Here is a 72,089-nt window from a genome sequence, read left to right as displayed (position 1 = left end):
CACAGTACAGTCGAGATGACAGAGTTTACTTCTCGCAGAATCCTGCTGTACTGCCTCTACTGGACGATGCTAATCCTCCTGGTTGTCACTGGACGGGTCTTCGGTCACCCACAGTACTCTCGATGTTACTACTTGGTTTCGACCAGAACTCTGTTCTGTCACCTGTATTGGACGATGCTCTTCTCCCTTTTTGACATTGGTGGTGTTCTTCGGCTGCCAACAGAACAGTCGAGGTGATTGACCTGAATGCTCTCCGAAACCTATTCAGCCCTCACTATTGGACGAATATCTCCCTCCAGTTTCTGACTGGATTGCATTTACCTCGGCACCCAAATTACAGTCCAGGTGACACAGTTGACTCCTACCAGTATTCCCTTCTGCCGCCGCTACAGAAAGACGATCGACCTTCTGTTTCTCACTGGAGGGGTTCTTCATCGGCACACACCAAACAGTCCAGGTGACTGAGTAGACCCCCATCAGTATCATTTTGTGACGCCTCGACTGGACGATGATCTTCCTATCGTTTCTTGTTTGAAGGAGTTCTTCGCCCACCCACAGTACAGTCGTGGTGGCTGACGAGACTGTTCCTCTTAGACTGGCTACCGAACAGTTGAGGTGACTGAGTTCACTTCTCCCAGAATCGTCTCCTGCCGGCTCTAATGGACGATGATCTTCCACATCTTTGTCACTGACAGCGTTCTTCCCCTGCTACCCAGAGGACATCGAGGTGATAGAGTTGCCATTGCCCAGATTGCTGTTCTGCCGCCTCTACTGGACGATGCCCTTCTTCCTACTTGTCACTGGTGGGGTTCCTCTTCCTTTGGGAACCGGAACGTTAAAGTGACTGAGTTGACCTCACCCAGTGTCCTCTTCTGCGGCCTCTAGTGGGCGATCATCTTCCTCCTGTTTGTCACTGGCGTGGTTCTTCGGCTATCCACAGTTCAGTCGAGGTGACTGAGTCGACTTCTCCAAGGAGCCTCGCTTGCCGCCTGTACTGGACTACGGTCTTCCTCCTGTATGTCACTGGGGAGTTCTTCTTCGGTTCAAACACTATAATCGAGGACACGGAGCTGAATTCTACAGGAACTCTCTTCTGCCGCCTCAACTGGACGATGATATTTGTTCTGCTTGTCACTGGAAGGACCTTTCGACTATCTGCAGTACAGTTCAGGTGACAGAATTTTTTTCTGCCATAAACCTATTCTTCCGGCCACTTGCAGCTGATGCGTTTCTGTAGCTTGACAGAGAACGGCTGCAGTGGCTGAACTGATTTCTTCCAGAACCCTCTTCCGCCGCCACAAACGGACGGTGACCTTCCTCCTATGTGTCACTGTAAGGGTTCTTCTTCGGCTACCCACAGTACAGTCGATGTGCATGATCTGACTTAATTGAGAATTCTCTGCTACCGCCACTTCTGGACGATGGATTTCCTACTGTGTGTCACTGGAGGGGTCCATCTGCTACCCAGAGTACAATCGTGGTGGCTGAGCGGACTTCATTTTCTCTGGAGGGGTTCTTCAGCCACGCACAGTATGTTCGAGGCAACCGCGTGGATTGCTGCAAGAATCGTGTTCTGCCGGCACTACTGGACGATGATGTGCCTCCTGTTTGCCACGAGAAGCGTTGTTCTACATCTAAAAAAAGAAAAGTCGATGTAACTTGTTAGATTTCTCCCAGAACCGTCTTCTGCTGCCTCTACTGGACGATGATGTTCTACTGGAGGGGTTCGGCGTCGGCTGCCCAGAGGACATTCGAGATGAGTGAGTTGTCATCTCCCAGAGTGGTGTCCTGCCGCCTCTACAAGACGGTGCTCTTCCTGTTGTTTCGACTGGAGGCGTTCTTTTTCTGTTACCTATAAGCAGATTCGATAACGGAGTTTACTTCTATCAGAGCAATCTTCTGCTGCATCTCCTAGACGATTGGCCTCTTCCTGTTGTTTGTCATTGGGGGGGGGGGGGGGGTGTGGCGGGGGGGGGGGGGGGGGTGTTCTTCTGTTACTCATCTGTAGAGTCGAGGTAACGGAGTCTACTTATATGACAACAATCTTCTGTTGCATCTACCAGGTGATGGGCTTCTCCGTGTTTGTCACTGGAGGGGTTCCTTTATGTCTGCCAATCATAGAGTTGAGGTGACTGAGTTGACTTCCCCCAGAACCGTCTTCTGCCGCCTAACTGGGACGATGATATTCCTCCTCTTTGTCACTAGAGGGGGTTCTGCCTCGGCTACCCAGAGGACATTCATGGTGGCTGAGTTGCATCCTCCAGAATGCTGTTCTGCCGCCTCTACTGGATGATGATCGTCCTCCTCTTTGTCACGGGGGGCGTTGTTCTTCGGCTACCCACAGTACAGTCGAGGTAGCAGAGTTCACTTTTACCAAAACAATCTTCTGCTTCCTCTACTGGAGAATGATTGTGTCCCTTTTTGTCACTGGCGGGGACCCTCATTGTCTGCCACCGTACAGTTGAGGTCACTGATTTGACTTAGAACAAAGAACAAAGAAAAGTACAGCACAGGAACAGGCCCTTCGGCCCTCCAAGCCCATGCCGACCATGCTGCCCGACTAAACAGCAATCTGCTGCACTTCCTGGGTCCGTATCCCTCTATTCCCATCCTCTTCATGTATTTGTCAAGATGCCCCTTACATGTCACTATCGTCCCTGCTTCCACCACATCCTCCGGCAGCGAATTCCAGGCACCCATTACCCTCTGTGTAAAAAAACATGCCTCTTCCATGCACTCTAAACCTTGCCCCTCGCACCTTACACCTCTGCTCCCTAGTAATTGACCCCTCTACCCTGGGGAAACGCCGCTGACTATCCACTCCGTCTAGGCTCCTCATAATTTTGTAGACCTCTATCCGGTCGCCCTTCAACCTCCGTCGTTCACGTGAGAACAAACCGAGTTTATTCAACCGCGCCGCATAGCTAATGCCCTCCATACCAGGAAACATCCTGGTAAATCTCTTCTTCACTCTCTATAAAGCCTCCACATCCTTCTGGTAGTGTGACGACCTGAATTGAACACTATATTCCCAAGTGTGGCCCAAATAAGGATCTGTACAACTACAACATGACTTGCCAATTATTATACTCCCTGCCCCGTCCGATGAAGGCAAGCATGCTGTCTGCCTTCTTGACTACCTTCTCAACCTGTGTTGCCCCTTTCAGTGACCTGTGGACCTGCGCACCTAGATCTCTCTGATTGTCAATACTCTTGAGGGTTCTACCATTTACTGTGTATTCCCTACCTGCATTAGATCTTCCAAAATGCTTTAGCTCACATTTGTCCGGATTAAATTCCATTTGCAATCTCTCCACCCAAGTCTCCAAATAATCCAAACCCTGCTGTATCCTCTGACAGTCCTCGTCGCTATCCGTAATTCCACAATCCATTGTGCCGTCTGCAAACTTACTAATCAGACTGATGCACGATCAATGACCACTAAAGGGAGGTTGTAGTCCAACTGAAGGATTTAATAAACTAGATGTTTCCCCCAGCAGCTCAGGTACAGAATGAAGGCTGCTGGGGCGGCACGGGCTCTTATACCCCGCATAGCAGAGGGGAGCTACCGGGCAGCATACAATTTCCACCAATGGTGTTCCAGGTTTACCGGGTACCATAATACCTCTACTACCACACTCACCCCTGTTAAAAAAGAGTCCGGCGGGGTGGTGGTCTGATACTACAAACATGGCAACGTGGTAGAATTAGTTATGGAGGTACCGTAATACCTCCGAACAGCGTTTTGTTACTCATTACAATTCTAGTAACTCTTTACAATTGATGATTTAAATTTACAATTTCAAATGAAGCAATCAGTCTATCGGGGGCCCTGGTCGTCCTCTGTGCTCGTCGGAGCTTCGGTGGTGACTCCGGTGGAGGCTCGGGCGTCTGAGACTCCGGGAGCGTGGCCTCGATCTCTGTGGCAGCTTCGACACCTCTAGACGGCGCTGGTGGGGAAAACGGGTGACCTGGGAATGGATCGCCTGCGGGGTGCGTCGGTGGGTGGGTGGCCTAGACGGGGCCGGCGGGAGGACCGATCCTCCTGTCAGGTGCCCTGGTTTGGGGGTGGGGGGGGGGGGGGAGGATGCGACTGGCTGCTGGCGTGTACGTGGGCTCCGGCGGGAGCCAGGTCTCGTAGGGAGAACGTATCTTGTCGGCCGTCGGGGTACGCCACGTAGGCGTACTGGGGGATAGCGTTGGTAAGATGGACCCTCTCGACAAACGGGTCCGACTTGGGCGGCCGCACGTGTTTCCCTAGCAGGATGGGTCCGGGAGCTGCCAGCCAGGTCGGGAGCGAGGTCCCAGAGGAGCCTTCCTGGGAAAGGCAAGGAGACGTTCGTGAGGTGTCAGGTTGGTTGTGGTACAAAGCAGTGACCGGATGGAGTGGACGGCATCCGGCAAGACTTCCTGCCAGCAGGGGACTAAGAGATTCCTGGCCCGTAGGGCCAGTAGCATGGTCGTCCAGATTGTTCCGTTCTCCCTCTCTACCTGTCCGTTACCCCGGCGGTTGTAACTGGTCGTCCTGCTCGAGGCAATGCCCTTGCTGAGCAGGAATTGACGCAGTTTGTCGCTCATAAAGGAGGTCCCCCTGTCACTATGTATGTAGGCGGGGAACCCGAACCGTGCAAATATACTATGAAGGGTCTTGATGACGATGGTTGCAGTCATGTCGGGGCAGGATATGGCCAATGGGAACCGGGAGTACTGGTCAATCTGGTTCAGGAAGTACGTGTTGCGGTCGGTGGAGGGGAGGGGGCCTTTTAAGTCCATGCTGAGGCGTTTAAAGGGATGGGAAGCCTTTATCAGGTGTGCTTTCTCCGGCCGATAGAAGTGCGGTTTGCACTCCCCGCAGATTTGGCAGGCCCTGATGGCTGTTCTGTCCTCGATGGAGTAGCGCAGGTTGCGGGTCTTGATAAAGTGGAAAAAGCGAGTGACCCCCGGGTGGCAGAGGTCCTCGTGGAGGGCTTGGAGGGGGTCCACTTGTGCGCTGGCACATGTGCCGTGGACAGGGCGTCAGGAGGCTCGCTTAGCTTCCTGGGACGATACAAGATCTCGTAGTTGTAGGTGGAGAGTTCGATCCTCCACCGCAAGATCTTATCATTTTTTACCTTGTCCCGCTGTGCATTATCGAACATGAAAGCAACCGACCGTTGGTCAGTGAGGAGAATGAATCTCCTGCCGGCCAGGTAATGCCTCCAATGTCGCACAGCTTCTACTATGGCCTGGGCTTCCTTTTTGACTGAGGAGTGGTGGATTTCGGAAGCATGGAGAGTACGTGAGAAGAAGGCCACGGGCCTGCGCGCTTGATTGAGGGTGGCCACCAGAGCTACGTCAGACGCATCGCTCTCGTCCTGGAAGGGAGGGACTCGTAGATGGCTTGCATCGTGCCCTTTGTAATGTCCGTTTTGATGAGGCTGAAGGCTTGGTGGGCCCCTATCGACAGGGTAAAAGCTGTGGATTGGATCAGGGGATGGGCCTTGTCCGCATACTTGGGTACCAACTGGGCGTAGTAACTGAAACACCCTAGGCAGCGCTTCAGGTCCTTGGAGCAGTGAGGGAGGGGGAATTCCATAAGGGGGCGCATGCTCTCAGGGTCGGGGCCTGTAACTCCATTTTGCACTACGCAGCCGAGGGTGGCTAGGCGGTCGGTGCTAAACACGCATTTATACTTGTTGTATGTAAGGTTTAGGAACTTTGCGGTCTGGAGCAATTTTCGGAGGTTGGTGTCGTGGTCCTACTGGTCATGGCTGCAGATGGTGACATTATCGAGATATGGGAATGTTACCCGGAAACGGTAACGGTCAACCATTCGGTCCATCTCGCGCTGAAAGACCGAGACCCCGTTGGTGACACCGAAGGGAGCCCTTGAGAAGTGATAGAGCCGCTCATCTGCCTCGAAGGCAGCGTATTTCCAATCACTAGTGCGGATGGGGAGCTGGTGGTAGGCGGACGTAAGATCCACCCTGGAGAAGACCTTGTACCATACAATCCTGTTTACCAGGTCGGATATGCGGGGGAGAGGGTACGCGTCCAGCTGCGTAAACCTGTTGATGGTCTGACTGTAGTCGATCACCATCTTATGCTTCTCCCCGGTCTTTACCACCACTACTTGAGTTCTCCAGGGACTGTTGCTAGCTTCAGTGCCTCCTTCCCTCAGTAGCCTTTGGACTTCTGACCTAATAATGTTCCGGTCCTGGGCACTGTACCGTCTGCTCTTGGTGGCAATGGGTTTGCAATCCGGGGTGAGGTGCGCAAACAGGGAAGGCGGGTTGACCTTAAGGGTCGCAAGGCCGCAGACAGTGAGGTGGGGTATAGGGCCGCCGAATTTGAAAGTTACACTTTAGAGATTACACTGGAAGTCTAACCCGAAGAGTGTGGCTGCGCAGAGGTGGGGAATGACGTACAGTCGGTAATTTTTAAACAACCTTCCCTGGACTGTGAGGTTTTCTGCACAAAACCCCTTTATCTATACTGAGTGGGAAGCGGAGGCCAGGAAGATTTTTTGATTAACGGGGTGGACGAGGAGAGAACAGCGCCTTACCGTGTCGGAGTGTTTGAAGTTTTCCGTGCTCCCAGGGTCGATTAGGCAGGAATTCTCGTGCCCGTTGATGAATACAGTCGTTGGAGCAGTTAGGAGAGTTCGAAGCCGGGACTGATCCAGAGTCACCGAGGCTAATCGCAGGAGTTGAGTGTTCTCTTCGTGCAGTGTGTGGTCAGCCGAGCTGGGGTCCTGAGCATCCATCCAGGATGGCGGCACCCATTGGTCGCACATGCCTAGGGGGGGGGGGTGCAGAAAATGGCGGCGCCCATCCATCTAACGTGGCGTCCGCGGGACAAGATGGCGGCGCCCGGGGTCCGCACCTGGCCCTGGCAGAGGAAGATGGCGGCTCCCGCTAGCCGCACGGGGACCGTGGAGAGGTTTGTGGTGGCGGTCCGCATTCGCCGCCGGAGACTGCGGCAACCGCACTGGCCTGGCATACCACCACGAAATGGCCCTTTTTACCGCATCCCTTGCAGGTGGATGCGCGGGCCGGGAAGCGCTGACGGGGGTGCTTGGCCTGCCCGCAAATGTAGCAGCAGGGCCCCCCGGGGTTGCCAGGCCGCTTTGCAGCGCAAGCTTGTGGGGGGATGGGTTCAGTTGAGGTGACTAAGTTGGCATCTCCCGGAACACTTTTCGGCCGTCTCCACTGGACGATGATCTTTCTTCTGTTTGCAACTGGAGAGGTTCTTCTGATGCCCACAGTACAATCGATGTGACGGAGTGACTTGTACCAAAATTCTTTACTGCCGCCACTGCTGGACGATAATCTTCTGGCACTTTCTCACTGCAGGGGTTCTTCTTCGGCACCCACAGTATGGTTGACGTGACTGAGTTGACATCTTCTAGAATTCTCTGCTGCCGCCTCTACTGGGAGATGTTAATCATCCTTTTTTTCATTGAAGGGATTATTCGTTTAGCCACGGTAACTAAACTGACTCCTTCCAAAATTATCTTCAGACGCCTCTACTGAATGTGGATCGGTTGCCTGATTTTGAGTCGATGGATTATCCAGCCACGCACAGTACATTTGTGGTGATTGAGTTGACATCTGCAAGACTCGTCTTCTGTCGCCTCTACTGGGAAATGGTCTGCCTTCTGTTTGTTACCGGAGAGGATCTTCTACGGCTACAAACAGAGCAGTTGTGGTGAAAAATTTGATTTCTCCCAGAATCGCCCTTTTCCGCCTCTACTGCACATTGATCTTCCTCTTCTTTGTCACTGGAGGTGTTCTTCATCGGCTACCCAGAGGTAGTCGAGGTGACTGGGTCGTCGTATCCCAGAATCCTCCTCTGCTGTACGGTGATATGCCCCATCTGTTTGCCATGGGCGTGATTCCTCTTCGGCTACCCACAAAACAGTCGAGGTGACTGAGTGGGTTTCTCCCTGAATTCACCTATGCCGCATCTACAGGAGGATGATCGTCTTCTCCTTACGCCCTGGAGGGGTTCTTCTACAACCCATAGTACAGTCGAGATGCCTGCGATGACCTCTACTGGAATTCTCTGCTGCCACCATGACTGGAGAATGATATTCATCCTGTATGTCACTGGAGGGGTTCTTCCTCGGCTAGCTACAGTATCGTCGTGGTGACTGAGTTGACGTCTCCCATAGTCCACTTCTGCTGCCTCCACAGGATGATGATGTTCATCCTGTTTGTCACTTGAGAGGTTCATCTGCTACCCACAGTACGGTCAAGATGGCTGAGTTGATCTGTCCCAGAATCTTATTCTGCCGTCACTAATGGATGAGGATCTTCTTCTTTGTCATTGATGGAGGTGTTGTCTGGCTTACACACAGTACAGTCGAGGTGACTGATTTGACTTCTCCCACCAACCTCTTCTGCCGCCTCTACTGGATGATTATCTTCCTTCAGTTTGTCACTGAAGGAATTCTGCGACTACCTGCAGTGCAGTCGAGGTGACTGAGTTGATGTCTGTCAGAATACTCTTCAGTCGTCTATACTGGACGGTGATGTTCACCCTGACTATCGCTGGATGGGGATTTACAGCCACCCAGAGTATATTCGAGGTGACTGAGTTGACTTCTGCAAGATTTGTCTTCGTCCGCCTCTACTGAGCGATGATCTACCTCCTGTTTGTCACAGGAGGGTATCTTCTTCTGCTACACACAGAAAAGTGGAGGCGACTGAATTGATTGCTCACAGAATCATAGTTTTCCGCCTCCACTGAACAATGATCTCCCTTCTGTTTGTCACTTGAGCGGTTCTTCTTCGGCTACCCACAGGAGAGTCGAGGTGTCTGAGATGATTTCTCCCATAATCCTGTTCTGCGGCATCTACAGAAGGACGATCTTCCTCCTGTTTCTCACCGGAGGTTTTCAATTCGGCACCGTCTGTACAGTCGAGGCGACTGATTTCACTTTGCCCCGAATCCTCTTCTGTCATCTCCACCGTACGATGGTCTTCGTATTGTGTATCACTGGTGGGGTTCTTCTTCGGATACCCAGAGTACAATCGAGGCGAGTGAGTTCACGCCTCCAAGAGTCCTTTACTGCCGCCTGTACAGGACGATGCTCTATCAGAGAAGCCTTTCTTCGGCTACCCACAGTACAGGCGAGGTGACTCAGTGGACTTCTCACAGAACGCTGTTCTGCCGCCTCAGCTGGACGATGATCTTCCTCATGTTTGTCACTGGTGGGTTTCAACTTCGGCACCAACTGATTTCACTTCTCCCAGAAAGCTTTTTTGCGGCCTCAACTTTACGACGAGCTTTCTTCTGTTTGTCACAGGAGGGGATCTTCTTCGCATACCGACAATACAGTCAAGATAACTGATTCGACTTCTCCATGAATCATATTGTGCCGCATCTACAAGAGGATGATGATTCTTCTGTGTCCCACTGGAGTTCGTCTTCAGATACGTACAGTACTGTCGAGATGACCAAAATTATTTCCACCCAGAATCCTTCTCGGCTGCCACTCCACAAAGAACAAAGACAATTACAGCACAGGAGAACAGGCCCTTTGGCCCTCCCAGCCTGCACCGATCCAGATCCTTTATCCAAACCTGTCTCCTATTTTCCAAGGATCTACTTCCCTCTGTTCCCCGCCCCTTCATATATCTCTCTCGATGCATCTTAAATGATGTTATCGTGCCTCTACCACCTCCGTGGCAAAGCGTTCCAGGCACCCACCACCCTCTGCTTAAAACACTTTCCACGCACATCTCACTTAAACTTTCCCCCTCTCACCTTGAAATCGTGACCCCTTGTAATTGGCACCCCCACCTTGGGAAAAGCGTGTTGCTATCCACCATGTCCATACCTCTCATAATTCTGTAGACCTCAATCAGGTGTTCCCCCCCCCCCCCCCCCCCCCCACAACTTCCGTCTTTGAAACGAAGACAATCCTAATCTACTCAACCTTTCTTCATAGCTAGCACCCTCCATATCAGGCAACATCCTGGTGAACCTCCTCTGCACCCTCTCGAAAGCATCCACATCTTTCTGGTAATGTGGCCACCAGTACTCCATGCAGTATTCCAAACGTGGCCTAACCAAATTCCTATACAACTGTAACATGACCTGCCGACTCTTGTTCTCAATACCCCGTCCGACGAAGGGAAGCATGCTGTATGCCTTCTTGACCACTCTATCGACCTGCATTGCCACCGTGAGGGTACAATGTACCTGAACTCCCAGATCTCTCTGTACACAAGAGGACTCTTCCATTGACCGTATAGTCCGCTCTTGAATTAGATCTTCCAAAATGCACCACCTCGTGTTTGCCTGGATTGGACTCCATCTGCCATTTATCTACCCAACTCTCCAATCTATCTATATTTTGCTGTATTCTCTGACAGTCCTCCTCGCTATCTGCAACTCCACCAATCTTAGTACCATCTGCAAACTTGTAATCAGACCACCCATACCTTCGTCCTGATCATTTATGTATATCACAAACAACAGTAGTCCGATCACGGATCCTTGTGGAACACCAGTAGTCACCTTTCTCAATGTTGAGACACTCCGTTCCACCACTACTCTCTGTCCATGTTGCCCAGACAGCTCTTCATCCATCTAGCTCGTACACCTATACCTAATGAGACCTCACTTTCTCCATCAGCCTACTATGGGGAACATTATCAAATGTCTTACTGAAGTCTATGTACATGACATCTGCAGCCCATCCCTCATCAATTAACTGTGTCACTTCCTCAAAGAATTCTGTTAGGTTTGTAAGGCATGACCTTCCCTGCACAAAACCACGCTGCCTATCACTGAAAAAACTATTTTCTTCCAAATGTGAATAGATCCTATCCCTCAGTATCTTCTCCAACAGTTTGCCTAACACTGACGTCAAGCTTCCAGGTCTATAATTCCCTGGATGATCCCTGCTACCCTTCTTAAACAAAGGGACAACAGTAGCAATTCTCCAGTTCACCGGGACCGCACCCGTGCTCAAGAATGCTGCAAAGATATTTGTTAAGGCCCCAGCTATTTCGTCCCTCGCTTCCCTCAGTAACCTGGGATAGATCCCATCCGGACTTGGGGACTTGGCCACCTGAATGCCCTTTCGAATACCCAAAACTTCCCCCTTCCTTATGCCGACTTGACCTAGAGTATTTAAACATCCACCCCTAGCCTCAACATCCGTCATGTCCCTCTCCTTGGCTAATACCGATGCAAAGTACTCATTAAGAATCTCACCCATTTCCTCTGACTCCACGCATAAATTCCCTCTTTTGTCTCTGAGTGGGCCAATCCTTTCTCTAGTTACGCTCTTGCTCCTTATAAACGAATAAAAGGCTTTGGGATTTTCCTTAACCATGTTAGCCAAAGATATTTCATGACCCCTTTTAGCCCTCTTTATTGCGCGTTTGAGATTTGTCCTTTTCCCGATATTCCTCCAAAGCTTCATCACTTTTAAGTCGTCTAGATCTTATGTATGCTTCCTTTTTCATCTTAGCTCGTCTCACAATTCCACCCGTCATCCATGGTTCCCTAATCTGGCCATGTATATCCCTCATTTTCACAGGGACATGTCTGTCCTGCACTCTCATCAACCTTTCCTTAAAAGACATTTCAAATGTGGGTTTACCCTTAAACAGCTGCTCCCGATCCGCATTACCTAGGTCCTGCTGAATTTTGCTATATTTGACCTTTCCCCAATTTAGCACTCTTCCTTGAGGACCACTCTCGTATTTGTCCATGTGTATTCGAAAACTTACGGAATTGTGATCGCTATTCCCAAATACCGGCTAAATCGTCAACCACCTGACCGGGATCATTCCCCAATACCAGGTCCAGTAAGTCGCCTTCCCGTGTTGGACTATTTACATACTGCTCTAAAAACCTCTCCTGGATGCTCCTTACATCTACGCCTCCAACATTACATGAGTCCCATCCAATGTTGGGAAATATTAAATCTCCCATCACGACCACCCTATTGCTCCTAAATTTTTCTATAATCTGTCTGCATATTTGTACCTCTATTTCACGCTCTCTTTTGGGAGGCCTGTAGTAAGTTCCCAGAAATTTTACTGTACCCTTCCTATTTCTTAGCTCTACCCATATTGCCTCAGTGCTCGAATGCTCCACCGTGCCCTCCTTAATCACAGCTGTGATATCATCTCTGGCCAGTAATCCAACTCCTCCACCCCTTTTACCTCCCTCTCTATCCCTCCTGAAGCATCTATACCCTTGGATATTTAGTTGCCAGTCTTGCCCTTCCCTCAACCAAGTCTCGGTAATACCAATAACATCATATTCCCAGGGACTGATCAAAGTCCTAAGTTCATCTGTCTTACCTGCTACACTTCTCGCATTGAAACAAATGCACCTCAGACCACCTGTCCCTTTGCGTTCATCATCTCTTCCCTGTCTACTATTCTCCTTAGTCACATTGAGTGTATTATCTAGTACCTTACTGGCTTTAGTTGCTGCCTCTTTACTGACCTCTAACTTCCTAATCTGGTTCCCATCCCCGTGCCACATTAGTTTAAAACCTCCCCATCAGTGTTCTCAAAAGCACCCCCTCGGATATTGGTTCCAGTCCTGCCCAGGTGTAGACCATCCGATTTGTGTTGGTCCCACCGCCCCCAAAACCGGTTCCATTGTCCCAAAAATCTGAACCCCTTCCTGCTGCTCCATCTCTAAAGCCACGTATTCATTCTGACAATTCTTGAATTTCAGAAACCTCCTTTGCCGCCTCAACTGGACGATAAGCGTTTTCCTGCTTGTCACTCGAGGAGTTCTACTTCGAGTACGCACAGTATAGTCGAGGTGACTGAGTGGATGGTTCCGGGAATCCTCTTAGGCCGCCTCGGCTGACCGATGATCTTCCTCCTGTTTGTTACTAGAGAGGCATATTTTCGGCTACACACGGTACAGTCGAGATGATTGTGTTGACTTCTTCCTGAATCCTCTTGTGCCGCCTCTACAGGGCGATGATATGACTCCAGTTTGTCACTCGTGGGTTCCCTATTTGGCTACCGAAAGTGCCGTAAAGGTAACTGGGAAAACGTCTACCATAACAATCTTCTGCCGGGCAGCACGGCGGCGGAGTGGTTAGCTCTGCTGCCTCACGGCACCGAGTTCCCACTTTCGATCCCGATTCTATCGCGCTCTCCTTGTGGGTTTTTTACATCCTCCCCGTGTGTGCGTGAGTTTCGCCCCCACATACCAAGATGAACAGAATAGGTGGATTGGCCATGCTACATTGACCCTTAATTGGAAACATTGAATTGGTTAGACTAATCTTATTTTAAAAAACAATCCTCTGCCGCATCTACTGTAAAATGATAATCCTCCTATTTGTCATTGAAGGAGTTCTTCTTCGACTACCCACTGTACAGTGGAAGTGACGGGATTCCGTTCTCCCTCAGTCCTATTCTTCCGTTTGGCCCTGGAGGGGCTCTTAGACTACGCACAGTACAGTCGATGCCTGAGGTGACCTGCACCAAAACTCTACTTATGCCTCTACTGGATGATGTGTTTCTTCATCTATGGCACTGGAGATGGGGTTCTTCGTCTACAAAAAGTACAGTAGAGCTGCATGTCACTGGAGGGGGGGGGTCTTCGGACACCTACAAGACAGTCAAGGTCTCTGACTTGACTTCAAACGGAACTCTCTTCTGTCGCCTCTCTGGAAATGGTCTTACCCTTGTTTGTCAGTGGAAGGTTTCTTCCGCTACCCACAGTACAGTCGAGATGACTGAGCTTACATCTGCAAGAATCGTCTTCTGCCTCCTGAACCGGTCGTTGATGGTCCTCCTCTTGGTCACTGGAGGTGTTCTTCCTTGCCTACACAAAGGACACTCAAGGTGCCTGGGTTGTTTTCTTCCAAAATGTTATTCTCCCGCCTCTACTGGACGACGATGTTCCTGTTGTTTGTTAATGGAGGGGTTCTTTTTCGACCCCCACAGTGTAATCGAGGTGACTGAGACGGCGTAGTCCAGAATCCTCTTCTGCCACCTTTACTGGGCGATGGTCTTCCTAATGTTTGTCACTTGTGGGGTTCATCTTTGACTACCCACAGTACAGTCGAGGTAATATGTTGACTTCTGCTAGAACTCTCTCTTCCGCCTCGACTATTCGATGTTCGACCTCCAGTTACTAACCGGCGGGGTCTTCGTCTAATCACATCATAGTCGAGATAATGAGTTAACGCCGTCCAGAGTCCTCTTCTGCCGCATATATGGACACGGTTTTTCCTCCTGTTAGTCATTAGGGGTGTTCTTCGGCCACACAAAGTTAAGTTGTAGTAACTGACTTTGACTTCTCTCAGAATTCTTTTCTGTTTGACAGTTGAGGTGACTCATTTGACGCCTCCTATAATTATATTCTGCGACCGTTTGTAGTCGGTGATATTCATCCTGATTCTCTACCAGGGTTCGTCAGCTATCGACAGTACAGTCGAGGTGACTGAGGTGACGTTTACCAGAACTCTCTTCTGGTGCCTCAACTGGATGATGATCTACCTCAAGTTCGTCACAGGAGGGATTCTGCGGCTAGCAATAGTACAGTCGAGGTGACTGAGTTGACATCATCCAGATTCCTCTTCTGCCGGCCCTACTGGACGATGACGTTCCGCCTGGTTGTCATTGGAGGGGGTAATCGGAATCCACAGTTCAGAAGAGGTTACTGGCTTGACATCTACCAGAATCCTCTTTTGCCACCTCCAGTGGACGACGATCTTCTTCTTCGGCACCCACAGTGCTGTCGAGGTGACTGACTTGATTCCGCACGGAATCATTTTCTGCCGTTTCTACTGGACGATGATAATCCTCCTGTTTCTGATTGCAGGAAACGTTCGGCTACGCACAGTCCACTAGAAGTGACTATGTTGACTTCTACCACAATTTTCTTCAGCACCTCTCCTGGACGATGATATGCCTCCTTTATATCACTGGCGGGGTTTTTTAGGCGAGACGCAGTACTGTCGAGGTAACGGAATTGACTACTATCAGAAGATTCTCTTGCCGAATTATTTGGGCGATGAACTTTTCCATGGTTGTCACTGGTGGGCTTCGGCTTCGTCTTCCCACATTACAGGCAAGGAGACTGAGTTGAGTTCTCCGAGAATACTCTTCTGAGGCAGCGACAGCAGGATGATCTTCCCGGTGGAGTTCTGCCGCAGCCCAGAGTACAGGCGACGTGCCTGAGTTGACTTCCAACAGAATTCACTTTTCCCGCCATTACGTGATGATGATATTCCTCCTGTATGATACTGGATGGGGAGGGGTGGTTAAACATCGGCCATCCACAGTACAGTCGAGGTGACGGAGTTGACTTCTTCCAGACACCTCTTCTGCCGCATCTACGGAACGATGCTCACCCTTCTTGTTTTAAAAAACATTAAATTTAGAGTACCCAATTTTTTTTTTCCAATTAAGGGGCAATTTAGCATTCCCAATCCATCTACCCTGCACATCTTTGGATTTTGGGGGTGAAACGCACCTAGATACGGTGAGAATGTGTAAACTCCACACAGACAGTAACCCGGGTCCTCCGCGTCGTGAGGCAGCAATGTTATCCAGTGCGCCACAGTGCCTCCCCTCAACGTTCTTGTTTGACACTGAAGGGGTTGTTCGGCTATCCACAGTTCTTTGGAGCTGACTTGTTGGATTCTCCCAGAACTCTCTTCCGGCCTCACAACTGTACGATTGCCTTCCTGATACCTACGACTGAAGAGTTTATTCTGCAACTCACAGGACAGTCGAAGTAACAGAGTTGCCTTGTACCAGAATCTTCTTCTGCCGCCTCTGTTGGACGATGATCTTCTACCTCTTTGTCACTGGAGGGGCTCTTCGGCTACACACAGTGCTGTCGCGGTGGCTAATTTGACTTCTCTCAGGTTTCTCTGCTACAACCACTATGGACAATGATTTTCCTTTTTCTTGTCACTGATGAGGGTCTTCATCGGCGACCCATAGAACAGCCGAGGTGACTGAGATGAAGGATCCCATAATGCTCTTCTGCCGCATCTAAAGAAGGATAATATGCTTTCTGTTCTCACTGAAGAGGTTCTTTACCCAGCCACTGTACAGTTGCGGTGACTGAAGTGACGTCTCCTAGAACTCTCCTCTGCCGCCTCTACTGGACAACGACCTTCCTCCTGTTTGTCACTGAAGGGATTCTTGTTCGACCCACAATACCGTCGAGGTGTCAGCAATTATTTCTGCCAGAATCCTCTTCTGCTAGGAAAGAGAAAATGCTGGAAAATCTCAGCACATATGGCAGCATCTGTCGGGAGAGGAAAGACATAACGTTTCGACTCAAAGCTTTGACAAAGAACCATTGGACTCGAAACGTCATCACTTTTCACTCCTTACAGATGCTGCCAGACCTGCTGAGATTATCCAGCAATTTCTCTTTCGTTTCAGGTTCCAGCATCCGCAGTAATTTGCTTTTATCCTCTTCTGCCTGACCTCCCGGACGATGATCTTCCTCCTATTTTTAACTGAAGGCTTTTTTCGGCTACACATAGTGCTGTCGATGTGACTGATTTGACTTCTCCAAGAAACGTATTCGGCAGCCTATACTGGACTGTGATCTGCCACCTAATTGTCACTGGTGGGCTTTGTCATCGGATACCCGCATTACAGTCGAGTTGACTGAGATGACCGCCCCCAGAATCCACTACTGTCCCCTCTATTGGACGATAATTTGCATCCTGTTTGACACTGAAGGGGTTCTTAGGCGAACTACCGTGCAGTCCGGGTGACTGAGGTGATCAGTACCAAAATCTGCTACTGCCTGTCACTTTAAGATTTTGTTGTCTTCTCAAGTGGCTGCAGTGATGTCAGTGTGTGAGTAGAGCTTGGCTCTGCCTCTGCTTTATACATTCGTTTTGAGCTGCAATCTCTTTTGTAGCTGAGTTTTAGCTTCGTTTTCAGTGGGAGGGCTGCATTCAAACCAAGGCATGAATTTTGGTCTCTCTCTCTGCATGATAAAGAATATCTCCAGATCACTTGATGATTGCAATGTAATACCTGTTTCTGAAAGGAAGTTATATCTACGGTCTATGCTGTAAAGAGTCTTTTTCACTTGGATGTTGTCAGGAAAGTTATGAAGGGTTAGTAATAGAATACTGAATCTTTGTGGGATTATCAGTGTTGGTAGTTGATAAGATGTTCACTGTGTGTTTATAAAATGTTAACTGGTTTCATAGAATCAACATTGTTTTTGTTTAAAAATACTTTCGAACTCTGTTGCATCACACCGGTAATGTGTGCCCTTGTGCTACCCATAACCAAAAGCCATTAAAAGTTGTGGATCAGGTGAACTCGATGATATACTTTGGTGTGTTCTAAACACTAGCCCTTAATAAATTGAGGGATCGTTTGATAAAAGTCTGCCTTTCATGGTTAGGTTGGCTCAGTGAACTTAAAGACAATGAGGGGTGAGCATATTTGTGTTTGCTTTTCAGGTGTGGTATTCTAGTTTAAGTAGGGAGTGTGTTGTGGGCAATGGCTCTTTCAGAGGCTTGGAAATTTTTTTTGGGGGGGGGGGGGGGGGGGGGTGGAGAAGGTGACACGTGGTACCTCAGGAACAGAGACTAAAAAATGCCTTTCAGATTTGGCACAAGCATTGCAGTTAACGTCACCCGGCAGCACACGAAAAAAGTCGGTACTTACGGCGGTAGATGAGCAATTAAAATTGCCTGAGATACAGGCTGAATCATTCGAAATCGCGCAAAATTAATTGACCAATTAAACAACGCGAAAATGAAAAAGAATGAAAGCAGCTTGAATACAAAATGAGGGAAATAGAAAGAATAACCGTGGCAGAACAACAAGAAAGAGAAAGGTAGGTACATAAGAACATAAGAACCAGGAGCAGGAGTAGGCCATCAGGCCCCTCGAGCCTGCTCCGCCATTCAATGAGATCATGGCTGATATTTTGTGGACTCAGCTCCACTTTCCTGCCCGAACACCATAACCCTTAATCCCTTTATTCTTCAAAAAACTATCTATCTTTATCTTAAAAACATTTAATGAAGGAGCCCCTACTGCTTAACTGGGCAAGGAATTCCATGGATTCACAACCCTTTGGGTGAAGAAGTTCCTGCTAAACTCAGTCCTAAATCTACTTCCACTTATTTTGAGTCTATGCCCCCTAGTTCTGCTTTCTCCCGCCAGTGGAAACAACCTACCCGCATCTATCCTATCTATTCCCTTCATAATCTTATATGTTTCGATAAGATCCCCCCTCATCCTTCTAAATTACAACGAGTACAGTCCCAGTCTACTCAGCCTCTCCTCGTAATCCAACCCCTTCAGCTCTGGGATTAACCTTGTGAATCTCCTCTGCAGACCCTCCAGTGCCAGTACGTCCTTTCTCAAGTAAGGAGACCAAAACTGAACACAATACTCCTGGTGTGGCCTCACTAACACCTTATACAATTGCAGCAGAACCTCCCTAGTCTTAAACTCCACCCCTCTAGCAATGAAGGACAAAATTCCATTTGCCTTCTTAATCACGTGTTGCACCTGTAAACCAACTTTTTGCGACTCATGCACTAGCACACCCAGGTCTCTCTGCACAGCAGCATGTTTTAATATTTTATCATTTAAATAATAGTCCCTTTTGCCTTTTATTCCTACCAAAATGAATAACCTCACATTTGTCAACATGGTATTCCATCTGCCAGACCCTAGCCCATTCACTTATCCGATCCAAATCCCTCTGCAGACTTCCATGATCCTCTGCACTTTTTGCTTTACCACTTATCTTAGTGTCGTCTGCAAACTTGGTACAGATAAGGGTTAAAGAAAAAGAGAACAAAAGAGATAGAGAGGAAAAAGAAAACGAGAGAGGAAAAGGAAAAAGGGAGAGAAAGAGATAGAGAGGAAAAAGAAAAGGAGAGAGAAAGAAATAGAGAGGGAAGGGAACATGAACACGTTTGAACTTCAGAAAATGGCAATGAAACATGGCAGTCAGTTAACATTGGCGGATATAAAGGGAAACGTACAGGCTGAGGACAGTGATGAGGATGTTGCTGTCATGTGAGAGTACCTTTAAGACATGGATGTTTCAGCAATATACCTTTCAGAAAACAGTGATGTCATAAAGTGGGTGGAGCTGAGGTCAGGGCAGCCATTTTGCAGTTTAGTTTTGCAGTTTGAAAAGGGATTGGGCGTGTCTGTGTTTGCAGTGAGCTACTTCTCTGCTATGAAAGTCTATCTCGTGATCATTTGGGTGATTTAAACTCACAATAGCAAAGCAGTTAACCTGATGTTATTCTGTTTAAAAGTGTTAAGTCTCTTGAAGTTTGACGGAACAATTTGAGGTATTATTTACTGTTGTAATATTTTCGGAGTTATCTTTTAAGTTAGGGGTGTTAAGAGATCCAATGTTTCTTTAAGATGATAAGTTGAGTTCATGGAATAAACATTGTTTTGTGTTTTAAAACCCACGTGTCCATAATTGTAATCCCACTCCTAGGGAACAAGCCGTATGCTAGGAAAAGCAACAAACGCATTAAAGGGAGAGGTTGGTTGAACTCCATGATACATTTTGGGGTTCTGAAAACGCCTCGCCCATAACAATGGGGGGGCTCGAGGGGGGCTAAAATGCTATCTACTGAATTGGCTTTTGAGAACTTAAAGACAGTGAAGGATTGTTGCTTTTCCGGTGTGGTATTTTAGTTTAAGTGGGGAGAGTGTTGTGAACAATGGCTCTTTCGGAGGCTCAGAAGTCTTTGGGGGTGGAGAATGTCACACGTAGTACTTTACGGAAAGAAACTAAAAGTAGACTGTTAGATTTGGCAAGAACATTGCAGTTAACATTAACTGACAAAATGCGAAAAGATGAGGTAATTGTGGTGGTTGTTAAGCAGTTAAAGTTACCTGAGATAGAGTTTAACTTATTGGAATTGGCAACAATTCACTTGCAAGTTAAACAAATGGAACAGGAGAAAGAATTAAAGCGGCTTGAATACGAGAGTGAGAGAGAGGAAAGAGAAAGAGAAAGAGAGAGAGAGGAAAAATAAAATGAGAGAAAAGAAAGAATAGCCCTAGCAGAACAAAAAAAAAAAGGAAAGGGTGAGATAGATCAGGGGAAAAGATAAAGAGAGGGTGTTTGAACTTCAGAAAATGGCCATGAAAAATGACAATCACTTAAAATTGGCAGACTTAAAGTGAAACGTACATTTGGATGATAGTGATCAGGATAGTGAGAAAGGGCGTCATAGTCAAAGGCTTGGTGGGAATCTATTAAATATGTCCAAGAATTTCCAAGAAGGAAGTGGAAGCATTTTTCATTTCATTTGAGAAGGTAGCTAAACAAATGAAATGGACACAGGACATGTGGGTATTACTGAGTCAAACTAAGCTGGTAGGTAGAGCTGGTGAAGTGTTTGCATCACTACCGTAGGAGGTATCTGGAACGTATGAGGAGGTGAAGAAGTCCATCTTAAGTGCATATGAGCTAGTGCCTGAAGCTTACAGGCAAATTAAGGAAATAATTTGGTCAAACATACATGCAGTTTGAAAGGCTCAAACAGAATAATTTTGATAGGTGGATAAGGGCTTTGAAAATAGACCAAACGTATGAAGCTCTCAGTGAAATTATACTTTTGGAGGAGTTTAAAAATGCAATTCCTGATGTAGTGAGAACTCATGTGGAAGAACAGAGGGTTAAAACTGCGAGATTAGCAACAGAAATGTCAGGTGATTATGAATTAGTTCATAAATCAAAGATTGGTTTCCGACATCAGTTTCAGCCGGTGAGGGATAGAAACTGGGGACATGGGAAATACTCAAGTAGTAAAGGTGATTTGATGGGGGACAATAAAGAGAGTGTACATCAGATTAAAAATGAAATCCAGGAGGGTGGAAAAGAGATGGAAAGTTTCAAATGTTTTCACTGTAATAAACTAGGCCATGTGAAGTCACAGTGTTGGTGGTTGAAGAAAAGCACTGGGAAGGCTGATATGGTAAAACAGGATAAGACAGTGGGATTTGTTAGTGTGGTAAAGGAAAACTCAAGGGAAGCGAAGGAGATGCAAACGATTGTACAGCCTGTTTTTACAAAGGTAATTGTTATGAAGGTGCCAGATGTCTTTAAAGAAAGAATTTACTTGTGTGAGTAAAGTTTACTCATCTGTATCAGGAGGAGCAGGGAAATAAGTCACAATTTTAAAAGATACATGATGTCTTTAATGGTAAGAGATGAGGAATTATGTAGTTTGGGAAGAATGTTGCCAGAAAAGGTGGTAATGTGTGGAATTCAGGGTGAGAGGAGTTGTGTTCCATTATATAAGGTAAGGTTGGAAAGTCCAGTGAAGAGTGGTGAAGTGGTAGTAGGAGTAATAGATAAACTATCTTGTCCAGGAATACAGTTTATCTTGGGTAATGATATAGCTGGATCGCAGGTGGGAGTGAGGCCTACTGTGGTTCAGCAGTGGAAAATCAGTCAACTGAAGTGTTGAAGGATGAATATCCTATAATTTCTCCGGATTATGTAGCAACATGGTCGCAACGTCACAGTTTAAGACATGAGGAGAAATCAAAGATTGAAGATGAAGTTGAAGTGCAATTATCAGAAACGATTTTTGATCAGATGGTTGAAGAAGAACAAGAACAGGCAGAGGGTGAGGCGGATATTTTTAGTTTTGGGAAATTGGCGGAGTTACAACAGAAAGATGTAGAAATAAAACGGTTATATCAGAAAACATATACGGAAGACAAATCTGAGAGTATACCAGAGTGTTATTACCGTAAAAATGATGTCTTGATGAGATAATGGCGACCTGTACATATGCAGGTGGATGAAAAGTTGGCAGAAGTTGATCATGGTGTTCGAGACAAGGTACTAACATGGATTGACGATTGGCTTTCAGGCATAAGGCAGAGAGTTGGGATAAAAGGTTATTTTTCGGAATGGCAAACTGTGACGAGTGGTGTCCCGCAGTGTTCAGTGTTGGGGCGACAAAGCTTTTCTCTTTATATATTAACGATACAGATGGCGGGACTGGGGGCATTCCAGCTAAGTTTGCCGATGATACAAAGATAGGTGGAGGGGCAGGTAGTATTGAGGAGGTGGGGAAGCTGCAGAAAGATTTAGACAGTTTAGGAGAGTTGTCCAAGAAATGGCTAATGAAATTCAACGTGGACAAGTGCAAGGTCTTGCACTTTGGAAAAAGAATAGAGGCATGGACTATTTTCTAAACGGTGACAAAATGCATAATGCTGAAGTGCAAAGGGACTTGGGATTCCTAGTCCAGGATTCTCGAAAGATAAACTTGCAGGTTGAGTCCGTAATTAAGAAAGCATATGCAATGTTGTCATTTATCTCAATAGGCTTGGAATATAAAAGCAGGGGTCTACGTCTGAAGCTTTATAAAGCACTAGTTAGTCCCCATTTACAATACTGGGAGCAAGTTTGGGCCCCACACCTCAGGAAGAACATACTGGCATTGGAGCGGGTCCAGCGTAAATTCACACGGATGATCCCAGGAATGGTAGGCCGAACATGCGATGAACCTCTGAGGATCCTGGGATTATATTCAGTGGAGTTTAGGATGTTGAGAGGAGATCTAATAGAAAATTACAAGATAATGAATGTTTTAGATAGGGTGGACGTAGGGAACTTGTTTCCATTAGCAGGGGAGACTCGGACCCGGGGCCACAGCCTTAGAATAAAAAGGAGTCACTTTAGAACAGAGATTCGGAGAAATTTCTTCAGCCAGAGAGTGGTGAGTCTGTGTGGAGGCTTGGACGTTGAGTGTCTTTAAGACAGAAGTTGATAAATTCTTGATTTCTCGAGGAATTAAGGGCGACGGAGCGAGAGCGGGTAAATGGAAGTGTAATCAGCCATGATTGAATGGTGGACTGGACTCGATTGGCCAAATGGCCTTACCCCGCTCCTATGTGTTATGGTCTTATGGTCTTAAGTAGTATTGCCGGTAGAGAATAGAAAGGAGGTGTTGCCAGTTGTACATGAGGTACCAGTGGGAGGTCATTTGGGAATATGGAAAACTCAAGCTAAAATCCAGAAACATTTTTATTGGCCGAGACTACATAAAGATGTAGTTAAATTTTGTCAATCTTTTCACACATGTCAAGTGATAGGGACACCTCAAGCAGTGATGAAACGAGCGCCCCTAATACCCATTCCAGCATTTGAGGAAGCTTTTACAAGGGTCCTAATCGATTGTGTTGGACCACGTCCTGAAACAAAAAGTGGGAATCAATATCTTTTGACTGTAATGGGTGTGCCTGCTAGGTTTCCAGAGCCAATTCCAGTACGTAATAGTACAACTAAAAGGATTGTGGAAGAGTTAATTAAATTCTTTACTAGATATGTACTACCCACAGAAATTCAATCGGATCAAGGATCAGATTTTTCTTCGATGTTATTCAAAGAAGTTATGGATTGCTTCGGAATGAAACAATTTTAATCAACTGCGTACCATGCAGAATCGCAGGGAGCGTTAGAAAGGTGGCATTAGACAGAAAATACAATGTTGGTGGCGTATTGTCAAGAATATCCAGAGGATTGAGATAAAGGCATCCCATTCGTATTGTTTGCAATTCGGGATGCACCTAATGAGTCTACCAAATGTGGGTTTTTAGAACTAATGTTTGGTCATGAGGCAAGAGGACCACTTAAATCGATTAAGGAAGAATGGGTGGGTGGGAAATTGGAAATTACAGTATTGCATTACGTGTCAAATTTTAGGGAACGATAAAATAGGGCAGGTGAATTGGCTAGACAACATTTGAAAGTTGCACAAACTGTGAGGTAACGGGCAGCGGACAAGAAATCCAAAGTCCGTAGTTTTGCCAGTGGGGATAAAGTTTTTGTGTTGTTACCAGTGATGGGGAGCCTTTAAAGGTTAGCTTTTGTGGACCGTATCAGATTCAAATGAAATTAAGTGAGGTGAATTATGTGGTCAAAAACACCAGATAGAAGGAAGACTCACCGATTGTGTCACGTGAATATGCTTAAATGGTACTATGAAAGGGAAGGAGAGTAAAAGGATGCTTTAATGATTCTAACTCAAAGTGACGAACCAAATCCAGATGACTGTGAATTTGACATACCTCAAATTAAATTGGAAAATGAGGATGTTCTTAAAAATTGGGATGAATTGTTAAGTTACCTTCCAGAGGAAAAACGAACTGACCTGAAAGAGTTATTGATATCACATGGGCACGTTTGTAGAGATAAATTGGGAAGTACTAAAATGGCTATACATGATGTAGATGTAGGAAATGCTGTTCCTATCCAAATTGACTTAATCGTTTAAAATTGGCACAGGTTAACAGAGAGATTGAGAGTATGCTGAAGAATGGCATAATTGAAGGGGGCTGCAGCCAATGGAGCTCACCCATAATGATGGTGCCTAAACAAGACGGTACCCAACGGTTGTGTGTAGACTATCGAAAGTTGAATGCAGTTACAAGAACGAACTCTTATCCTATCCCACGTTTGGAGAATTGAATTGAGAAAGTGGGACTATCTACTTTTATTTCCAATTTCCAGACATGGAAAGAACATTTAAAACATCGCATGGAGTTATTCGATCGACTTCACGAGGCGGGTTTGGTGATTAACCTACCAGAAGTGAATTTGGAGAAGCCCGAATCACTTTCCTTGCGGAGTTTCCGATACCCTCAAGGCGAAGTGAAATAATGCGATCTCCCAGCATGAATACATTTGATTGATCAGCTGTGCAAACGTTTTGTGGCGTGATTACTCCATTGATGGAATTGCTGAAGAAACGTAAAAGTTTCAAGGGACAGCGGACTTTCAACTGGCATGTGACTGCCTGAAAGCTTTGATCACAAATGCTCCTGTATTTGAGAATTGCAAGGGGCTCTGTGGTCAGATTGAACTAAAGTATCTGATTCTAAACAGAATGGCGAGGAGTAGAGGAATGGATGGATCATGCAGAGACTGTGTTCAAAGAGACTGTCAAGCGAGAAGGATTTCAGTTGGAGGATGAAGAACGAAGAAAAATTGACTATATTATTATATCTCTTTGCATGTGTTGTTTTTTTTTAAAAGGAAACGGTATATTTACTGTGTCCATTTCTTCGTGGATGGTGCAAAAGTGAAAAATGAAACCATCTTGAAATTGATGGGGGGGTTTTCTTGGGGGGGGGGGGGGAGGGGGGAAGGTGTCATGTGAGAGTACCTTTAAGACATTGCTGTTTAAGCAATGTACCTTTAAGAAAAATTGAGGTCACAGAGTTGGTGGAGCTAAGGTCAGGTCAGCCATTTTGAAGTTTAGTTTTGCAGTTTGAAAAGAGCTTGGGAGTGTCTGTGTTTGTAGTGAGTTCTGCCATGAAAGACTATTTCTGGATTATTTGGGTGATTTAAACTCATAATAGTAAAACCTTTGACCTGATGTGCTTATGTTTAAAGGTGTTAAGTCTCTTGGATATTTGAATTACCATTTTGAGGAATTATTTACTGTTGCAATATTGTATTGTAACTCGTGGGCTTGGTCGGCTACCCACAGGGCAGTCGAGGTGACTGTGTTGACTTCTACCAAAAATCCCTTCTGCCGCATGTACTGAAGGATGATCTGCCTCCTGTTTGACACTGGAGCAATGGATTTCCTCCTGTGTATCACTCGTGGGCTTCTTCGTTTACCCACAGTACAGTGAGGTTGAATGAGTTGACGTCGACCAGGGTCCTCTTCTGCCTTCTCCACTGGACCATGATCGACCAACTGTTTGACACTAGCCGGTTTCTTCTTCGGCACCCACAGTGTATTCGTGTTGAGAGAGTTGATGTCTCCCAGAATCCTAATGTACCGAATATACTGGACGATGTTCTTCCTCCTGTTTCTCAGCTGAGAAGTTCTTCTTCGGCAGCCACAGGACAGTCCACGTGACTGAGTTGACTTCACAATGAATCTTCTTCTGCCGTCTCTACTGGCCGATAATATTCCGCCTAGTTGTCCCTGGAGGGGTTCTACGCCCACTTACAGTGCAGTCGAGTTGACTGACTTGATTGCGAAAAGAACTCTCTTCTGCCGCTTCCACTGGACGATGGTCTTGCACCTGATCATCAATGGAAGGTTTATTTGGCTGTCGACTGTCCAGTCGAGGTGACTGTAACGATTTCCACCAGGATCCTATTCATCCGCTTCTACTGCAAGATGATTGTCCTTCTGTTTGTCACTGGAATAGTTCTTGTTCCACTATCAAAGTACGCACGAGGTCACAGAGTTGAATTCTCTCAGAAAGCCATTCTTCCGCCTCAAATTTACGAAGAGCTTTCTCTTGTTTGTCACTGGAGTGGTTCTTTACCGTCCACTCACAGTGCAGTCGACATGACTAAGGTGATTTCGTCAGAATTCGCTCCTGCCGCCTCTTCTGGACGATGATCTTACTCCTGTTTGCAACTGGATTGGTTATTCTGCTCGCCACAGTACAGCGCACGTGACGTAGTTGACTAGTACCATAATCCTCTTCTGCCGCTGCTCCTGGACGATGGTTTTCTTCATCTTTGTCGACACACTTTTCTTCGTCGACACACAGTACAGGCGATGTGACTGATTTGAATCACGAAAAATTATCTTCTGCTGAATCGACTGGACGAAGATCTTCCTCCTGTTTTGTCATTGGAGGTATTATTCGTCTATCCACAGTGGAGTTGAAGTGACTGAGTTGACGTCTACCAGAATTCTCTTCTGCTGCCTCTACTGAACGAAGATCCTCACATGGTTTCTCACGGGAAGGGTACTTCTAGCGCGCCCCACAATAAAGACGCCGTGACCGAGTTGACTGCTCTCAGAATTATCTTCTGCTGCCTTTACTGTCCGTAGATCTGCACCTGTTTGTCACGGTATCGGTTCTTCCTCGTCTACCCACAGTACAGTCAATGTTACTCAGATGACTTCGCCCAGAAATCCATTCTGCCGCATCCACGGTAAAATTATCTTCCTCCCGCTTGACACTGAGGGAACCAACGTACACTTCTAACAGAATATTTGTCTCTGCGAGGCGGCAATCTTGCTACTAGTTGTACCTGGAGGGGTTACTGACTGACTTGTCTTCTACCAGAACACTATTCTGCCGCTTCGACTGAACGATGATCTTCCACCAAATTGTGAATGGAAGGTTTGCTCAGCTATCCGACAGTACAGTCCTGGTGGGGGTAGTGACTTCCACAAGAATCCTATTAATCCGCCTCTACTGGAAGATGACTTTTCTCCTGTTTGTCACTTGAGAAATGCTTGTTGCACTAACAACGTACACACGAGGTGACAGGGCTGAATTCCCCCAGAATGCTCTTCTGCCGCCTCAACTGTTCGTTGAGCAATATCCTCTTTGTCCCTGGAGTTGTTTTTCTTTGGGTGCCACAGTGCAGTTGAAGTGACTGAGATGACGTCTCCCAAAATCCTATTCTGCTACATCCACTGGACGATTATCTTGCTCCTGTTTGATACTGGAGACGTTCATCGTGGGTACCCACAGTACAGTCGATGTGACTTAGTAGACTTCTCACAGAATCATCTTCTTTCGTCTGGACGATTATTGTGGAAGGGAAATTAACGTGAGGATTAGTTGCCCGCTTAGAGCATACATGAATATCTCGTTGCTGCGAAAGAAAAAGCGCTTGCTTAAGCATCATGAAATTTCTTAACTATAGTTTAACACTGTTGTAACAAGAATACTGTTTCAAAACAGCTTGCGATTCTTCTGAAGGCCAACACATGCGCAGTAGATTAGTTTTTCGTTGAGGGCAAGAACTACGTACTGCATTTCTCAGTTTACGTAATCAATGTTTGATTAATATAAACAATGGCCAGCCAGCTGCTGCTTACTTGTTTAGTTGTGTATTTCGGACAGTAAAGATAATGGTCTCTGCTACAAAAATAGTAGCTCATTGTCACAAGTAGGTTTCAATGAAGTTACTGTGAAAGGCCCTTAGTCGCCACATTTCGGCGCTTGTTCGTGTAGGCCGGTACGGGAATTGAACCCGCGCTGCTGGCCATGTTCTGTATTACAAGCCAGCTGTTTATCCCACGGTGCTAAACCATCCCCAATGCAATTCAGAGTGCGATGGAATGGCTATTTATCCATTGCAGTCTCTCGTCGACATCGTGTTAATAAAATCCCCAAACGAAGCTCGAAGTCTCAGCCTAATCATTATCTCCACGCCAATTATAGTACTCCGGTTTCTCATTGGAGGGATTACAAAGAACAAAGAACAAATAAATGTACAGCACAGGAACAGGCCCTTCGGCCCTCTAAGCCCGTGCCGACCATACTGCCCGACTAAACTACAATCTTCTACACTTCCTGGGTCCGTATCCTTCTATTCCCATCCTATTCATATATTTGTCAAGATGCCCCTTAAATGTCCCTATCGTCCCTGCTTCCTCTACCTCCTCCGGTAGCGAGTTCCAGGTACCCACTACCCTCTGCGTAAAAAACTTGCCTCGTAAATCTACTCTAAACCTTGCCCCTCTCACCTTAAACCTATGCCCCCTAGTAATTGACCCCTCTACCCTGGGGAAAAGCCTCTGACTATCCACTCTGTCTATGCCCCTCATAATTTTGTATAACTCTATCAGGTCGCCCCTCAACCTCCTTCGTTCCAGTGAGAACAAACCGAGTTTATTCAACCGCTCCTCATAGCTTATGCCCTCCATACCAGGCAACATTCTGGTAAATCTCTTCTGCACCCTCTCTAAAGACTCCACATCCTTCTGGTAGTGTGGCGACCAGAATTGAACACTATACTCCAAGTGTGGCCTAACTAAGGTTCTATACAGCTGCAACATGACTTGCCAATTCTTATACTCAATGCCCCGGCCAATGAAGGCAAGCATGCCGTATGCCTTCTTGACTACCTTCTCCACCTGTGTTGCCCCTTTCAATGACCTGTGGACCTGTACTCCTAGATCTCTTTGACTTTCAATACTCTTGAGGGTTCTACCATTCACTGTATATTCCCTACCTGCATTAGACCTTCCAAAATGCATTACCTCACATTTGTCCGGATTAAACTCCATCTGCCATCTCCCGCCCAAGTCGCCAGACAATCTAAATCCTGCTGTATCCTCAGACAGTCCTCATCGCTATCCGCAATTCCACCAACCTTTGTGTCGTCTGCAAACTTACTAATCAGACCAATTACATTTTCCTCCAAATCATTTATATATACTACAAAGAGCAAAGGTGCCAGCACTGATCCCTGTGGAACACCACTGGTCACAGCCCTCCAATTAGAAAAGCATCCCTCCATTGCTACCCTCTGCCTTCTATGGCCTAGCCAGTTCTGTATCCACCTTGCCAGTTCACCCCTGATCCCGTGTGACTTCACCTTTTGTACTAGTCTACCATGAGGGACCTTGTCAAAGGTCTTACTGAAGTCCATATAGACAACATATACTGCCCTACCTGCATCAATCATCTTAGTGACCTCCTCGAAAAACTCTATCAAGTTAGTGAGACACGACCTCCCCTTCACAAAACCGTGCTGCCTCTCACTAATACGTCCATTTGCTTCCAAATGGGAGTAGATCCTGTCTCGAAGAATTCTCTCCAGTAATTTCCCTACCACTGACGTAAGGCTCGCCTGCCTGTAGTTCCCGGGATTATCCTTGCTACCCTTCTTAAACAGAGGAACAACATTGGCTATTCTCCAGTCCTCCGGGACATCCCCTGAAGACAGCGAGGATCCAAAGATTTCTGTCAAGGCCTCAGCAATTTCCTCTCCAGCCTCCTTCAGTATTCTGGGGTAGATCCCATCAGGCCCTGGGGACTTATCTACCTTAATATTTTTTAAGACACCCAACACCTCGTCTTTTTGGATCACAATGTGACCCAGGCTATCTACACCGCCTTCTCCAGACTCAACATCTCCCAATTCCTTCTCTTTGGTGAATACTGATGCAAAGTATTCATTTAGTACCTCGCCCATTTCCTCTGGCTCCACACATAGATTCCCTTGCCTATCCTTCAGTGGGCCAACCCTTTCCCTGGCTACCCACTTGCTTTTTATGTACGTGTAAAAAGCCTTGGGATTTTCCTTAACCCTATTTGCTAATGACTTTTCGTGACCCCTTCTAGCCCTCCTGACTCCTTGCTTAAGTTCCTTCCTATATTGTTGGGCTATCCACTGTCCAGTCGATGTGACCAAATTGATTTCTGCCACAATTCCCTTCAGCCGCCTCTACTGGACCATGATCTCACTCCTGTATGTTACTGGCGGGGATGTTTCCGGTTAGCTACAGTACATTCGAGATAACTGAATTGAATACGACCGGAACAATCTTGTGTCGAATCGACTGGACAAAAATCTTCTTCATGTCTGTCACTGGCGGCGTGCATCTTCGTCTTACCACATGATAGCCGAGGTGCCTGAGTTCACTTCTCTCAGAATTCTCTGCTGCAACATCTACAGGAGGAAGATCTTCCTCCTGTTCATCGCTGGAGGGTTTCTTTTGCAACCCAGAGCACAGTGTAGGTGCCTGATTTTATTTCTACCAGAATTCACTTTTGCCGCCTATACTGGACGATGATATTCCTCCTGTTCATCGCTGGAGGGTTTCTTTTGCAACCCAGAGCACAGTGTAGGTGCCTGATTTTATTTCTACCAGAATTCACTTTTGCCGCCTATACTGGACGATGATCTTCCTCCTGTATTATACTGGAAGGTTTAAGAATCGGTTATCCACAGTACAGGCGAGGTGACTGAGTTGACATCTCCCAGGCACCTCGTCATCGCCTCTCCTGGACGATAATCACCCTCTTATTTGTCACTGAAGAAATTCTTCGGCTACCCACACTACAATGGAACTTCTACCTGGATACTCTTCTCTCGCCATTACTGGACGATGACCTTCCTCCTGTTTGCAACTGGAGAGTTTATTTTGCTACCGACAGTAAAATCGAGGCGACTGATCTTACTTGTACCAGATTCCTCTTCTGCCGCCAATAATGGACGATGATCTTCTTCCTCTTTCTCACTGGAGGGGTTCTTAGGCACGACACGTACTATCGAGATGACTAATTTGAAGTATCCCAGAATCCCCTTCTACAGCCCCGACTGGGCCATGAACGTCCTCTTCTTTTTCACTGGAGGGGGCCTTCTTTGGCTACCCACAGTACAGCCGACGTGACTGAGATGACGACGCCCTGAATCGTATAGTGTCGCACCAAAAGGAGGATAATCTTCCTCCTGTTCCTCAATGGCGAGGTTCTTCTGCTAGCCACAGTATAGTTGCGGTGACATCTCTCAGCCGCCTCTACTGGATGACAGATTTCATGATGTGTGTCACTGGTGGGGTTCTTTGGCTACCCACAGGACACTCGAGTTGACTGTGTTGAACTCAACCCAAATTCTCTTCTGCCGCCTCGACCTAAGGATGATCTCCCTTCTGTTTGTCACTGAAGGGGTTTATCTTCGTTTACCAACCGTACCGGCGAGGTGTCTGAGTTGATTTCTACCAGTGCCCTCTTCTGTCGCTTCTACTGGACATGATCTACCACCCATTTGACACTGGCGGGCTTTTTCTCCGGCAATCACAGTGCAGTCGAGGAGAGAGAGTTAACCTCTCATAGAATCCTCCTTTGCCACCTCGACTGGACGATGATCATACTTTGTTTGTGATTGGAGGGGTTAAAATTCGGCACCGACTCTCCAGTCGAGATGATCGAATTGTTGTTGAAAACCTTCTTCTGCGGACTCTACAGGCAGATGATCTTCTTCCTGTTTTACTCTTGAGGTGATTTTTCGGCACCCACTGTACAGTCGAGGTGATTGATTTCATTTCTCTCAGAATCCACGTCTACTGACTCAACCTTAAGATGATCACCCTCCTGTTTGTCACTGGAGGTAGTCTTCTTCGCCACCCACTGTAAAGTCCAAATGACTGAGTTCACTTCGAACATAATCCTCTTCTGCCGCCTTCACTGGACGATAATCTTCCTCTTGGTTGTCCCTGGTGGGTTTCTTCGGCCACCCGCAGTACAATCGAGGTGATTGACTTGATGTCCACCAGAACACTCTACTGTCGCTTCTACTGGACAATCAGTGTTCCACCTGATTGTACATGGAAGGTTTGTTCAGCTGCCGATAGTACAGTCGAGGTGACTGTAATGAATGCTCCCACAATACTATTCATCTGCCTCCCCTGGAAGATGATCTTTCTCCTGTTAGTCACTGGAGACGTCCTTGTTCCACGAGCAAAGCATACACGAGGTCACTGAGTTAACTTCCACCAGAAAACTGTTCTGCTGCCTCAACTGTGCGATGAGCTTCCTTCTATATGTCACTGGAGTTGTTGTTCTTTGGCTAACCACAGTGCAATCCAGGTGACTGAGCGGAGTTCTCCCAGACTTCTATTCTGCCTCCACTACTTAACGATGATGTTCCTCCTGTTTGCAACTGCAGAGGTTATTATGCGACACACAGTACAGCCGGTGTAACGGAGTTGCTAAGACAAGAATCCTTTTCTGACGCCTGTACTGGGCAATGGTCATCTTCATCTTTTAGATGGCAGGGATTCATTGCCGATGAACAGTACAGTCGAGGAGACTGAGTTAAAGTCCACCAGAATTCTCTTCTGCTGCCTCTAATGGACGAAGATCACCCTGTTTGTCACGGGAATGGATCTTCTTCGGCACCGACTCTACAGTCGTGGTGACGGATTTAATTTCTCAAAGGATCCTCTTCTGCCGCCTTTATTAGGCGATGACCTCCCTCCTGTTTATCACTGGAAGGGTTCTTATTCTACACACAGTACAGTCTGGGTGACTGTTTTGACCTGTACCAGAATCCTCTCGGCCACTTCTACTGGACGATTTGCTGTTTCCTCTATGGCCTGGAGGACCATAAGACCATAAGATATAGGAGCGGAAGTAAGGCCATTCGGCCCATCGAGTCCACTCCACCATTCAATCATGGCTGATTTCAACTCCACTTACCCGCTCTCTCTCCATAGCCCTTAATTCCTCGAGAAATCAAGAATTTATCAACTTCTGTCTTAAAGACACTCAACGTCACGGCCTCCATCGCTCTCTGTGGCAATGAATTCCACAGACCCACCACTCTCTTGCTGAAACCATTTCTCCTCATCTCTGTTCGAAAGTGACTCACTTTTATTCTAAGGCTGTGCGCCCGGGTCCTCGTCTCCCCTGCTAATGGAAATAACTTCCCTACATCCACCCGATCTAAGCCATTCATTATCTTGTAAGTTTCTATTAGATCTCCCCACAACCTCCTAAACTCCAATGAATATAATCCCAGGATCCTCAGACGTTCAGCGTATGTTAGGCCTACCATTCCTGGGATCATCCGTGTGAATCTCCGCTGCACCCGCTCCAGTGCCAGTTTGTCCTTCCTGAGGTGTGGGGCCCAAGATTGCTCACAGTATTCTAAATGGGGGCCTAACTAATGCTTTATAAAGCTTCCGAAGTACATCCCTGCTTTTATATTCCAAGCCTCTTGAGATGAATGACAACATTGCATTTGCTGTCTTAATTACGGACTCAACCTGCAAGTTTACCGTTCGAGAATCCTGGACTAGGATTCCCAAGTCCCTTTGCACTTCAGCATTATGAATTTTGACACCGTTTAGAAAATAGTCCACGCCTCTATTCTTTTTTCCAAAGTGCAAGACCTCGCACTTGCCCACGTTGAATTTCATCAGCCATTTCTTGGACCACTCTCCTAAACTGTCTAAATCTTTCTGCAGCCTCCCCACCTCCTCCATACTACCTGCCCCTCCACCTATCTTTGTATCATCGGCAATCTTAGCCAGAATGTCCTCAGTCCCGTCAACGAGATCGTTAATATATAAAGAGAACAGCTGTGGCCCCGACACTGAACCCTGCGGGACACCACTCGTCACCGGTTTCCATTCCGAAAAAGAACCTTTTATCCCAACTCTCTGCCTTCTGCCTGACAGCCAATCGTCAATCCATGTTAGTACCTTGCCTCGAATACCATGGGCCATTATTTTACTCAGCAGTCTCTCGTGAGGCACCTTATCAAAGGCCTTTCGGAAGTCAAGATAGATAACATCCATTGGCTCTCCTTGGTCTAACCTATTTGTTATCTCTTCAAAGAACTCGAACAGGTTTGTCAGGCACGACCTCCCATTACTAAATCCATGCTGACTCGTCCTAATCCGACCCTGCACTTCCACGAATTTAGAAATCTCATCCTTAACAATGGATTCTAGAACCTTGCCAACAACCGAGGTTAGGCCAATTGGCCTTTAATTTTCCATCTTTTTCCTTGTTCCCGTCTTGAACAGGGGGGTTACAACAGCGATTTTCCAATCCTCTGGTACTTTCCCTGACTCCAGTGACTTTTGAAATATAATAACTAACGCCTCCACTATTTCTTCAGCTATCTCCTTTAGAACTCTAGGATGTAGCCCACCTGGGCCCGGAGATTTATCAATTTTTAGACCTCTTAGTTTCGCTAGCACTTTCTCCTTTGTGATTGTTACCATATTCAACTCTGTCCCCGACTCTCCGGAATTGTTGGGATATTACTCATGTCTTCTACTGTGAAGACTGACGCAAAGCACTTATTCAGTTCCTCAGCTATTTCCTTGTCTCCCATCACAACATTACCAGCGTCATTTTGGAGCGGCCCAATGTCAACTTTTGCCTCCCGTTTGTTTTTAATGTATTTAAATAAACTTTTACTATCATTCCTAATGTTACTGGCTAGCCTACCTTCAAATTTGATCCTCTCTTTCCTTATCTCTCTCTTTGTTAGCCTCTGTTTGTTTTTGTAGCCTTCCCAATCTTCTGACTTCCCACTACTCTTTGCCACATTATAGGCTTTCTCTTTTGCTTTGATGCATTCCCTAACTTCCTTTGTCAGCACTGGCTGCCTAATCCCCCCTCTGATCAACTTTCTTTTCTTTGGGATGAACCTCTGTACTGTGTCCTCAATTACTCCCAGAAACTCCTGCCATTGCTGTTCTACTGTCTTTCCCACTGAGGCTCTGCTCCCAGTCGATTTTCGTCAGTTCCTCCCTCATGGCCCTGTAGTTACCTTTATTTAACTGTAACACCTTTACATCTGATTCTACCTTCTTTCTTTCAAATTGGAGATTGAATTCGACCATATTATGATCACTGCCTCCTAAGTGCTCCCTTACTTTAAGATCTTTAATCAAGTCTGGCTCATTATATAACACTAAGTCCAGAAAGGCCTGTTCACTCGTGGGCTCTATCACAAGCTGTTCCAAAAAGCCCTCCTGTAAACATTCATTGAATTCCCTTTCCTTCGGTCCAATGGCAGTATTATTTACCCAGTCCACCTGCATGTTAAAGTTCCCCATGATCACTGTGACCTTGCCTTTCTGACATGCACTTTCTATTTCGTGGTGCATTTTGTGCCCCTGGTCCTGACCACTATTAGGAGGCCTGTACATAACTCCCATTATGGTTTTTTTGCCTTTGCGGTTCCTCAAGTCTACCCACACAGATTCCACATCATCCAACCCTATGTCGTTTAGTGCTATTGATTTAATTTCATTCCTAATTAACAAGGCAACCCCGCCCCCTCTGCCCACCTCTCTGTCTTTTCGATAGATTGTGAATTCCTGGATGTTTAAATGCCAGTCCTGAACCCCCTGCAACCATGTTTCTGTGATGCCTACCACATCATACCTGCCAGGCACAATCTGGGCCACAAGCTCATCTACCTTGTTCCGTACACTGCGTGCATTTAAATATAGCACCTTTAATTATCTATTGGCCGTCCCTTTTTGTTTTCTTCCTGAGGACCTTGGTTTACTGAGCCTTTCCATACACTGTGTATTATTTTGTGGGATGGGGACAATCGTAACCACTCTTGAGTTTTGTCTGTTCGTGCTTTTATTTGTTTTTTTATTCCTAAGCAGCTACGCTCCACGCTGATTACTTCACCTCTTGGTTCCCTGACCCCCCCCCCCCCCAATCTTTAGTTTAAAGTCCGATTGACCACCCTATTTACTCTTTTCGCCAGAACACTGGTCCCAGCTCGGTTCAGGTGGAGACCATCCCGACGGTCCCCCCTGTCCCAAAACTGATGCCAGTGTCCCATGAAAAGTAACCCCTCATTACCACACTATTCTTTCAGCCACGTGTTAACTTCCCTTATTCTTGCCTCCCCATGCCAATTTGCACATGGCTCAGGCAGTAATCCGGAGATCATGATCCTTGAGGACCTGTTTTTTAATTTGAATCCTAGCTCTTTATAATCTCTAAACGGGTCCTAAATGGATTCACAACCCTTTGGGTGAAGAAGTTCCTGCTAAACTCAGTCCTAAATCTACTTCCACTTATTTTGAGTCTATGCCCCCTAGTTCTGCTTTCACCCGCCAGTGGAAACAACCTACCCGCATCTATCCTATCTATTCCCTTCATAATCTTATATGTTTCGATAAGATCCCCCCTCATCCTTCTAAATTACAACGAGTACAGTCCCAGTCTACTCAGCCTCTCCTCGTAATCCAACCCCTTCAGCTCTGGGATTAACCTTGTGAATCTCCTCTGCAGACCCTCCAGTGCCAGTACGTCCTTTCTCAAGTAAGGAGACCAAAACTGAACACAATACTCCTGGTGTGGCCTCACTAACGCCTTATACAATTGCAGCAGAACCTACCTAGTCTTAAACTCCACCCCTCTAGCAATGAAGGACAAAATTCCATTTGCCTTCTTAATCACGTGTTGCACCTGTAAACCAACTTTTTGCGACTCATGCACTAGCACACCCAGGTCTCTCTGCACAGCAGCATGTTTTAATATTTTATCATTTAAATAATAGTCCCTTTTGCCTTTTATTCCTACCAAAATGAATAACCTCACATTTGTCAACATGGTATTCCATCTGCCAGACCCGAGCCCATTCACTTATCCGATCCAAATCCCTCTGCAGACTTCCATGATCCTCTGCACTTTTTGCTTTACCACTTATCTTAGTGTCGTCTGCAAACTTGGTACAGATAAGGGTTAAAGAAATAGAGAACAAAAGAGATAGAGAGGAAAAAGAAAACGAGAGAGGAAAAAGAAAAAGGGAGAGAAAGAGATAGAGAGGAAAAAGAAAAGGAGAGAGAAAGAAATAGAGAGGGAAGGGAACATGAACACGTTTGAACTTCAGAAAATGGCAATGAAACATGGCAGTCAGTTAACATTGGCGGATATAAAGGGAAACGTACAGGCTGAGGACAGTGATGAGGATGTTGCTGTCATGTGAGAGTACCTTCAAGACATGGATGTTTCAGCAATATACCTTTAAGAAAACAGTGATGTCATAAAGTGGGTGGAGCTGAGGTCAGGGCAGCCATTTTGCAGTTTAGTTTTGCAGTTTGAAAAGAGATTGGGCGTGTCTGTGTTTGCAGTGAGCTACTTCTCTGCTATGAAAGTCTATCTCGTGATCATTTGGGTGATTTAAACTCACAATAGCAAAGCAGTTAACCTGATGTTATTCTGTTTAAAAGTGTTAAGTCTCTTGAAGTTTGACGGAACAATTTGAGGTATTATTTACTGTTGTAATATTTTCGGAGTTATCTTTTAAGTTAGGGGTGTTAAGAGATCCAATGTTTCTTTAAGATGATAAGTTGAGTTCATGGAATAAACATTGTTTTGTGTTTTAAAACCCACGTGTCCATAATTGTAATCCCACTCCTAGGGAACAAGCCGTATGCTAGGAAAAGCAACAAACGCATTAAAGGGAGAGGTTGGTTGAACTCCATGATACATTTTGGGGTTCTGAAAACGCCTCGCCCATAACAATGGGGGGGCTCGAGGGGGGCTAAAATGCGATCTACTGAATTGGCTTTTGAGAACTTAAAGACACTGAAGGATTGTTGCTTTTCCGGTGTGGTATTTTAGTTTAAGTGGGGAGAGTGTTGTGAACAATGGCTCTTTCGGAGGCTCAGAAGTCTTTGGGGGTGGAGAATGTCACACGTAGTACTTTACGGAAAGAAACTAAAAGCAGACTGTTAGATTTGGCAAGAACATTGCAGTTAACATTAACTGACAAAATGCGAAAAGGTGAGGTAATTGTGGTGGTTGTTAAGCAGTTAAAGTTACCTGAGATAGAGTTTAACTTATTGGAATTGGCAACAATTCACTTGCAAGTTAAACAAATGGAACAGGAGAAAGAATTAAAGTGGCTTGAATACGAGAGTGAGAGAGAGGAAAAAGAAAGAGAAAGAGAGAGAGAGGAAAAATAAAATGAGAGAAAAGAAAGAATAGCCCTAGCAGAACAAAAACAAAAGGAAAGGGTGAGATAGATCAGGGGAAAAGATAAAGAGAGGGTGTTTGAACTTCATAAAATGGCCATGAAAAATGACAATCACTTAAAATTGGCAGACTTAAAGTGAAACGTACATTTGGATGATAGTGATCAGGATAGTGAGAAAGGGCGTCATAGTCAAAGGCTTGGTGGGAATCTATTAAATATGTCCAAGAATTTCCAAGAAGGAAGTGGAAGCATTTTTCATTTCATTTGAGAAGGTAGCTAAACAAATGAAATGGACACAGGACATGTGGGTATTACTGAGTCAAACTAAGCTGGTAGGTAGAGCTGGTGAAGTGTTTGCATCACTACCGTAGGAGGTATCTGGAACGTATGAGGAGGTGAAGAAGTCCATCTTAAGTGCATATGAGCTAGTGCCTGAAGCTTACAGGCAAATTAAGGAAATAATTTGGTCAAACATACATGCAGTTTGAAAGGCTCAAACTGAATAATTTTGATAGGCGGATAAGGGCTTTGAAAATAGACCAAACGTATGAAGCTCTCAGTGAAATTATACTTTTGGAGGAGTTTAAAAATGCAATTCCTGATGTAGTGAGAACTCATGTGGAAGAACAGAGGGTTAAAACTGCGAGATTAGCAACAGAAATGTCAGGTGATTATGAATTAGTTCATAAATCAAAGATTGGTTTCCGACATCAGTTTCAGCCGGTGAGGGATAGAAACTGGGGACATGGGAAATACTCAAGTAGTAAAGGTGATTTGATGGGGGACAATAAAGCGAGTGTACATCAGATTAAAAAAGAAATCCAGGAGGGTGGAAAAGAGATGGAAAGTTTCAAATGTTTTCACTGTAATAAACTAGGCCATGTGAAGTCACAGTGTTGGTGGTTGAAGAAAAGCATTGGGAAGGCTGATGTGGGAAAACAGGATAAGACAGTGGGATTTGTTAGTGTGGTAAAGGAAAACTCAAGGGAAGCGAAGGAGATGCAAACGATTGTACAGCCTGTTCAAAAAGGTAATTGTTATGAAGGTGCCAGATGTCTTTAAAGAAAGAATTTACTTGTGTGAGTAAAGTTTACTCATCTGTATCAGGAGGAGCAGGGAAATAAGTCACAATTTTAAAAGATACATGATGTCTTTAATGGTAAGAGATGAGGAATTATGTAGTTTGGGAAGAATGTTGCCAGAAAAGATGGTAATGTGTGGAATTCAGGGTGAGAGGAGTTGTGTTCCATTATATAAGGTAAGGTTGGAAAGTCCAGTGAAGAGTGGTGAAGTGGTAGTAGGAGTAATAGATAAACTATCTTGTCCAGGAATACAGTTTATCTTGGGTAATGATATAGCTGGATCGCAGGTGGGAGTGAGGCCTACTGTGGTTCAGCAGTGGAAAATCGGTCAACTGAAGTGTTGAAGGATGAATATCCTATAATTTCTCCGGATTATGTAGCAACATGGTCGCAACGTCACAGTTTAAGACATGAGGAGAAATCAAAGATTGAAGATGAAGTTGAAGTGCAATTATCAGAAACGATTTTTGATCAGATGGTTGAAGAAGAACAAGAACAGGCAGAGGGTGAGGCGGATATTTTTAGTTTTGGGAAATTGGCGGAGTTACAACAGAAAGATGTAGAAATAAAACGGTTATATCAGAAAACATATACGGAAGACAAATCTGAGAGTATACCAGAGTGTTATTACTGTAAAAATGATGTCTTGATGAGATAATGGCGACCTGTACATATGCAGGTGGATGAAAAGTTGGCAGAAGTTGATCATGGTATTCGAGACAAGGTACTAACATGGATTGACGATTGGCTTTCAGGCATAAGGCAGAGAGTTGGGATAAAGGGTTATTTTTCGGAATGGCAAACTGTGACGAGTGGTGTCCCGCAGTGTTCAGTGTTGGGGCGACAAAGCTTTTCTCTTTATATATTAACGATACAGACGGCGGGACTGGGGGCATTCCAGCTAAGTTTGCCGATGATACAAAGATAGGTGGAGGGGCAGGTAGTATTGAGGAGGTGGGGAAGCTGCAGAAAGATTTAGACAGTTTAGGAGAGTTGTCCAAGAAATGGCTAATGAAATTCAACGTGGACAAGTGCAAGGTCTTGCACTTTGGAAAAAGAATAGAGGCATGGACTATTTTCTAAACGGTGACAAAATGCATAATGCTGAAGTGCAAAGGGACTTGGGATTCCTAGTCCAGGATTCTCGAAAGATAAACTTGCAGGTTGAGTCCGTAATTAAGAAAGCATATGCAATGTTGTCATTTATCTCAAGAGGCTTGGAATATAAAAGCAGGGGTCTACGTCTGAAGCTTTATAAAGCACTAGTTAGTCCCCATTTACAATACTGGGAGCAAGTTTGGGCCCCACACCTCAGGAAGAACATACTGGCATTGGAGCGGGTCCAGCGTAAATTCACACGGATGATCCCAGGAATGGTAGGCCGAACATACGATGAACCTCTGAGGATCCTGGGATTATATTCAGTGGAGTTTAGGATGTTGAGGGGAGATCTAATAGAAAATTACAAGATAATGAATGTTTTAAGCAAGGACTCAGGAGGGCTAGAAGGAGTCACGAAAAGTCATTGGCAAATAGGGTTAAGGAAAATCTAAGGCTTTCTATACGTACATAAAAAGCAAGAGGGTAGCCTGTAAAAGGTTTGGGCCACTGAAGGATAGGCAAGGGAATCTATGTGTGGAGCCAGAGGAAATGGGCGAGGTACTAAATGAATACTTTGCATCAGTATTCACCAAAGAGAAGGAATTGGTAGATGTTGAGTCTGGAGAAGGGTGTGTTGATAGCCTGGGTCACATTGAGTTCCAAAAAGACGAGGTGTTGGGTGTCTTAAAAAATATTAATGTAGATAAGTCCCCAGGGCCTGATGGGATCTACCCCAGATTACTGAAGGAGGATGGAGAGGAAATTGCTGAGGCCTTGACAGAAATCTTTGGATCCTGACTGTCTTAAGGTGATGTCCCGGAGGACTGGAGAATAGCCAATGTTGTTCCTCTGTTTAAGAAGAGTAGCAAGGATAATCCAGGTAACTACAGGCCTGTGAGCCTTACTTCAGTGGTCGGGAAATTACTGGAGAGAATCCTTCGAGACAGGATCTACTCCCATTTGGAAGCAAAAGGACGTCTTAGTGAGAGGCAGCATGGTTTTGTGAAGGGGAGGTCGTGTCTCACTAACTTGATCGAGTTTTTCGGGGAGGTCACAAATATGATTGATGCTGGTAGGGCAGTGGATGTTGACTATATGGATTTTAGTAAGGCCTTTGACAGGGGCCCTCATGGTACACTAGTACAAAAGGTGAAGTCACACGGGACCAGGGGTGAGCTGGCAAGGTGGATACAGAACTGGCTAGGTCATAGAAGGCAGAGAGTAGCAATGGAAGGATGCTTTTCTAATTGGAGGGCTGTGACCAGTCGTGTTCCGCTGGGATCAGTGCTGGGACCTGTGCTGTTTGTGGTATATATAAATGATTTGGAGGAAAATGTAACTGGTCTCATTAGTAAATTTGCAGACGACATAAAGGTCGGTGGAATTGCGGATAGCGATGAGGACTGTCAGAGGATACAGCAGGATTTAGATTGTTTGGAGACTTGGGCCGAGAGATGGCAGATGGAGTTTAATCCAAACAAATGTGAGGTAATGCATTTTGGAAGGTCTCATGCAGGTCGGGAATATACAGTGAATGGTAGAGCCCTCGAGAGTATTGAAAGTCAAAGAGATCTAGAAGTACAGGTCCACAGGTCACTGAAAGGGGCAACACAGGTGGAGAAGGTAGTCAAGAAAGCATACGGCATGATTGCCTTCATTGGCCGGGGCATTGAGTGTAAGAATTGGCAAGTCATGTTGCAGCTGTATAGAACCTTAGTTAGGCCACACTTGGAGGATAGTGTTCAATTCTGGTCGCCACACTACCAGACGGATATGGAGGCTTGAGAGAGGGTGCAGACGAGATTTACCAGAATGTTGCCTGGTATGGAGGGCATTCGCTATGAGGAGCGTTTGAATAATCTCGGTTTTTTCTCACTGGAACGAAGGAGGTTGAGGGGCGACCTGATAGAGGTCTACAAAATTATGAGGGGCATAGACAGAGTGGATAGTCAGAGGCTTTTCCCCGGGGTAGGGGTGTCAATCTCTAGGGGGCATAGGTTTAAGGTGAGAGGGGCAAGGTTTAGAGTAGATGTACGAGGCAAGTTTTTTACGCAGAGGGTAGTGGGTGCCTGGAACTCACTACCGGAGGAGGTGGTGGAAGCAGGGACGATAGTGACATTTAAGGGGCATCTTGACAAATACATGAATCGGATGGGAATAGAGGGATACAGACCCAGGAAGTGTAGAAGATTTGTAGTTTAGTCGGGCAGCATGGTCGGCACGGGCTTGGTGGGCCGAAGGGCCTGTTCCTGTGCTGTGCATTTCTTTGTTTTTTGTTCTTTTCTTCTTTCCTTCCTTCGTCCCTTCCTACCTTCCATCATTCCTTCGTTCCTTCCATATTTCCTTACCTCCTTCTTTCTCTCCTCGCTCCATTCCTTCCTTCCATCCTTCCTTCCTTCTTTCGATCTTCCTTCGTTCCTTCCTTCCATACTCCCTTACTTCCTTCCTTCCTCCTTTCTTCCTTCCTGACTTCCTTCCTTCCATTCTTCCTTCCATCCATTCTTCCTCCCGTACTGCTTCCCTTCTACCCCCTGCCTTCAGCCCTCCCTTGCTTCCTTCCATTCTCCCTTTCACCCTTCTTTCCTTCCTACATTCCTTCTACACGTTTGCTGACGATACGACCATAGTGGGCCGGATCTCGAATAACGACGAGTCAGAATACAGGAGGGAGATAGAGAACCTAGTGAAATGGTGCAGTGACACCAATCTCTCCCTCAATGCCAGCAAAACTAAAGAGCTGGTCATTGACTTCAAGAAGCAAAGTATTGTACACAACCCATCTTAGTGTCGTCTGCAAATTTGGATACATTGCCCTTGGTCCCCAATTCCAAATCATCTATGTAAATTGTGAACAATTGTGGGCCCAACACTCATCCCTGAAGGTCACCACTAGCTACTGATTGCCAACCAGAGAAACTCATTAATCCCCAGTCTTTGCTTTCTGTTAATGAACCAATCCTCAATCCATACTACTGCTTTCCCCTTAATGCCATGCATCTTTATCTTGTGCAGCAACCTTTTGTGTGCCACCTTGTCAAAGGCTTTCTGGAAATCCAGATGTACCACATCCATTGGCTCCCCGTTATCTACCGGTTCTGCCTGCTTCGCTACCTCCATCCCACCGTCCCTCTACCGTCCCTCCCACCATTCATTCTTTGCTTCCTTCCTCTCTTCCTTCCTTCATTTCTTGCCTCCAGACCCACCTTTTATTTGTTCCATCCTTGCTTTATTACATACTTGTTTACTTCTTTCGTTCCTTCTTTCCTTCCCTCCTTCTTTACTTCCCTCCTTCCGTCCGTCCTTACTTATTTCCGTCCTCGCCCACTCCCTCTTTTCCTACCTTCGATCCTTCCTTCTTTCCTACCTTCCTTTCTTCCTTTCGTCTTTCATTCCTTCCTTCCTTCTTTTGTTTCTTCCACCCTGAAAAACCATTCTTGCCTTCATTCCTTCATTCCAATATTCATTACTCCCACCCTCCAGCCCTCCCGCCCTTCCTTCCGCCCTTCCTACCTTCCTCCAATCCGTCCTTCCTTCCTTCCTCGCTCCCTTCCTACCTTCGATCCTTCCTTCTTAACTTCCTTCCTTCCTTTCCTGGAGAAAAACACTTCATTCTTTCGTTCATTACTTAGTTCATCCATTCCTCTATTCCCCTTCTTCCCTACCTCGTTCCCTTCCTTCCTTCTTTCCCTCCAGATAAACCCTTCATTCCTCCTTCCTCGCTCTGTTCCTTCCTTCCTTCCGTCCTTAAATCCTTTCTTCCAAACTGAACCATCCTTCCTGTCACCATTCCATCCTGCCAACCTTCTTTACTACCTCCCTCCATCTTTCCCCTTCCTTCCTACCTTCCTTCCATCCTTCCTTCCTTCCATCCGTCTTCCTTCCTGCCTTCCTTCGGGGCTTTCAACAGTAACTTCATTGAAGCCTTCTTGTGACAATTACCGATTATTATTCTTGTTATTCCTCCCTCCCTTCCGACCATCAATTCTTCCTTCATTCCTGTCTTCTTCTTTCCTTCCGCCCTCCCTCCCTTCCTTCCGTCCTTCCTTCCTTCATTCCTTCAGTTTTCCTCCCCTCCGTCCTTCCAGCGGTTCTGCTTTCCTCGCTACCTCCATCCGCCGTCCATCCCACCATTCATCTTTGCTTCCTTCCTCGCTTCCTTCCTTCAGTTCTTGCCTCCAGACCCACCCTTCATTTGTTCCTTCCTTGCTTTATGACTTACTTTTTCCTTATTTCGTCCCTTCTTTCCTTTCCTCCTTCCTTCCTTCTTTCCTTCCTACCGTCCGCCCTTACTTATTTCCTTCCTTCCTCGCTCACTCCCTCTTTTCCTACCATCGATCCTTCCATCTTTCCTACCTTCCTTTCTTTCCTCCAGACCAACTCTCCATACTTTCGTTTGTTCCTTCCTTCCTCCGTTCGTCCATTTCCAGTCCTTGCCTCGCTCGCCTGCTTCCATACATCCTTCCATCGTTACTTACTTCCTTCCTTTCATCCTCACTTCCTTCCTTTCCTCCTTTCTTGCCTACAGACAGACCCTTCATTCTTTCCTTCTTACCTTCCTTCTTTCTTTCCTTACGACCTTTCTTTCTTCCGTCCTTCCTTTTTTCCTTTCTTCCATCCTGAACAACCCTTCATTCCTTCATTCCAACATTCCTCACTCCCTCCACCCCTCCCGCCATTCCTTCCGTCCTTCCTAACTTCCTTCATACAATCCGTCCTTCCTTACTAGCTTCGGTCCGTCTTTCCTTCCTTCTCTCTCACCTTCCTTCCCTTCCTTACTCCCGTTGTTCCTTTCTTTCGTGCTTACTTCCTTCCTTTCGTCCAACCTGAACCACAGTTTCTTGCTTTGTTACTACCTTCCTTCCATCCATCCTTCCTCCATCTCTTCCATCCTACCTTAGATCCCTCCTTCCCTCAAGACCTCTTTCCTTCCTTCCTTCCATTCTTCCTCGTTCCCGCCCTCCCTTCCGAAATTCGATCTTCCTTCTTTAGTTCCTTGATTCATCCCTTTCTTCCCTCCAAACCCACCCGTCGTTTTTTCGTTCCTTCGGTACTTCCTCCATTCCACCTTTTTCCATATTTCCTTACTTCCTACATTCTTTCCGTCCAACCGTCCTTCCTTCTTTCCTTCCTTCCTTCCTCCCGTCCTTACATCCGTACATCCTTCCTTCCACCCTTCCTTCATTCCATCAAACTTCCTTCCTACTTGTCTTCCTTCCTCCCTTCCTTATTCTCTCCCTCATTGCCTACCTTCGATCCTTCCTTCCTTGCGTTCTTCCCGCCAGGCCAACTCTTCATTCCTCCGTCCATGCCTTCCTTTCATTCTTTCTACTCTCTAGATAAACTCTTCATTCCTTGCCGCCTCTCATTGTTCCTTCCGTCCGACCTTGCTTCTCCATCCCTTCATTTCTACCTTCGATCATACCCCCGTTTTCCCTCCCTCCTTTCCTTCCTTCCATCATTCCATCCTTCCTTCCTTTCTTTATTTCTTCTCTCGAGAGAAAGCCATCATTTCTTCCTTTCTTCCATCCTTCCTTTCATTCTACCATTCAGACAAACACTTATTTCTTTCCTTCCTTGTTTCCATCCATCCTTACTTCCTTCCTCTCTCGCTTCCTTCCTTCATTCCTTCTTTTCTTCCACCCTGGACCACCCTTCCTGCTTTCATACCATCTAACCTTCTTTCCATCCATCATCCCTTCCGTCCGTCCTTCCTTCCTCCCATCCTTCCTTCGTCCCTGCCGATTGACTTCGTCCCTTCCTTCATCTCTGCTCCCTCACCCACTCCCACCCTTCCTTCCTTCTTCCCTTTCCTCTGTCCTTCCTTCCTCCCGTCCTTACTTCCGTAATTCCTTCCTTCCTTCCTAACTTCCTCCCCCCTTTGTTCCTACCCTCGATTCTTCCTTCCATCGTGCCTTCCTTCCTGAATTCCTTTCTTCCTTCCCCCTCCTCGCTCCCTCACCTACTCGCTCCCTTCCTTCCTTCTTTCCTTCCTTCTTTCTTTCCTTCCTCTCTTCCATACTTACTTCAATCCTTTCTTCTTTCCTCCCTCCTTCCATCATGCCTTCTTTCCTTTCTTACCTCCAGGCTCACCCTTCTTCCCTCCCTCCTTTCCTTCCTTTCTTCTTCCCTTCCCCCTTCGTTTCTTTCTTTCTTCCAGAGAAACCGTTTATTCTATTCTTCATTTTTTCCTTCCTTCCTTCCTTCATTTATTTCCTTCTTCATTCCTTCGTTCCTTCCTCCAGTCACCCTTCTTACCTACCTCCTTTCCTTCCTTCCATCCTTCCAACCTTCCTTCGTTCCTTCCTTCCCCAGAGAAAAACCCATCATTCCTTCCTTCTTCCCTTCCTTCCTTGCTTGCTTCCTTATTTCCTTCCTTCCTCGCCCCTCCCTCCATTCTTACCTTCGATCCTTCCTTATTTCCTATCTTCCTTACAGACCCACCCTTCATTTCTTTGTTCATTCGATCCTTCCACCCTTCCTCCATTCCCGCTTCGTCCCTCACTCCGTTGCTTCCTTCAATCATGTTTTCCTTCCATTCTCCCTTCGTTCCTGCCTTTCTTCCATCCAGCCAAACCCTTTGTTATTTCCTTCCTTCCATCCTTACTTCCTTCCTCCCTCCCTCTCTTCCTTCCTTCCATCTTTCCTTCCTCCTGTTCTTCCGACCTGAACAGATTAACTTGCTTACCTTGCAGGTCAGCTGTTGAGTTCGGGAGTGAGAGCTGGGACCTTAGAATCAGCGCGGGGATTTTGAAAAAGCGCGGGGGCTGCGAGGCAGAGGGGACCATTTAAAAGGTCGCTGTCTGTGGTGAGATGAGTACAGATTAACTTTCTTACCTTGCAGGTCAGCTGTTGAGTTCGTGAGTGAGAGCTGGGACCTTAGAATCAGCGCGGGAATTTTGAAAAAGCGCGGGGGATGCGAGGCAGAGGTGACCATTTAAAAGGTCCCTGTCTGTGGTGAGGTGAGTACAGATTAACTTGCTTACCTTGCAGGTCAGCTGTTGAGTTCGGGAGTGAGAGCTGAGACCTTAGAATCAGCGCGGCAATTTTGAAAAAGCGCGGGGGCTGCGAGGCAGAGGGGACCATTTAAAAGGTCGCTGTCTGTGGTGAGGTGAGTACAGATTAACATACTTACCTTGCAGGTCAGTTGTTGAGTTCGGGAGTGAGAGCTGGGACCTTAGAATCAGCGCGGGAATTTGGGGCTGCGAGGCAGAGGGGACCATTTAAAAGGTCGCTGTCTGTGGTGAGGTGAGTACAGATTAACTTACTTACCTTGCAGGTCAGCTGTTGAGATCGGGAGTGAGAGCTGGGACCTTAGAATCAGCGCGGGGATTTTGAAAAAGCGCGGGGGCTGCGAGGCAGAGGGGACCATTTAAAAGGTCGCTGTCTGTGGTGACATGAGTACAGATTAACTTACTTACCTTGCAGGTCAGCTGTTGAGTTCGGGAGTGAGAGCTGGGACCTTAGAATCAGCGCGGGAATTTTGAAAAAGCGCGGGGGCTGCGAGGCAGAGGGGACCATTTAAACGGTCGCTGACTGTGGTGAGGTCAGTACAGATTAACTTGCTTACCTTGCAGGTCAGCTGTTTAGTTCGGGAGTGAGAGCTGGGACCTTAGAATCAGCGCGGGAATTTTGAAAAAGCGCGGGGGCTGCGAGGCAGAGGGGACCATTTAAAATTTCGCTGTCTGTGCTGAGGTGAGTACAGATTAACTTGCTTACCTTGCAGGTCAGCTGTTGAGTTCGGGAGTGAGAGCTGGGACCTTAGAATCAGCGCGGGAATTTTGAAAAAGCGCGGGGGCTGCGAGGCAGAGGGAACCATTTAAAAGGTCGCTGTCTGTGGTGAGGCGAGTACAGATTAACATACTTACCTTGCAGGTCAGCTGTTGAGTTCGGGAGTGAGAGCTGGGACCTTAGAATCAGCGCGGGAATTTTGAAAAAGCGCGGGGGCTGCGAGGCAGAGGGGACCATTTAAAAGGTCGCTGTCTGTGGTGAGGTGAGTACAGATTAACATACTTACCTTGCAGGTCAGCTGTTGAGTTCGGGAGTGAGAGCTGGGACCTTAGAATCAGCGCGAGAATTTTGAAAAAGCGCGGGGGCTGCGAGGCAGAGGGGACCATTTAAAAGGTCGCTGTCTGTGGTGTGGTGAGTACAGATTAACTTACTTACCTTGCAGGTCAGCTGTTGAGATCGGGAGTGAGAGCTGGGACCTTAGAATCAGCGCGGGGATTTTGAAAAAGAGCGGGGGCTGCGAGGCAGAGGGGACCATTTAAAAGGTCGCTGTCTGTGGTGAGATGAGTACAGATTAACTTACTTACCTTGCAGGTCAGCTGTTGAGTTCGGGAGTGAGAGCTGGGACCTTAGAATCAGCGCGGGGATTTTGAAAAAGCGCGGGGGCTGCGAGGCAGAGGGGACCATTTAAAAGGTCGCTGACTGTGGTGAGGTCAGTACAGATTAACTTGCTTACCTTGCAGGTCAGCTGTTGAGTTCGGGAGTGAGAGCTGGGACCTCAGAATCAGCGCGGGATTTTTGAAAAAGCGCGGGGGCTGCGTGGCAGAGTGGACCATTTAAAAGGTCGCTGTCTGTGGTGAGGTGAGTACAGATTAATTTACTTACCTTGCAGGTCAGCTGTTGAGTTCGGGAGTGAGAGCTGGGACCTTAGAATCAGCGCGGGGATTTTGAAAAAGCGCGGGGGCTGCGAGGCAGAGGGGACCATTTAAAAGGTCGCTGACTGTGGTGAGGTCAGTACAGATTAACTTGCTTACCTTGCAGGTCAGCTGTTGAGTTCGGGAGTGAGAGCTGGGACCTTAGAATCAGCGCGGGGATTTTGAAAAAGCGCGGGGGCTGCGTGGCAGAGGGGACCATTTAAAAGGTCGCTGACTGTGGTGAGGTCAGTACAGATTAACTTGCTTACCTTGCAGGTCAGCTGTTGAGTGCGGGAGTGAGAGCTGGGACCTCAGAATCAGCGCGGGATTTTTGAAATAGCGCGGGGGCTGCGTGGCAGAGGGGACCATTTAAAAGGTCGCTGTCTGTGGCGAGGTGAGTACAGATTAATTTACTTACCTTGCAGGTCACCTGTTGAGTTCGGGAGTGAGAGCTGGGACCTTAGAATCAGCGCGGGAATTTTGAAAAAGCGCGGGGTCTGCGAGGCAGAGGGGACCATTTAAAAGGTCGCTGTCTGTGTTGAGATGAGTACAGATTAACTTACTTACCTTGCAGGTCAGCTGTTGAGTTCGGGAGTGAGAGCTGGGACCTTAGAATCAGCGCGGGGATTTTGAAAAAGCGCGGGGGCTGTGAGGCAGAGTGGACCATTTAAAAGGTCGCTGACTGTGGTGAGGTCAGTACAGATTAACTTGCTTACCTTGCAGGTCAGCTGTTGAGTTCGGGAGTGAGATCTGGGACCTTAGAATCAGCGCGGGGATTTTCAAAAAGCGCGGGAGCTGCGTGGCAGAGGGGGCCATTTAAAAGGTCGCTGTCTGTGGTGAGGTGAGTACAGATTAACTTACTTACCTTGCAGGTCAGCTGTTGAGTTCGGGAGTGAGAGCTGGGACCTTAGAATCAGCGCGGGGATTTGGAAAAAGCGCGGGGGCTGCGAGGCAGAGGGGAACATTTAAAAGGTCGCTGTCTGTGGTGAGGTGAGTACAGATTAACTTACTTACCTTGCAGGTCAGCTGTTGAGTTCGGGAGTGAGAGCTGGGACCTTAGAATCAGCGCGGGAATTTTGAAAAAGCGCGGGGGCTGCGAGGCAGAGGGGACCATTTAAAAGGTCGCTGTCTGTGGTGAGGTGAGTACAGATTAACTTACTTACCTTGCAGGTCAGCTGTTGAGTTCGGGAGTGAGAGCTGGGACCTTAGAATCAGCGCGGGAATTTTGAAAAAGCGCGGGGGCTGCGAGGCAGAGGGGACCATTTAAAAGGTCGCTGTCTGTGGTGAGGTGAGTACAGATTAACTTACTTACCTTGCAGGTCAGCTGTTGAGTTCGGGAGTGAGAGCTGGGACCTTAGAATCAGCGCGGGAATTTGGAAAAAGCGCAGATTAACAACTTGCTTACCTTGCAGGCCAAGTCGATTTCAGCAGGAGCGGAGCAGGGTAGTCCATTTCAGCGGGGGCAGTGCGGAAGTGATTTCTGGGAGGTAAGTTTCTCCTTTAAATACATTTTTAAAAAAAATTCAAGTGTTTAAGGTGGGAACAGGAAGTCGACCCGCGGACTTCTGGGAAGACCCTCACCAATAAATTCTGGTGGAGAGGAAACCCGAGAGACTACACGTGTAGTGTCTCCCACCCGCCCTCCTCCTCTAACCTAATAATAAAACCCTTTGGTGTGAGGTAAGTACCATATTTTATTATTGTTATTAATAATTTTTTTTTTATATAAAAAAAAATTAATTTTGTTGTTAGCCAGATCTTGGTAGAAAGTTAGAGGAATGGCAGGGAAGGGAGTGCAATGTTCCTCCTGCAGGATGTTTGAGGTGAGGGATGCCGTTAGTGTCCCTGCTGATTTTACCTGCCGGAAGTGCTGCCATCTCCAGCTCCTCCAAGACCGAGTTAGGGAACTGGAGCTGGAGTTGGAAGAACTTCGGATCATTCGGGAGGCACAGGGGGTCATAGGTAGCAGCTTCAGGGAATTAGTTACACCAAAGATTGGAGATAGATGGGTAACTGTAAGAGGGACGGGGGAAAAACAGTCAGTGCAGGGATCCCCTGCGGTCGTTCCCCTGAGAAACAAGTATACCGCTTTGGATACTTGTGGGGGGGGGGACTTACCAGGGGTAAGCCATGGGGTACGGACCTCTGGCACAGAGTCTGTCCCTGTTGCTCAGAAGGGAAGGGGAGAGGAGCAGAGCATTAGTAATTGGGGACTCTATAGTCAGGGGCACAGATAGGAGATTTTGTGGGAGCGTGAGAGACTCACGTTTGGTATGTTGCCTCCCAGGTGCAAGGGTACGTGATGTCTTGGATCGTGTTTTCCGGGTCCATAAGGGGGAGGGGGAGCAGCCCCAAGTCGTGGTCCACATTGGCACTAACGACATAGGTAGGAAAGGGGATAAGGATGTCAGGCAGGCTTTCAGGGAGCTAGGATGGAAACTCAGAACTAGAACAAACAGAGTTGTTATCTCTGGGTTGTTGCCCGTGCCACGTGATAGTGAGATGAGGAATAGGGAGAGAGAGCAATTAAACACGTGGCTACAGGGATGGTGCAGGCGGGAGTGATTCAGATTTCTGGATAACTGGGGCTCTTTCTTTGGAAGGTGGGACCTCTACAGACAGGATGGTCTACATCTGAACCTGCGGGGCACAAATATCCTGGGAGGGGGGGAGATTTGTTAGTGCTCTTTGGGGGGGGTTTAAACTAATGCAGCAGGGGCATGGGAACCTGGATTGTAGTTTTAGGGTACGGGAGAATGTGAGTATAGAGGTCAGGAGCTCAGATTTGACGTCGCAGGAGGGGGCCAGTGTTCAGGTAGGTGGTTTGAAGTGTGTCTACTTCAATGCCAGGAGTATACGAAATAAGGTAGGGGAACTGGAAGCATGGGTTGGTACCTGGGACTTCGATGTTGTGGCCATTTCGGAGACGTGGATAGAGCAGGGACAGGAATGGATGTTGCAGATTCCGGGGTTTAGGTGTTTTAGTAAGCTCAGATAACTGGATAACTGTGGCGCTGCTAGTCAACAGCAGTATTACGGTGGCGGAGAGGATGCTAGATGGGGACTCATCTTCCGAGGTAGTATGGGCTGAGGTTAGAAACAGGAAAGGAGAGGTCACCCTGTTGGGTTTTCTATAGGCCTCCAAATAGTTCTAGGGATATAGAGGAAAGGATGGCGAGGATGATCCTGGATAAGAGCGAAAGTAATAGGGTAGTTATTATGGGAGACTTTAACTTTCCAAATATTGACTGGAAAAGATATAGTTCGAGTACATTAGATGGGTCGTTTTTTGTTCAGTGTGTGCAGGAGGGTTTCCTGACACAGTTTGTTGACAGGCCAACAAGAGGCGAGGCCACATTGGATTTGGTTTTGGGTAATGTACCAGGCCAGGTGTTGGATTTGGAGGTAGGTGAGCACTTTGGGGACAGTGACCACAATTCGGTGACGTTTACGTTAAGGATGGAAAGGGATAAGTATACACCGCAGGGCAAGAGTTATAGCTGGGGGAAGGGAAATTATGATGCCATTAGACGTGACTTGGGGGGGATAAGGTGGAGAAGTAGGCTGCAAGTTTTGGACATACTGGATAAGTGGAGCTTGTTCAAGGATCAGCTACTGCGTGTTCTTGATAAGTATGTACCAGTCAGGCAGGGAGGAAGGTGCCGAGCGAGGGAACCGTGGTTTACCAAAGAAGTGGAATCTCTTGTTAAGAGGAAGAAGGAGGCCTATGTGAAGATGAGGTGTGAAGTTTCAGTTGGGGCGATGGATAGTTACAAGGTAGCGAGGAAGGATCTAAAGAGAGAGCTAAGACGAGCAAGGAGGGGACATGAGAAGTATTTGGCAGGAAGGATCAAGGAAAACCCAAAAGCTTTCTATAGGTATGTCAGGAATAAGCGAATGACTAGGGACAGAGTAGGACCAGCCAAGGACAGGGATGGGAAGTTGTGTGTAGAGTCTGAAGAGATAGGCGAGATACTAAATGAATATTTTTCGTCAGTATTCACTCAGGAAAAAGATAATGTTGTGGAGGAGAATGCTGAGCTCCAGGGAAATAGATTAGATGGCATTGAGGTACGTAGGGAAGAGGTGTTGGCAATTCTGGACAGGCTGAAAATAGATACGTCCCCGGGACCTGATGGGATTTATCCTAGGATTCTCTGGGAGGCCAGGGAAGAGATTGCTGGACCATTGGCTTTGATTTTTATGTCATCATTGGATACAGGAATAGTACCAGAGGACTGGAGGATAGCAAATGTGGTCCCTTTGTTCATAAAAGGGAGCAGAGACAACCCCGGCAACTATAGACCGGTGAGCCTCACGTCTGTAGTGGGTAAAGTCTTGGAGGGGATTATAAGAGACAAGATTTATAATCATCTAGATAGGAATAATATGATCAGGGATAGTCAGCATGGCTTTGTGAAGGGTAGGTCATGCCTCACGAACCTTATCGAGTTCTTTGAGAAGGTGACTGAACAGGTAGACGAGGGTAGAGCAGTTGATGTGGTGTATATGGATTTCAGCAAAGCGTTTGATAAGGTTCCCCACGGTAGGCTATTGCAGACAATAAGGAGGCTGTGGATTGAGGGTGATTTAGAGATGTGGATCAGAAATTGGCTAGCTGAAAGAAGACAGAGGGTGGTGGTTGATGGGAAATGTTCAGAATGGAGTTCTGTCACAAGTGGAGTACCACAAGGATCTGTTCTGGGGCCGTTGCTGTTTGTCATTATTATCAATGACCTAGAGGAAGGCGCAGAAGGGTGGGTGAGTAAATTTGCAGACGATACTAAATTCGGTGGTGTTGTCGATAGTGTGGAAGGAAGTAGCAGGTTACAGAGGGATATAGATAAGCTGCAGTGCTGGGCTGAGAGGTGGCAAATGGAGTTTAATGTAGAGAGGTGTGAGGTGATTCACTTTGGAAGGAAAAACAGGAATGTGGAATATTTGGCTAATGGAAAAGTTCTTGAATGTGTGGATGAGCAGAGGGATCTAGGTGTCCATGTACATAGATCCCTGAAAGTTGCCACCCAGGTTGATAGGGTGGTGAAGAAGGCCTATGGAGTGTTGGCCTTTATTGGTAGAGGGATTGAGTTCCGGAGTCAGGAGGTCATGTTGCAGCTGTACAAAAGTCTGGTACGGCCGCATTTGGAGTATTGCGTACAGTTCTGGTCACCGCATTATAGGAAGGACGTGGAGGCTTTGGAGCGGGTGCAGAGGAGATTTACGAGGATGTTGCCTGGTATGGAGGGAAAATCTTACGAGGAAAGGCTGATGGACTTGAGGTTGTTTTCGTTGGAGAGAAGAAGGTTAAGAGGAGACTTAATAGAGGCATACAAAATGATCAGAGGGTTAGATAGGGTGGACAGTGAGAGCCTTCTCCCGCAGATGGAAATGGCTAGCACGAGGGGACATAGCCTTTAACTGAGGGGTAATAGATATAGGACAGCGGTCAGGGGTAGGTTCTTTACGCAAAGAGTAGTGAGGCCGTGGAATGCCCTACCTGCTGCAGTAGTGAACTCGCCAACATTGAGGGCATTTAAAAGTTTATTGGATAAACATATGGATGATAATGGTATAGTGTAGGTTAGATGGCTTTTGTTTCGGTGCAACATCGTGGGCCGAAGGGCCTGTACTGCGCTGTATTGTTCTATGAACCACCCTTCATTTCTTCATACCTTCCTTCCAACCTTCATCCCTCCCTCAGTCCCTCCCCCTTCTTTCATACCTTATTTCTTTCCTTTCTTCCTTCCTCCCTTCCTTCCGATCTTCCTTCCTGCCTCGCATCATTCCTTCCTTCCTCCGTGCTGATCGAATTCATCCCTTCCTTTATCCCGGCTCCATCACCTACTTCCATCCTTCTTTCTTCCCTTCCTTCTTTCCTTCCTCCCTTCCATACCTCCGTTATTCCTTCCTTCATTCCTTCCTCCCTCCATTCCTGCATACCTTCGATTCTTCCTTCCATCGTGCCGTCCATCTATCCTTCCTTAATTCCTTCCTTCCTCCCTTTTTCCTCACTCCCTCACCTTCCGCCTTCCTGTGTCTCTTTCATTCTTCCAGAGAAACCGTTCATTCCATTCCTCTGACCGTCCTTCTTCCCTTACTTCATTCCTCCCTCGCTCTCTTCCTTCATTACTTTCATCCATTCTTAACAACGCTTCCTGCCTTACTTCCTTCCTCCCATCCTCCCTTCCTACTGTCAGTTCTTCCTTCCTACGGTCCTGCCATCCTATTTCTCTCCCTCCCTTCCTTCCTCCCGCCCTACCATCCTTCCTTCCTTTCCTCCATATCCAACCTCTATTCCTTCCTTCCTCTCCTTCTCCCTTCCCCTTCTTCCCTACCTCCTTTCCTTCCTTCCGTCCTTTCTTCCTTTCTTGCCCCCCCCCCAAGACAAACCCGTCATTCCTTCATCCCTTCCTTCCTACCTTCCTTTCTTCTGTCCTTCCATCCTTGATCCCTCTCGTCCTTATTTTCTTCCCTCCGTCCTTCCTTCCAAACTGAACCACTCTTCCCGTCTTCATTTCTTCCTTCCAGCCTTCCTCCGTACACCCCTCCATCGCTCCCTCCAGTCCTTCATTCCTTCCCTCCTTCCGTCCTTCCTCACTCCCTTCCTTATTCCTTCTTTCCTTCCTTGCATCGTTCCTTCCTTCCTTCGATCCTTCATCTCTTCCTCTTTTCATTCCTTCCAGAGGTTCTGCCGTCCTCCCTACCTCACTCCCACCATCCCGCCGACCCTTCCTCCCTTGCTTCCGCTTCCTGCCGCGCTCTCTCCCACTTTCTCTCCCTTCCTTCCATTTTCCCTCCAGAACGACACTTTATTTGTTCCTTCCTATCTTAATAACTTCCTTCATTCATTCCTCCCTTCCTTCGTTCCTTCCTTCGTTTCCACCATCCTGGACCATCCTTCCTGCCTTCCTTCCTTGCATCCTTCCTTTCTTTATTCGTTCCTTCATCTATTCCTCTCCTCCTTCCTTGCAGGGGTACTGCCTTCCTCCCTACCTCCCTCCCATCGTTCCTCACTCCATTCGTCCCTTGCTTCTTTCTTCCCTTCTTTCCGCGCTCCCTCCCACATCTATCCCTCCCTTCCTTCCTTTCTTCCCTTCAGACCGAACCTTCAATTGATCCTTCCGTGCTTTATTACTTTTTCCCTCCCTTTCTTCCTTCCTTCTTCCCTTCCTTCCTTTCTTCGTCCCTTTCTTCCATCCTGACACACCTTTACTTTGCACTGAGTGCTGAATTTGGTGCTTTTTGAGTGCGATAGTGAGAGTTTGGTGACCGAGGGAGTGCTGAATTTGGTGCTTTTTGAGTGCGATAGTGAGAGTTTGGTGACCGAGGGCGTTAGGTGAGGAGGGAGTAAGGTGCTCCTTTCATTTTGTTTCCGACATTTCCGCAAAGAGTGCGAAGAGAGCCAGGAGTTTACAGGAAGTGTAGATGACTGGGTGCAGAGTCGGAGGGCGGAGATCTAGTTAGTCCACACAGCAGCTATATTCTGTAAGGTAAGAGGGGATGGAGGCTAGGCCAGTTACATGCTCCTCCTGAAGGATGTGGGTGGTGAGGGATACCACCGGTGTCCGCACTGACTATACCTGCGGGAAGTGCACCCAACTTCAGCTCCTCAAAGACCGTGTTAGGGAACTGGAGCTGAAGCTGGATGAACTTCGGATCATCCGGGAGGCAGAGGGGGTGATTGAGAAGAGTTACAGGGAGGTAACCACACCCAAGGTACAGGACAAGAATAGCTGGGTTACAGTCAGGGGGAAAAAAACAAACAGGCAGACAGTGCAGGGATCCCTCGTGGCCGTTCCCCTTCAAAACAAGTATACCGTTTTGGATGCTGTTGGGGGGGGGGGGGGTGACCTACCGGGGGAAGGCCCTAGCGGCCAGGTCTCTGGCACTGAGTCTGGCTCTCGGGCTCAGAAGGGAAGGGGGAAAGAATAGAAAAGCAATAGTTGTAGGAGATTCAATGGTTCGGGGAATAGATAGGAGATTCTGTGGTCGCGAGCGAGACTCCCGGAAGGTATGTTGCCTCCCGGGTGCCAGGGCCAGGGATGTCTCGGATCGTGTCTTCAGGATCCTTAAGGGGAGGAGGAGCAGCCAGAAGTCGTGGTGCACATTGGTACCAACGACATAGGTAGGAAAAGGGGTGTGGAGGTAATAAACAAGTTTAGGGAGTTAGGCTGGAAGTTGAAAGCCAGGACAGACAGAGTTGTCATCACTGGTTTGTTGCCGGTGCCACGAGATAGCGAGGCTAGGAATAGGGAGAGAGTGCAGTGAAACACGTGGCTGCAGGAATGGTGTAGGAGGGAGGGCTTCAGGTATTTGGATAATGGGAGCGCATTCTGGGGAAGGTGGGACCTGTACAAGCAGGACGGGTTGCATCTGAACCAGAGGCGCACCAATATCCTGGGAGGGAGGTTTGCTAGTACTCTTCGGGAGGGTTTAAACTAATTTGGCAGGGGAATGGGAACCGGATTTGTAGTCCAGCAACTAAGGTACAAAGAACAAAGAACAAAGAAATGTACAGCACAGGAACAGGCCCTTCGGCCCTCCAAGCCCGTGCAAAACATACTGCCCGACTAAACTACAATCTTCTACACTTCCTGGGTCCGTATCCTTCTATTCCCATCCCATTCATATATTTGTCAAGATGCCCCTTAAATGTCCCAATCGTCCCTGCTTCCACTACCTCCTCCGGTAGTGATTTCCAAGCTCCCACTACCCTCTACGTAAAAAACGTGCCTCGTACATCTACTCTAAACCTTGCCCCTCTCACCTTAAACCTATGCCCCCCTAGTAATTGACCCCTCTACCCTGGGGAAAAGCCTCTGACTATCCACTCTGTCTATGCCCCTCATAATTTTGTATACCTCTATCAGGTCGCCCCTCAACCTCCTTCGTTCCAGTGAGAACAAACCGAGTTTATTCAATCGCTCCTCATAGCTTATGCCCTCCATACCAGGCAACATTCTGGTAAATCTCTTCTGCACCCTCTCTAAAGCCTCCACATCCTTCTGGTAGTGTGGCGACCAGAATTGAACACTATACTCCAAGTGTGGCCTAACTAAGGTTCTATACAGCTGCAACATGACTTGCCAATTCTTATACTCAATGCCCCGGCCAATGAAGGCAAGCATGCCGTATGCCTTCTTGACTACCTTCTCCACCTGTGTTGCCCCTTTCAATGACCTGTGGACCTGTACTCCTAGATCTATTTGACTTTCAATACTCTTGAGGGTTCTACCATTTACTGTATATTCCCTACCTGCATTCGCCCTTCCAAAATGCATTACCTCACATTTGTCCGGATTAAACTCCATCTGCCATCTCTCCGCCCAAGTCTCCAGACAATCTAAATCCTGCTGTATCCTCTGACAGTCCTCATCGCTATCCGCAATTCCACCAACCTTTGTGTCGCCTGCAAACTTACTAATCAGACCAGTTACATTTTCCTCCAAATCATTTATATATACTACAAACAGCAAAGGTCCCAACACTGATCCCTGTGGAACACCACTGGTCACAGCCCTCCAATTAGAAAAGCATCCCTCCATTGCTACCCTCTGCCTTCTATGGCCTAGCCAGTTCTGTATCCACCTTGCCAGTTCACCCCTGATCCCGTGTGACTTCACCTTTTGTACTAGTCTACCATGAGGGACCTTGTCAAAGGCCTTACTGAAGTCCATATAGACAACATATACTGCCCTACCTGCATCAATCATCTTAGTGACCTCCTCGAAAAACTCTATCAAGTTAGTGAGACACGACCTGCCCTTCACAAAACCGTGCTGCCTCTCACTAATACGTCCATTTGCTTCCAAATGGGAGTAGATCCTGTCTCGAAGAATTCTCTCCAGTAATTTCCCTACCACTGAAGTAAGGCTCACCGGCCTGTAGTTCCCGGGATTATCCTTGCTACCCTTCTTAAACAGAGGAACAACATTGGCTATTCTCCAGTCCTCCGGGACATCCCCTGAAGACAGCGAGGATCCAAAGATTTCTGTCAAGGCCTCAGCAATTTCCTCTCCAGCCTCCTTCAGTATTCTGGGGTAGATCCCATCAGGCCCTGGGGACTTATCTACCTTAATATTTTTTAAGACACCCAACTCCTCGTCTTTTTGGATCACAATGTGACCCAGGCTATCTACACCCCCTTCTCCAGACTCAACATCTACCAATTCCTTCTCTTTGGTGAATACTGATGCAAAGTATTCATTTAGTACCTCGCCCATTTCCTCTGGCTCCACACATAGATTCCCTTGCCTATCCTTCAGTGGGCCAACCCTTTCCCTGGCTACCCTCTTGCTTTTTATGCACGTGTCAAAAGCCTTGGGATTTTCCTTAACCCTATTTGCCAATTACTTTTGATGACCCCTTCTAGCCCTCCTGACTCCTTGCTTAATTTCCTTCCTACTTTCCTTATATGCCACACAGGCTTCGTCTGTTCCCAGGCTTTTAGCCCTGACAAATGCCTCCTTTTTCTTTTTGACGAGGCCTACAATATCACTCGTCATCCAAGGTTCCCGAAAATTGCCGTATTTATCTTTCTTCCTCACAGGAACATGCCGGTCCTGTATTCCTTTCAACTGACACTTGAAAGCCTCACAGCCGATATTCAGGACGCCAAAGCTTGTAATGAGGCAGTTGGGAAGGGAACACTGACAAAGGAGAGTATTTGCAGGCACGGAGATGGGTTGAAGTGTGTATACTTCAACGCAAGAAGCATCAGGAATAAGGTGGGTGAACTTAAGGCATGGATCGGTACTTGGGACTACGATGTGGTGGCCATCACGGAAACTTGGATAGAAGAGGGGCAGAAATGTTTGTTGGAGGTCCCTGGTTATAGATGTTTCAATAAGATTAGGGAGGGTGGTAAAAGAGGTGGGGGGTGGCATTATTAATTAGAGATAGTACAACAGCTGCAGAAAGGCAGTTTGAGGAGTATCACCCTATTGAGGTAGTATGGGTTGAAGTCAGAAATAGGAAAGGAGCAGTCACCTTGTTAGGTGTTTTCTATAGGCCCCCCAATAGTAGCAGAGATGTGGAGGAACAGATTGGGAAACAGATTTTGGAAAGGTGCAGAAGTCATAGGGTAGTAGTCATGGGCGACTTTAACTTCCCAAATATTGAGTGGAAACTCTTTAGATCAAATAGTTTGGATGGGGTGGTATTTGTGCAGTGTGTCCAGGAAGCTTTTCTAACACAGTATGTAGATTGTCCAACCAGAGGAGGGGCAATATTGGATTTAGTACTGGGTAATGAACCAGGGCAAGTGATAGATGTGTTAGTGGGGGAGCATTTTGGAGATAGTGACCACAATTCTGTGACTTTCACTTTAGTAATGGAGAGGGATAGGTACGTGCAACAGGGCAAGGTTTACAATTGGGGGAAGGGTAAATACGATGTTGTCAGACAAGAATTGAAGTGCATAAGTTGGGAACATAGGCTGGCAGGGAAGGACACAAGTGAAATGTGGAACTTGTTCAAGAAACAGGTGCTACGTGTCCTTGATATGTATGTCCCTGTCAGGCAGGGAAGAGATGGTCGAGTGAGGGAACCATGGTTGACAAGAGAGGTTGAATGTCTTGTTAAGAGGAAAAAGGTGACTTATGTAAGGCTGAGGAAACAAGGTTCAGACAGGGCATTGGAGGGATACAAGATAGCCAGGAGGGAACTGAAGAAAGGGATTAGGAGAGCTAAGAGAGGGCATGAACAATCTTTGGCGGGTAGGATCAAGGAAAACCCCAAGGCCTTTTACACATATGTGAGAAATATGAGAATGACTAGAGCGAGGGTAGGTCCGATCAAGGACAGTAGCGGGAGATTGTGTATTGAGTCTGAAGAGATAGGAGAGGTCTTGAATGAGTACTTTTCTTCTGTATTTACAAATGAGAGGGGCGATATTGTTGGAGAGGACAGTGTGAAACAGATTGGTAAGCTCGAGGAAATACTTGTTAGGAAGGAAGATGTGTTGGGCATTTTGAAAAACTTGAGGATAGACAAGTCCCTCGGCCCTGACGGGATATATCCAAGGATTCTATGGAAAGCAAGAGATGAAATTGCAGAGCCGTTGGCAATTATCTTTTCGTCCTCACTGTCAACAGGGGTGGTACCAGGGGATTGGAGAGTGGCGAATGTCATGCCCCTGTTCAAAAAAGGAACTAGGGATAACCCTGGGAATTACAGGCCAGTTAGTCTTACTTCGGTGGTAGGCAAAGTAATGGAAAGGGTACTGAAGGATAGGATTTCTGAGCATCTGGAAAGACACTGCTTGATTAGGGATAGTCAGCACGGATTTGTGAGGGGTAGGTCTTGCCTTACCAATCTTATTGAATTCTTTGAGGAGGTGACCAAGCATGTGGATGAAGGTAAAGCAGTGGATGTAGTGTACATGGATTTTAGTAAGGCATTTGATAAAGTTCCCCATGGTAGGCTTCTGCACAAAGTAAGGAGGCATGGGATAGTGGGAAATTTGGCCAGTTGGATAACGAACTGGCTAACCGATAGACGTCAGAGAGTGGTGGTGGATGGCAAATATTCAGCCTGGATCCCAGTTACCAGTGGTGTACCACAGGGATCAGTTCTGGGTCATCTGCTGTTTGTGATTTTCATTAATGACTTGGATGAGGGAGTTGAAGGGTGGGTCAGTAAATTTGCAGACGATACGAAGATTTGTGGAGTTGTGGATAGTAAGGAGGGTTGTTGTCGGCTGCAAATATACATAGATAGGATGCAGAGCTGGGCTGAGAAGTGGCAGATGGAGTTTAACCCTGAAAAGTGCGAGGTTGTCCATTTTGGAAGGACACATATGAATGCGGAATACAGGGTTAACGGTAGAGTTCTTGGCATTTTGGAGGAGCAGAGAGACCTTGGGGTTTATGTTCATACATCTTTGAAAGTTGCCACTCAAGTGGATAAAGCTGTGAAGAAGGCCTATGGTGTGCTCGCGTTCATTAACAGAGGGATTGAATTTAAGAGCCATGAGGTAATGATGCAGCTGTACAAAACTTTGGTAAGGCCACATTTGGAGTACTGTGTACAGTTCTGGTCGCCTCATTTTAGGAAGGATGTGGACGCTCTGGAAAAGGTGCAAAGAAGATTTACCAGGATGTTGCCTGGAATGGAGAGTAGGTCTTACGAGGAAAGGTTGAGGGTGCTAGGCCTTTTCTCATTAGAGCGGAGAAGGATGAGGGGCGACTTGATAGAGGTTTATAAGATGATCAGGGGAATAGATAGAGTGGACAGTCAGATACTTTTTCCCCAGGTGGAACACACCATTACAAGGGGACATAAATTTAAGGTGAAAGGTGGAAGATATAGGAGGAATATCAGAGGTAGGTTCTTTACCCAGAGAGTGGTGGGGGCATGGAATGCACTGCCTGTGGAAGTAGTTGAGTCGGTAACATTAGGGACCTTCAAGCAGCTGTTGGATAGGTACAGGGATTACGGGAAAATGATATAGTGTAGATTTATTTGTTCTTAAGGGCAGCAGGGTAGCATTGTGGATAGCACAATTACTTCACAGCTCCAGAGTCCCAGGTTCGATTCCGGCTTGGGTCACTGCCTGTGCGGAGTCTGCACGTCCTCCCCGTGTCTGCATGGGTTTCCTCCGGGTGCTCCGGTTTCCTCCCACAGTCCAAAGATGTGCGGGTTAGGTGAATTGGCCAATGATAAATTGCCCTTAATGTCCAAATTGCCCTTGGTGTTGGGTGGAGGTGTTGAGTTTGGGTAGGGTGCTCTTTCCAAGAGCTGGTGCAGACTCAAAGGGCCGAATGGCCTCCTTCTGCACTGTAAATTCAATGATAATCTATGATTAATCTAGGACAAAGGTTCGGCACAACATCGTGGGCTGAAGGGCCTGTTCTGTGCTGTATTTTCTGTGTTCTATGTTTTACTTCCTTCATTCCTTCCTTCATTCGTACTTTCCTTCCTCGCAGTGGCACTGCCTTCCCCCTCTCCCCCTCCTATCTTGCCTCCCTCCCTCTCTTCCCTCCTATCTTCTTTCATTCCTTCCAACCTGACGCACCCTTAATTCCTTCCTTCCTTCCTACTTTCCTTCATTCCTACCTTCCTTCTTTCTTTGCTTACTACAAGCGGTCCCGCCTTCCTCCCACCTCACTCTCCCCTTCCCACCTTTCATTCGTTCGTTCACTCCTGTCTTCTTTCTTGTGTTCCTTCCGTCCTTCCTTCCTTCCTCCCTTCCTTCCTTCCTTCTTTCCTTTTTCCGTCCTGGCCCACCATTCTTCCTTCATTTCTTTCTTCCTCCCACCCTCGTCCCACGTTCCTCCCATCGTTCCTTCCTTCATCCATTCTGCCATGCCACCGTCCCTCCCTATAACCACCCTTCCTCTCTCCCCCCCCTTCCTTCCTTTCTTCCTTCTTCCCTTCCTCCCCCTCTCGCTCCCTTCGTTCGTTCATCAATCCTTCCCTTCATTTCTTCCTTCTTTCCTTTCTCTGTCCTGACCCACCTTTCTTCCTTCATTTCTTTCTCCCTCCCGTATTTCCCCCCACCCTCCTCCCCCATCCCTACCACCTTTCCTTCCTGCATCCATTCCTCCGTCCCTTCTTCCCAACGGTTCCCCCACCATCCCTCCCCATACCACCGTTCCTTCCTTCCGCCCTTCCTTTCTCCCTTCATCCCTTCAACCCCCTACCCATCCCTTCCTTCCTTCATAAATCCCTCCCTTCATTCCTTTCTTCCACTGTCCCTTCCTTCTTTCGATATTCCCAGCGCTCCGGTCTTCCACTCTACATCCTTCCCCCCCTCCCCGTCCCTCCCTCCCTTCTTCCCACCTTTCCTTCCTTCCTTTCTTCTTTTCTTTCTTCCATCCTGACACACCCTTACTTCAATCATTCCTTCCTTCGTTCATTCCTTCCTCCGTCCCTCACATCCTCCCTCCCTCCCTTCCTTTCTGACTTCCTTTTATCCTTCCTTTCTTCTTTCCTTCTCCCTTCCTAACCCACCCTTACTTACTTCCTTCCTCCAGCGCGTCCTTCCTTCCTTCCATCCTGACCCACCCTTAATTCCTTCATTCCGTCCTTCCTTCCGTCCTTCCATCTACCCTCCCTCCCTTCATTACTTCCTTCCTTCCTTCATTCTACATCCCTTCCTTCCGCCCAGCGGCCAGGCCTTTCTCCCCAAACCCTCTCTCCCTCCTTCGCCACCCATCCATTCTTCCTTCTGTCCCACCTTCCTTCCTTTCTTCCTTCCTTCTTTGCTTCCTCTCAGTGGTGCGGCCTTCCTCCCTCGCTAACTCCGCACTTCCCACGCTTCTTTCTTTCCTTCCTCCGTCCTACCTTCCTTCGTTCCTTCTTTCCTTCCTTGTTTCCTTCCTGCCTTTCATCTCCCCAAACCCTGTCTCCCTCCTTCCCCACCCATCCATTCTTCCTCCCTTCCTTCCATCTTTCCTTCCTTCCTTCTTTCCTTTGTTTCTTCCTTCCTTTCTTCCTTCCTAACTTATTTCCTTCCTCCTAACGGCCGTTCCTCCCTCCCTCATCCCCACCGTCCGTCCGTTCTTCCGTCCATCGTTCCTCCCTTCCTCCTTCCCTTCTTCCTTCATTCCCTCCTTTTCTCCCTTCATATCTTCCTCTCTCCCTCCATCCCTTCCATCCTTCCTTCCACGCTCCCTCCCTCCCTCTTTTCATTCCTTCCTTCCTCCCTTCTTTCCTTTCTTCCATCCTGGTCCACCATCCTTCCCTCGTCCCTTTCTCCCTCCCTCCCTTCGTTCCTTCCCTTCTTACTCCTTCCCTCCAACCTGCATTCCTTCCGTTCTTCCTTTATTCCTTTCTCCTTAACTTGATTCCTTCCTCCCTCCCTCCCTTCAATCCTCCCGGCCTTAGGTCTCCCTCCCGCCGTTCCTTCCTTCTTTCGTTATCTGCTTTCTTCCTTCCTTCCTCCCAGCGTTCCGGCCTTCCTCCCCTCCTCCCTCATCCCACCCCTCCCACCCTTCGTTCCTTCCGTCTTTCTTTCCTTCCTTCCTTTCTTCCTTCCTACGTCCCTCACTTCCCTCCTTCCTTCCCTTATATCTTGATTTCCACTCTTCATTCTTCAATGCTTTTCATTCGTCTGTTTATTCTTTATTTCATTCATTTGAACTTTCGTGCGAAAGATCGTTGTTTGATTCATTGCTTGATCGCTTGTTGGAATCAAGAGCGACACGGAATTGATTGCAAGGTCATTATTTTACAAACCCTGAGTAAAATTTCAGTCATGTTTAGTTCAACGATTTTCAATGCACACAAGTTTAAATAACAGAGAGCAAAGACAATTACTGCACTGGAATAGGCCCTTTGGCCCTCCGAGCCAACGTGTCTTTGTTTTGCTTCGTTCTCCGCACTCCGTGAACTCTCCCTTTATTTCGATGAAATATTTACCAGTTCTCCTTTGACCATTTTCCGGCCAATGTCTAGTTTTACCTAGTTGACCGCGAAGACATCCATCTTTGTGCAACAATCATGCGCTACATAGACAGACATTTAACAGCTGTCTCGTCAGTTCTTGTCTGAACCTTAAGCGACTCACAGATTGGCGGAATGAGAGACATCATTATGTTTCTTTCCTCGATACCTTCAAATTAGTCAGTTTCCGGCAGATTCACTTGATATTCGTCCCACATGAATTAAACGCGGAAATGGAATACAAACCTTATACCGTTCAGGAAGAAAGGTCGGGTAAGTCGAACCTGTACTGATTTTTTTCAGTTTTTTTCTTGAACAAATTATAAAGTGACACAGAAATAGATACTTGACGTATTAGCCAATCCAATGTGATGAAAACATTGTGAGTTTCAAGTCATAATACCAATTTCGTCATAAGTTATCTGAATACCGGTAACAACTGTATGCAATAACAGCGCAACTCCTTCCAAAAATAATAGGAGACGTTTGCGATTACGAATGCATGGCTGCAGGGAACGCAACGCGTGGTTATGCAGAGAAAAGCATAGAATGCCAACAGAGATCAAGGAGGCCATCCGGCCATCGAGTCCACAGTGACAATCTGAAACGTACCCGACCGAGCCATACTCTCACACCTATGCACTCAATCGCACCTAAGCTTTGGGCACTGAATAGCATGAGAAATTCACATAACCTGTACATTTTGGACTGCGGTAAGAAGCCGGAGCACGCAGAGGAAATCCACGCACACACGAGGAGAATGTGCAAACTCCTTGCAGACAGTCACCCACGCTTGGAATCTAACCCAGTGTGAGGCAGCAGTGCTTCTCCATGTCACCATCAGGAACACAGGATAGGGTGGGAGGGGGGCTGGCTGCGGAGTCATCCTCGGTAAGGTGTTCTTTCAGAGGATGGCTGTGGACTCCGTGGGCCTTCTGACGCCATCTGCAATATAGTGATTCAATTAATTCAATATACAGGCAAGAATATTATGTTGGTCTCAATGTAAATGATGACAGCAGTGAACAGTGGAACATGATTTAGTCTGGTTGGATAGAACAAGCAAGAGGATCAAAAGAAAATAATTAGACGTTGTCTCCAGAGCGTCAAACGGTTGTGCCACTTAAGGAAAGGCATGAAAAAGTAAATCAGAAATGCATGAGACAAGGGTGCCAGTATCCTGACTGGAGTTTTTCAATCTACATAAGACCAGAAGACCATAGGACATAGGAGTGGAAGTAAGGCCATTCGGCCCTTCGAGTCCACTCCACCATTCAATCATGGCTGATTTCAACTGCATTTACCCGCTCTCTCTCCATAGCCCTTAATTCCTCGAGAAATCAATAATTTATCAACTTCTGTCTTAAAGACACTCAACGTCCCGGCCTCCATCGCCCTCTGTAGCAATGAATTCCACAGACCCACCACTCTCTGGCTGAAGAAATTTCTCCTCATCTCTGTTCCAAAGTGACTCCCTTTTATTCTAAGGCTGTGCCCCCGGGTCCTAGTCTCCCCTGTTAATGGAAACAACTTCCCTACCTCCACCCTATCTAAGCCATTAATTATCTTGTAAGTTTCTATTAGATCTCCCCTCAAACTCCTAAACTCAAATGAATATAATCCCAGGATCCTCAGACGTTCATCGAATGTTAGGCCTACCATTCCTGGGATCATCCGTGTGAATCTCCGCTGGACCCGCTTCAGTGCCAGTATGTCCTTCCTGAGGTGTGGGGCCCAAAATTGCTCACAGTATTCTAAATGGGGCCTAACTAATGCGTTATAAAGCTTCAGAAGTACATCCCTGCTATTATATTCAAAGCCTCTTAAGATTAATGACAACATTGCATTTGCTTTCTTAATTACGGACTCAATCTGCTAGTTTACCTTTAGAGAATCCTGGACTAGGACTCCCAAGTCCCTTTGCACTTCAGCATTATGAATTTTGTCACCGTTTAGAAAATAGTCCACGCCTCTATTCTTTTTTCCAAAGTGCAAGACCTCGCACTTGCCCACGTTGAATTTTATCAGCCATTTCTTGGACAACTCTCCTAAACTGTCTAAATCTTTCTGAAGCCTCCCCACCTCCTCCATACTACCTGCCCCTCCACCTATCTTCGTATCATCGGCAAACATAGCCAGAATGCCCTCAGTCCCGTCATCTAGATCGTTAATATATAAAGAGAACAGCTGTGGCCCGCAACACTGAACCCTGCGGGACACCACTCGTCCCCGGATGCCATTCCGAAAAATAACCTTTTATTCCAACTCTCTGCCTTCTGCCTGACAGCCAATCGTCAATCCATGTTAGTACCTTGTCTCGAATACCATGGGCCCTCACTTTACTCAGCAGTCTACCGTGAGGCACCTTATCAAAGGCCTTTTGGAAGTAAAGATAGATAACATCCATTGGCTCTCCTTGGTCTAACCACTTTGTCATCTCTTCAAAGAACTCTAACAGGTTTGTCAGGCACGACCTCCCCTTACTATATCCATGCTGACTTGTCCTAATCCGACCCTGCACTTCCACGAATTTAGAAATCTCATCCTTAACAATGGATTCTAGAATCTTGCCAACAACCGAGGTCAGGCTAATTCGCATATAATTTTCCATTTTTTCCTTGTTCCCTTCTTGAACAGGGGGGTTACAACAGCGATGTTCCAATCCTCTGGCACTTTCCCTGACTCCAGTGACTGTTGAAACATCACCAACGCCTCCACTATTTCTTCAGCTATCTCCTTTAGAACTCGAGGATGTAGCCCACCTGGGCCCGGCGATTTGTCAATTTTTAGACTTCTTTGTTTCTCTAGCTCTTTCTCCGTTGTGATGGCTACCATATTCAACTCTGTCCCCTGACTCTCCGGAATTGTTGGGATATTACTCATGTCTTCTACTGTGAAGACTGACGCAAAGTACTGATGCAGTTCCTCGGCTATTTCCTTGTCTCCCATCACAAAATTACCAGCGTCATTTTGGAGCGGCCCAATGTCAACTTTTGCCTCCCGTTTGTTTTTAATGTATTTAAATACACTTTTACTATCATTCCTAATGTTACTGGCTAGCCTACCTTCAAATTTGATCCTCTCTTTCCTTATCTCTCTCTTTGTTATCCTCTGTTTGTTTTTGTAGCCTTCCCAATCTTCTGACTTCCCACTACTCTTTGCCACATTATAGGCGTTCGCTTTTGCTTTGATGCATTCCCTAACTTCCTTTGTCAGCCATGGCTGTCTAATTCCCCCCTCAGATAACCTTTTTTTTCATTGGGATGAACCTCTGTACTGTGTCCTCAATTACTCCCAGAAACTCTTGCCATAGGTGTTCTACTGCCTTTCCCACCATAGTCTGCTCCCAGTCGATTTTCGTCAGTCCCTCCCTCATGCCCCTGTAGTTACCTTTATTTAACTTTAACACCTTTACATCTGATTCTACCTTCTTTCTTTCAAATTGGAGATTGAATTCGACCATATTATGATCACTGCCTCCTAAGTGCTCCCTTACTTTAAGATCTTTAATCAAGTCTGGCTCATTATGTAACACTAAGTCCAGAATAGCCTGTTCCCTCGTGGGCTCCATCACAAGCTGTTCCAAAAAGCCCTCCAGTAAACATTCAATGAAGTGCCTTTCCTTGGGTCCACTGGCAGTATTATTTACCCAGTCCACCTGCATATTAAAGTCCCCCATGATCACTGTGACCTTGCCTTTCTGACATGCACTTTCTATTTCGTGGTGCAGCTTGTGCCCCTGGTCCTGACCACTGTTAGGAGGCCAGTACATAACTCCCATTATGTTTTTTTTGCCTTTGTGGTTCCTCAAGTCTACCCACACAGACTCCACATCATCCGACCCCATGTCATTTAGTGCTATTGATTTAATTTCATTCCTAATTAACAAGGCAACCCCGCCCCCTCTGCCCACCTCTCTGTCTTTTCGATAAGTTGTGAATCCCTGGATGTTTAAATGCCAGTCCTAAACCCCCTGCAACCATGTCTCTGTGATGCCTACCATATCATACCTGCCAGTCACAATCTGAGCCACAAGCTCATCTACCTTGTTCCGTACACTGCGCGCATTTAAATATAGCATCTTTAATTCTCTATTGACCGTCCCTTTTTGTTTTCTTAGTGTGGTGGACCTTGGTTTACTGAGCCTTTCCATACACTGTGTCATATTTTGTGAGATGGGGACTATTGTAACCTCACCTGATTTCTGTCTTTTCGTGCTTTTTTGTATTCCTAAGCAGCTACAATTCCCACTGATTACTTCATGTCTTGGTTCCCTGACTCCCCCCCCCCCCCCCCCCCGCAATCTTTAGTTTAAAGGCCTCTTGACCACCCTATTTACTCTTTTCGCCAGAACACTGGTCCCAGCTCGGTTCAGGTGGAGACCATCCCAACGGTAAGGTCCCCCCTGTCCCAAAACTGATGCCAGTGTCCCATGAAAAGTAACCCCTCATTACGACACCACTCTTTCAGCCACGTGTTAACTTCCCTCATTCTTGCCTCCCTATGCCAATTTGCACGTCGCTCGGGCAGTAATCCGGAGATTATGACTCTTGAGGACCTGTTTTTTAATTTGAATCCTAGCTCTTTATAATCTCTAAACAGGTCCTCTTTCCTAGACGTTCCTATGTTGTTGGTACCAACATGGACCACAACAACTGGATCCTCCCCCTCCCTCTCCAGTATCCTTTCAAGCCGGTCAGAGATGTCCCACACCCTAGCACCGGGCAGGCAACATACCATGCGGGACTCTTTATCCTGCGCACAAAGGATACCATCTATCCCCCTGATAATAGAATCCCCTACAACTACAACTTGCCTATTTACTCCCTCCCCTTGAACGGCTTGCTGAACCATGGTGCCTTGGTCAGCTGACTCATCCTTCCTGCAACCCTGTTCGCCATCCACACAGGGAGCAAGTGCCTCATACCTGTTGGACAGAGTCAAGGGCTGAGGCTCCTGAGTTCCAGACTGCTGGCTCCCTTTACCTGCCTGACTTGCAGTCACACCCTGCTGTCCCTGGCCACTAGCAGGATTTAAACTATTTACTCTGATAGGTGTGACTGCATCCTGAAACACAGTGTCCAGGTAAGTCCCCCCTCCCGGATGTGCCTCAGTGTTTGAAGCTCAGACTCCAGCTCACCAACTCTGAGCCGGAGCTCTTCGAGCAGCCAACACTTACTGCAGATGTGGTCGCTGCAGCTCGCAATGGGATCTGCCAGCTCCCACATCAAGCAGCTCAAGCTGTACATATGGACTGGACAAACCATATTCGGAATTCCTCTGTGCTGAATGATCGAAAGGTGCGCGCAGAGGATTACATTTGATCCGTATATTGGATACCAACTAGCGTATTGACGAACGATCATTTGGCGTTCGAAACTGAAAAGTAGCTCTTTAATAATTACATTGAACTGGGTCCGTTTAAGAACCAAAGCTTCAGGCATCGCATTATCTGGGGAGAAAGATAATTAGTCGAATACGAGACAATGTTCACACCTCTAAATAAAGGAAACGATGAAGGAAGAGCGGCCACTTGGCTGCAATGTATCGAGTCACCCGTGTGGAAAGATACACAATGATTACTGTTTAATAAACGAATGTATACGGTGCAAACAAAATCATACTATTTCTCTCTGGTGTGAAAACGCAAAAAAATGAAATGGAGGAACCAAGAATAACGAAGGACATTCCAGGCAGCATTTGGTCCAAAGAGTAGTGATATAAAGAAGCTCGGGAAAAAAACAGTGAAAACGGGGATCGGGAGGAGTTCCGAATTCAGCAAATGAGGTCCAAGAAGGGAACATTAGAGTACCGAAGTAGACTTCAAAAGACCATATATACTGGCTCCAAGAGCACAGCTAACTTTGACATTATATTTTTAAATAATATTCTTGGAGGGAAATGTCTGTCCCATGCACTCCACAACGGGAACATTGATAGCGGAGAAGAAGGGACCAGTGGATCAGTGAAACTGGTGCATAGGTTCTTCCTTCACAAATTTGCCACGAATCGTAGAGAATTATGGATCGAGTTAGAACGAGGAACTTAATGAATTTTTATTAGTCCAAATAAATGGTGGTGATAAATTAATGGGACTGAAACTGATGAATCCTTTTGGTCTGGCTATTGTCATTACGGAGTACTAAATACGGTGGCCATGGAAGTAGTGGATGGCTTAGTTATTATCTTTTAAAATTTTGAAGATTCTGGCACAGTCCCATTTGAATGGAAAACGTGTACAGTACCCCCCCCCCCCCCCCCCGCCCCCCATTTAACTCCGATGGGAGATAGAAAACTTTAACTTACAGACAGTTACACCGAACATTAATATTCGGAAACAATTTCGATTTTGTTGTAAACGATCCAATAACAGGGAAGTTCGAAGATGTAAACGTTGTTAGAGAAAGGTCACATGAATTTATTGCAGTGAATGCTGTATTCCAAACAACGAAAGGAACAGGAGAAGGAAATGCATTTCTGGAAAGCTTTTGATAAAATATCTCTTAAGAGGATCATATTTAAAATTGAAGTACGTCGGATTGGTGGTCATATCCTGGCATGTAATGATAGTTGTACAGCAGGCAGGAAAGAAAAAAGAAGCGAGAATACCTCTGTATTTTGGGGAAGGCAGTGACTAAAGGGCCTTATATTTAAATTAAATTATGTCATGTGGTCATCGTTGTGAAGGCCACTCCGAAAT

Source organism: Scyliorhinus torazame, chromosome 12, assembly GCF_047496885.1.
Source record: "Scyliorhinus torazame isolate Kashiwa2021f chromosome 12, sScyTor2.1, whole genome shotgun sequence".
In the NCBI taxonomy this organism is placed as follows: Eukaryota; Metazoa; Chordata; class Chondrichthyes; order Carcharhiniformes; family Scyliorhinidae; genus Scyliorhinus; species Scyliorhinus torazame.
The sequence above is the reverse complement of the archived record's forward strand: the minus strand, read 5'-3'. Positions refer to the sequence as shown.